Raw genomic sequence first — 72089 nt, 5'->3', positions numbered from 1 at the left:
CAAGGAGAGAAAAAAATGCGTGCAGAGGCTATATATAATATATATATATATATGTATGTGTATATATATATATATATATATATATAATATATATAATATATATATATATATATATATATATATATATATATATATATATATATATCTTTATATATAAAACTGTAGTTGTGTGAGTGTCTGTCCCATTCGATTTAGATTCCTAACTACTCCCACATTTTGCAGTGCAGTTTAACCAAAAGCGGGTATCTTATAGTCGTGATTCATATCGAGCACTTCTGGGTATTAGCGTTCGTCTACGATGAGTCTACGATTTTAAAAATAATTTACCATCATTTTTTTCCATTTTCATGCATATTTTTTTAAAGGGAAGTAACTCTCTAAAAACGTCTACGATGAGTCAACAATTTTAAAAAAATTTACCATAATTTTTTTTCCATTTTTAATGCATTTTTTGCTACTTTTTGGCTATAACTCTCTAAAAATGCTGTATAGTTATTTCCCTTACAAACCCAAGCAACGCCGGGCGACACTGCTAGTATATAAATATTATATATATATATATATATATATATATATATATATATATATATATTATATATATATATATATGTGTGTGTGTGTGTGTGTGGTGAGTGTGTGTATGTATATATATATGTATATATATGTATGTATATATATATATATATGTAAGTATGTATATATCTATATATATAAAACTCTAGTTGTGTGAGTGTCTGTCCCCTTCGATTTAGATTCCTAACTCCTCCCACATTTTGCGGTGCAGTTTAACCAAATTCGGGTATCTTATAGTCGTGATTCATATCGAGCCCGTCTGGCTATTAGCGCGCCTCAACGATGAGTGTACGATTTTAAAAATAATTTAACATCATTTTTTATTCCATTTTAATGCATAAAATGCATCGTGTGTCGATGGCGGCGGAGTTGGCGTCCACGCTCACAGCTGCACCTGTTTGCTTCTCCCCCTTCCCTCCCTCGTGAAGCTGTGGGGAAGGGAGTGTAAAGAAATCAACGTCGTAATGCGTTGTGAAGGAAACCAGCGTTCTTTTAGAACAACGACTTCATGGCTTGAAGACACCAAAACAAAAATGGCTAAGAAAGCCCGAATTTATAAGGGAAGTAACTCTCTAAAAATGCTTATATAGTTATTTCCCTTACAAACCCGAGCAACGCCGGGCGATACTAAATCCACTCACAAGGCCTTGGTTGACCCGAAGCCATAGTCAAAACACTTGCAGAAGCTGCCTCTCAGTGGAACTGAACCCAGGATCATGTGGTTAGGAACCAATCTTCCTACCACATAGCCACGCCAGCGCGTTTTATATTAAATCTACAATAAAATTAATTTTTTGATTGGAAGAAATCTTAACATATTTTATTCGGAATGCTTTTCATTCAAAAATAGTTAATTATTTCAAAACGGGAAGCCTTGCGCACCGAAACCGCCAATAAATCTCTAAAGGAATAAATTCTACGCATACCTCGGCAATTTCGATTTTTTGATCTTTAGATCACAAATGGCATTGAGTCGTGTCCATTAAAACGGTTGTATAATAAGATGTTTCTTTACCAACCACATACTTCCTAGGTTGTTTGTTTGTTCCTTCTCGAGCCATGCCTGGCTCATAAGGGCCGGTTTCCCGGTTTCTTGGTGTATAGGTTCCTCACCTGGACGGGATGCCGGTTCGTCGCAGGTGAGCTGCGAGATGCAGGAGGAAAGAGTGAGAGAAAGTTGTGGCGAAAGAGTCAGCAGAAGTTTCGTCATTATCTTCTGCCGGAGCCGCGTGGAGCTTAGGTGTTTCGCTCATAAACACAAACATCGCCCGGTCTGAGATTCGAACCGGCGATCCCTCGACCGCGAGTATGCTGCTCTAACTATTAGGCCATGTGCCTCCAGCTTCCTAGATGAAACCCTCTGTGTGACACCTTGGCCTTTTGTGTCTTGCTATGGCCTCTGGCCGACCAAAGCCGCATGAATGGATTTGGTAGGCGGAGATGGTAAGAAGCTCGTCGTATATGCGTGTGTGTTTACGTATCCGTAACATAGCAGTTCGGCAAAATGGAACGACAGAATTAGGACTTGGTTTTTAAAAAAATATTGGAGTCGTGTGTGTGTGGTGTGTGTGTGTGCGATATTGTGTTTTTACCTCAACACCGCTTGGCAGCCGGTGTTGGTACGCTTCCGTCCCAGTAAATTAACGGTTCGGCAAAGAGTGGTTGATAGAATGAGTGGTTGTGTGGTAAGTAGCTTGCTTACTAACCACATGGTTCCGGGTTCAGTCTCACTGCGTGGCACCTTGGGCAAGTGTCTGCTACTATAGCCTCGGGCCGACCAAAGCCTTGTGAGTGGATTTGGTAGACGGAAACTGAAAGAAGCCCGTCGTATATATGTATGTATATGTGTATATATGTTCATGTGTCTTTGTTTGTCCCCCTAACATCGCTTGACAACCGATGCTGGTGTGTTTACGTCCCCGTAACTTTGCGGTTCGGCAAAAGAGACCGACAGAATAAGTACTGGGCTTACAAAGAATAAGTCCCGGGGTCGATTTGCTCGACTAAAGGCGGTGCTCCAGCATGGCCACAGTCAAATGACTGAAACAAGTAAAAAAAAAAGAGAGAGACTGTGGTCGATTCGTGGGACTAAAATCCTTCAAGGCGATGCCCCCAGCATGGCTGCAGTCCAATGAGCGAAATAAGTCCTGGGGTCGATTTGCTCGACTAAAGGCGGTGCTCCAGCATGGCCACAGTCAAATGACTGAAACAAGTAAAAAAAAAGAGAGAGACTGTGGTCGATTCGTGGGACTAAAATCCTTCAAGGCGATGCCCCCAGCATGGCTGCAGTCCAATGAGCGAAATAAGTCCTGGGGTCGATTTGCTCGACTAAAGGTGGTGCTCCAGCATGGCCACAGTCAAATGACTGAAACAAGTAAAAAAAAAGAGAGAGACTGTGGTCGATTCGTGGGACTAAAATCCTTCAAGGCGATGCCCCCAGCATGGCTGCAGTCCAATGAGCGAAATAAGTCTGGGGTCGATTTGCTCGACTAAGGCGGTGCTCCAGCATGGCCACAGTCAAATGACTGAAACAAGTAAAAAAAAAGAGAGAGACTGTGGTCGATTCGTGGGACTAAAATCCTTCAAGGCGATGCCCCCAGCATGGCTGCAGTCCAATGAGCGAAATAAGTCCTGGGGTCGATTTGCTCGACTAAAGGCGGTGCTCTAGCATGGCCACAGTCAAATGACTGAAACAAGTAAAAAAAAGAGAGAGACTGTGGTCGATGCGTGGGACTAAAATCCTTCAAGGCGATGCCCCCAGCATGGCTGCAGTCCAATGAGCGAAATAAGTCCTGGGGTCGATTTGCTCGACTAAAGGCGGTGCTCCACCATGGCCACAGTCAAATGACAGAAACAAGTAAAAAAAAAAGAGAGAGACTGTGGTCGATTCGTGGGACTAAAATCCTTCAAGGCGATGCCCCCAGCATGGCTGCAGTCCAATGAGTGAAATAGGTCCTGGGGTCGATTTGCTCGACTAAAGGCGGTGCTCCAGCATGGCCACAGTCAAATGACTGAAAAAGTAAAAAAAAGAGAGAGACTGTGGTCGATTCGTGGGACTAAAATCCTTCAAGGCGATGCCCCCAGCATGGCTGCAGTCTAATGAGCGAAATAAGTCCTGGGGTCGATTTGCTCGACTAAAGCGGTGCTCCCCATGGCCCAGTCAAATGACTGAAACAAGTAAAAAAAAGAGAGAGACTGTGGTCGATTCGTGGGACTAAAATCCTTCAAGGCGATGCCCCCAGCATGGCTGCAGTCCAATGAGCGAAATAAGTCCTGGGGTCGATTGCTCGACTAAAGGCGGTGCTCCAGCATGGCCACAGTCAAATGACTGAAACAAGTAAAAAAAAGAGAGAGACTGTGGTCGATTCGTGGGACTAAAATCCTTCAAGGCGATGCCCCCAGCATGGCTGCAGTCCAATGAGCGAAATAAGTCCTGGGGTCGATTTGCTCGACTAAAGGCAGTGCTCCAGCATGGCCACAGTCAAATGACTGAAACAAGTAAAAAAAAGAGAGAGAGACTGTGGTCGATTCGTGGGACTAAAATCCTTCAAGGCGATGCCCCCAGCATGGCTGCAGTCCAATGAGCGAAATAAGTCCTGGGGTCGATTTGCTCGACTAAAGGCGGTGCTCCAGCATGGCCACAGTCAAATGACTGAAACAAGTAAAAAAAAGAGAGAGAGACTGTGGTAGATTCGTGGGACTAAAATCCTTCAAGGCGATGCCCCCAGCATGGCTGCAGTCCAATGAGCGAAACAAGTAAATGCTAAGAGTTAAAGAGATAGACAGAAGCAAGACGTTGAGCAGGAAGAATGGAGAGCAAACCAAACGCAATGGTGCATTTGAAAATGTTTGGCTTGAAAGAGCGGGAAAACAAACAACCATGGAGAATATTTAGTGTTTCTCAGTCGGAGTATTGTACTCGAGTTGGAGGCGCAATGGCCCAGTGGTTAGGGCAGCGGACTCGCGGTCGTAGGATCGCGGTTTCGATTCCCAGACCGGGCGTTGTGAGTGTTTATTGAGCGAAAACACCTAAAGCTCCACGAGGCTCCGACAGGGGATGGTGGTGATCCCTGCTGTACTCTTTCACCACAACTTTCTCTCACTCTTTCTTCCTGTTTCTGTTGTACCTGTATTTCAAGGGGCCGGCCTTGTCACACTCTGTTTCACGCTGAATAACCCCGAGAACTACGTTAAGGGTACACGTGTCTGTGGAGTGCTCAGCCACTTACACGTTAATTTCACGAGCAGGCTGTTCCGTTGATTCGGATCAACCGGAACCCTCGTCGTCGTAACCGACGGAGTGCTTCCACTATTGTACTCGAGTGGGTGGGGCTTTATATGGATTGTATTTCATATCGTGTTTTCTTCGTTGATTTGTAGATTTTCGTTCCTGGACAGGTGTAAGTAGTATATGGGAGAATGGGGAGGTAGGTATGGGCGCATGAATGTGTGATTGCGTGTATGGGAGTGGTTGGAGGAGAAGGGGGTAGCTGTCTGTATTCTTTTGTGTATGTTTGTGTGTGTGTGTGTGTGTGTGTGTGGTATACACCGTTGTACACACACATACATGTATGTATATACACACATACATTTACATTTATAAATACATTTATGTGTGTGTGTTTATATGCATGATATATATATATATATATATATGTGTGTGTGTGTGTGTGTATGTATGTATGTATGTATATCTGTACAATATTGTTTTTTTATTATATTATATTATATTATATTATATTATATTATATTGTACTTGGTTTGTATAATAGTGTTTTTGTATTAGATAGATAGATAGATAGATAGATAGACAGACAGACAGACAGACAGACAGACAGACAGACAGATAGATAGATAGATAGATAGATAGATAGATAGATAGATAGATAAGTTTCTTTATTGGCCACACAGGGCTGCACACAGATGGGACAAGTTACAAGGTGGAGCTTTTCTTTTGGGGGATGAAAAAACAAAAAACAAAAGAAAAAAAGGGGGTGGCGTAGGTTTTCGATCAAGAGGGATCGTAAAAGGGAAGAAAAGAACAAAAAAATAAAGTAAAAAAAAAAAATAAATAAATAAAATAAAAAATAAAAAGAATAAAAAGAAAAAAAAGAAAAGGAAAAGGAACAAAAGAAAAGGGAAATGAAAAAAGAAGAAAAAAGGGGAAGAGGAAAAAAAAGAACGATCAATAGGGATCGTGTATCACAGTGTTATGATATATGGTGTAAAGGGGAAAGCAAGTAAGGTTTATCCGTGGGAAGAAAAGCCTACGAAAAAGACCACGGTAACCTTGGTCAATATTGTTATATGTTACCACATTTGTTTGCAAGTGGGTAACCCTCTGTTTTCAATTTCTGGGTTCATAGGATTATGCTCAAGGTGGCTTCGTCATTCATACGTGCCATCAGATAGATAGATAGATAGATAGATAGATAGATAGATAGATAGATAGATAGATAGATAGATAGATAGATAGATAGATAGATAGATAGATAGATATAAAGTTAGATAGATAGATAGATAGATAGATAGATAGATAGATAGATAGATAGATAGATAGATAGATAGATAGATAGATAGATAGATAGATAATGCTTCCTTGAACCACTTTTACGATTTTCTATGCTGACGTCACTTATTTGTATAATAGTGCTTATCGAACGTTGACGGGTGGCGGAGGCCATACATTAGATTATTCTATCAAATGCGGAAGAATAAGAAGCGATGTTAGTCAAGGCGGGGTTTGAACGTAAAATATTCGTAGCCGCCACTAAATACCGTTAGGTATTTTATCGACGCTGTAAGGATTCTGAAAAACCAAGCCACTACACATTGTAGCTTACTTACCAACCACGTGTCACCTTGGGCAAGTGTCTTCTACTTATAGCCTTAGGTTAACGAAGGCCTTGTAAGTGGATTTGGGAGACCGAAACTGAAAGAAGCCCGTCGTATGTATATTTTTGTGAATGTATGCATATATGTGTGGAGGTGTATGTGTGTTTGTATGTTTTGTGCTTGTGTTTATATATATATATATATATATATATATAATATCTAATATAGGATAAAATTTTTCGGAAAAAAAATTATCAATGGCCAGCATATTAAAAAATACCTTTAAAGTTAAATTTATAAACAAGGGCAAAAGAAAAAAATTTCTAATGCCAAATATGCCGAAAATAGACACATCGTCAATAACCATATAATTCATCACTATAAGCACGCGTCTCGAAGAAAGCCGACAGAAATTTCTAAAAATTCCGTTATTATCATATCGGACCCGATTTCAGAATTAATTCAGAAGAACCTTCTCTTCGTCAGTGATAAATGCGGCAAAGAAATAAATGAAATACTTACTCATACCCATGGAAGAAGCAAACACTAAGCCATGAGCACAATTAAGTACCCCAAATATATCCAAAATAGAAATTCTCCAGCACACCTCGAGACACGTACGATCGAACTGAAAACTTTCATAGAGAGAGAGAGTCCAGAAGTGAACACTATTAAATTTACATCTAATATAGGATAAAATTTTTCGAAAAAAATTCTATCAATGGCCAGCATATTAAAAAATACCTTTAAAGATTATATATATATATATCTAATATAGGATAAAATTTTTCGAAAAACATTTTATCAATGGCCAGCATATTAAAAAATACCTTTAAAGGTTAAATTTATAAACAACTTATAAACAAGGGCAAAAGAAAAAAATTTCTAACGCCAAATATGCTGAAAATAGACACATCGTCAATAACCATAAAGCCGACAGAAATTTCTAAAAAATTCCGTTATTATCATATCGGACCTGATTTCAGAGGTAATTCATAAGAACCTTCTCTTCATCTTCGAGACGCGTGCTTATAGTGATGAATTATATGGTTATTGACGATGTGTCTATTTTCGGCATATTTAGCATTAGAAATATTTTTCTTTTGCCCTTGTTTATGAGTTGTTTATAAATTTAACCTTTAAAGGTATTTTTTAAATGTAAGTGTTCCCACTTATAAATATATATCTGTCAAGGAATTTGACAAACTAAGTAAATATAAGAACCTGGAAATTGAAATACAAAAGATGTGTCATCTTAAATCCTGTTATTGTAGGTGCCCTAGGTATGACAAAAAACGGGATGTCAGAAACATTTAGATAAGACCACAAGAGAACCATGCCTCAAGAGAAAACCAAAAGATTGTACCGACAAGTACCGCCCACATCCTTTGAAAAACCCTAGCCATTTAAATGTCTGTGTTGTATTACGTGGGGATATTTCGCTACTTACCCTCCCCAAGCTTTCAGTCATGCTGTAAAATCTCTTATTATTCACTCACCCCAGGACACTGGGTGTGTCTAGGCAAGTGCTTGTAACAAACATGCAGATTAAAAGTAAAAATAATAATAACAATAATAATAAAAACAACAACAACAACAACAACAACAATAATAATAGTAATAATAATAATAATATTTTAATTTAACTTTATTTCTATCAAAAATATAATAATATTTTAATTTCACTTTATTTCTAACAAAAAAAAAATTAACGAACTGGTGAGTTTAGTTTAATGGCCTACCAATGTATACAATGAATTTCTTTGCCCTAGGAGTCGGGAAGACACTCGGCAAGAAATGGAAGCAAATTTGAAAGAAGAAGAAAAACCCATAAACAATAATAATAATAATAATAATAATAATAATAATAATAATAATAATAATAATAATAATAATAACAATAATAATAATAATAATAATAATAATAATCCTTTCTACTGGAGGCACAAGGCCTCAAATTTGTGGGGAGGGGACTAGTAGATTACATTGACACCCCAGTGTTTCACTGGTACTTAACGAAAGGATGAAAGGCAAAGTCAACCTCGGCGGAATTTGAACTCAGAACGTAGTGCGGCGGGCGAAATACCGCTAAGCATTCATCAGCGTGCTAACGACTCTGCCAGCTCACTGCTTTCTTAATAATGATAATAATAATAATAATAATAATAATATAATAATAATAATAATAATAATAATAGGAAACCCCAAAATGGCAGAAATTCAAAAGGTAGTGCTCATGGGAACTTCCCATATCCTACGCAAAATACTTTCTATGTAATCTCATGTTTTAAAACGAACACAATTTTCTTATGGTTTTTTAGACATTTACTAGTACAACACTAAGTACAAAACCAAATATATGGCACCCTAGGCATAACACCAACATGAACTTCTAACTTGTTTCTTGAGCTCTCTGTGTGAGACTTGGAGCCAACTTATACAAATATAAAGCAAAAGTCAAACATAGAATAATAATAATAATAATAATAATAATAATAATAATAACAACAACAACAACAACAACAATAATAATAATAATAATAATAATAATAATAACAACAACAACAACAATAATAATAATAATAATAATAATAATAATATGCACATATGGTTGTGATGCATGTGCCTGGTGTACCCTTATCAGACGGGTAGTCATGATGGGTATACTAGGCTTCGTATATTTGTATCCCAGTGTCACTTTGATGGCATGCACTGCTCTCTCACTCAATAATAATAATAATAATAATAATAATAATAATAATAATAATAATAACAATAATAACAATAATAATAATAATATAATAATAATAATCCTTTCTACTGGAGGCACAAGGCCTCAAATTTGTGGGGAGGGGACTAGTAGATTACATGACACCCCAGTGTTTCACTGGTACTTAACGAAAGGATGAAGGCAAAGTCAACTCGGCGGAATTTGAACTCAGAACGTAGTGACGGGCGAAATACCGCTAAGCATTCATCCAGCGTGCTAACGACTCTGCCAGCTCACTGCTTTCTTAATAATGATAATAATAATAATAATAATAATAAAATAATAATAATAATAATAATAATAATAATAATATGCACATATGGTTGTGATGCATGTGCCTGGTGTACCCTTATCAGACGGGTAGTCATGATGGGTATACTAGGCTTCGTATATTTGTATCCAGTGTCACTTTGATGCATGCACTGCTCTCTCACTCAATATAATATAATAATAATAAATAATAATAATAATAATAATAATAAATAATAATAATAACAATAATAATAATAATAATAATAATAATCCTTTCTACTGGAGGCACAAGGCCTCAAATTTGTGGGGAGGGGACTAGTAGATTACATTGACACCCCAGTGTTTCACTGGTACTTAACGAAAGGATGAAAGGCAAAGTCAACCTCGGCGGAATTTGAACTCAGAACGTAGTGACGGGCGAAATACCGCTAAGCATTTCATCCAGCGTGCTAACGACTCTGCCAGCTCACTGCTTTCTTAATAATGATAATAATAATAATAATAATAATAATAATAATAATATAATAATAATAATAATAATAATAATAATAGGAAACCCCAAAATGGCAGAAATTCAAAAGGTAGTGCTCATGGGAACTTCCCATATCCTACGCAAAATACTTTCTATGTAATCTCATGTTTTAAAACGACACAATTTTCTTATGGTTTTTTAGACATTTACTAGTACACACTAAGTACAAAACCAATATATGGCACCCTAGCATAACACCACATGAACTTCTAACTTGTTTCTTGAGCTCTCTGTGTGAGACTTGGAGCCAACTTATACAAATATAAAGCAAAAGTCAAACATAGAATAATAATAATAATAATAATATAATAATAATAATAACAACACAACAACAACAACAACAACAATAATAATAATAATAATAATAACAAACAATAATAATAATAATAATAATCATAAAAAATAATAATAATAATAATAATAATATAATAATATGCACATATGGTTGTGATGCATGTGCCTGGTGTACCCTTATCAGACGGGTAGTCATGATGGGTATACTAGGCTTCGTATATTTGTATCCCAGTGTCACTTTGATGGCATGCACTGCTCTCTCACTCAATAATAATAATAATAATAATATAATAATAATAATAATAATAATAATAATATATATGCGAATAGGCCAGACATTATATTGAAAGACTTCAAGCAAAAATCATGCTCCTCATTGATATGACTGTCCCAATCGACATAAATGTATCTGTCAAGACCAACCAAAAACGGAGCAAGTACAAAGATCTTGAAATAGAAATTGGCAAAATGTGGAACCTGAAGACTAAAACAATACCTGTTGTCATAGGTGCCCTATGAATGATAGCAAAAGGGGCTGATTCCTACCTAGCTTAGACACCAAGAAACTCCAAAATGGCAGAAATTCAAAAGATAGTGCTCATGGGGACTGCCCATATTATACGTAAAATATTTTCTATGTGATCTTAAATTATAAAACAAACTCAATTTTCTTGTTTTCTTAAACATTCTCTAGAACAATACTATGTACAAACCCAAATATATTGCACGATAGGCATAACACTAAAATGAACTTCTAACTTGTTGTCTCTTGAGGTCTCTGGGCGAAGAAGAAGAAGAAGAAGAAGAAGAAGAAGAGAAGAAGAAGAAGAAGAAGAAGAAGAAGAAGAAGAAGAAGAGGAAGAAGAAGAAGAAGAAGAAGAAGAAGAAGAAGGAGGAGGAGGAGGAGAAGAAGGAGGAGGAGAAGAAGAAGAAGAAGGAGAAGGAGAAGAAGATTTACAGTCGTAACTCATATTGTGAACGCCAATCTAGATTTTATTTCACAGATTTCAAAAGTTTGCAGTTGTACATAATCTTTATATATAAAAGAGAAGTTGTGTGTCTGTCTCCTACGATTTAGATTCCTAACTACTCCCACATTTTGCGGTGCAGTTTAACCAAAACCGGGTATCTTATAGTCGTGATTCATATCGAGCCTTTCTGGGTATTAGCGCGCGTCTACGATGAGTCTACGATTTAAAAAAAATTTACCATCATCTTTTTCCATTTTAATGCATTTTTTCGCTATTATATAAGGGAAGTAACTCTCTATAAATGTCTACGATGAGTCAACGATTAAAAAAAAAATTTACCACCATTTTTTTTTCCATTTGTAATGCATTTTTTGCTATTTTTTGGCTATAACTCTCTAAAAATGCTTATATAGTTATTTCCCTTACAAACCCGAGTAACGCCGGGCGATACTGCTAGTAAGAAATAAATGCATTGATTAGCCGAGGATAATTGTGGGTGCATGTGTGGTGGAGTACGTGTGAATGTGTATGTATGACAGACAGTTGAACAGACAAACAAAAATAAGCTATTGTATGTGTGTGTGTGTGTGTAAAGCACACACATTGAAGAGGAAGAATAGTTATCTCTAATAATGTTGGGTGAGTGAAAGAAACCCAATATAGGGTGTGTAGATGTGTGTGCGTGTATGTACGTTGAGGTGGGGTGCGGATGTGCGCGCGTTTGTGTGTGTGTGTGTGTGTGTGTGTGTGTGTGTGTGAGGTACAAAACAACATTAATTGCTGCTTTATTATTAGCTTTAATATAGGGCAGTGCGTGTGTTTTTTTCTTTTCTTTTCTTTTCTTTCAGCTCCATTTCAAATTTGCTCTTCAGTCAATGCAGTCCTCAGATCTTTCGATCTTCAGAGCAACAGCGTTGTTAATAAACAACAACAATAACAACAACACCAACAACATCAACAGTGGCGATGGTGTAATAGGTCTTCGGGTGTTAGAACTGTTACCAAAAAAAGGCAGTATGAAGACTTGTAAAGGAGTTGGTAGAGTACATCCAGTGAAGGCCTTTGCAGCATTATAGAGTACCATGCGGTGCACCTCTACGTGGCGGTTCAACTTGTTAGAAGTAACAGCAAATTACACTCTATTATATTAAAAGACACATCGGATAATGTAATCATCGGATAATGTGATCATCGGATAATGTAATCCGGGATAGACAATAGCTGAAAAATTAGATCGGATGGTCACGGTTGAATCGTCTTAGATATAGATATGTTCAATCCGTGTTGACCTTCATACGAACACCACCAACAATACGCTGCATTATACTGCAAAGCGTCGTTGCATTGCATAGATGTGCATGCATGAACTCTTGCACACACACACACACACACGCGCGCACGCACACATACACACACACACACACCACACACACACACACACATACACACACACAGAGGGGCGTACATACACAAATGCACCCTTTCAAATAGTTTACTATCTCCATTCTATAAAAGACTTTAACATACCTCTACAGCAGCAATAAATGTGTCAACAACAACAGCAGCTCAGCAGCAGCAGTAATGGCAACATCAGCAGCAACATGTATAAAGGTCAACAGCCGCAATATGAATGGCAGCTAATGAAGGCTTGAGTTGAAGCAGTAATAAGAAATAGCAACAAATGCAAATAAATACTAATATATGTCTATACATAACTTAAAGAAAAACTTGAAAAACATGGACATGCTTCACTGACTGAAAGAATTAACAGGAAGCTATCGATGAAAGCGCTTAGGTCGTAACGCATTCTCGGATAAGACATTTACCAGAAGAAAAAACAAAACAGGAGAAACGAAAGAAAAAGTCAGAAAGAAGACATCATAACAGGTTTGTGCAACAACCTTGGATCTTGAGATTCTGTTTTCTTTTTTCTTTTCAATTAGGTCACAATCTTAAAACGAAATTAATATTGTCATTCTTAAATTTGTGTTTGTTTGTTTGTTTGTTTGTTGAGGTGATTTAATGGTAACAGACATGAAGACTAGATTATACCCACATTACAATTTTGATTCTGTTGTGTCTGGGGAGAGTCATTTTCTTTTTGTGCCTTATAATGTAACACACTCACCGGTAAAATTTCCACTTATTTTTATTTTCTAAAATTTTCGTTGCGTCTTGCAATCTTTTCATATAAAGAATCTTGCAAACCAAGTCCAAAAACGAAATACAATTTTGATATATTCCATAATTTCAAATAATCTAACTTATTAGAGTTATCTCTTTGATTAGCTGTTCCAAAAAGTATACACTTTCATAGATACATAAACTGGACTGCGGCCAAGCTGGGGCATCGATTTGAGGAATTTTAGACAAATGGATCGAGCCCAGTACATTTTTTTAAACACTCTTACTTATTCGAAATTCTCACATTCTCTCAATTTCCTGTAACTCAGACTGCATCACGGTCCCAGCAGACGACCAAAAATGGCCGAGACCGCTTCTGAATCAATAGCAGCACTTGATAGAGTTGTTGTTGTTGTTGTTTGTTCCTTCTCGAGCCAGGCGTGATTCATAAGGGTCGGTTTCCTCGGTCTCATTGGAGTATAGGTTCCGCACCTGGACGAGGCACCAGTCCATCGCAGGTGAGCTGCGAGATGCAGGAGGAAAGAGTCAGAGAAAGTTGTGGCGAAAGGGTCAGCAGAAGTTCGCCATTAACTTCTCCCGGGGCCGCGTGGAGCTTAGGTGTTCCGCTCAATAACACACACATCGCCCTGTCTGAAATTTAAACCCGCGATCCCTCGACTGCGAGTCCGCTGCTCTAACCACTAGGCCTTATGTCTCCACTCTGATAGACTACGTTAAGCTATTTTTATGTCAAGTTTTGCTGTGGCGTGGTCCGTTAGAGAGCTGAAGTATTTTTTTTCCGGTTCAATGAATTACAATATATATATGCGGAAACTGAAAGAAGCTTGTCGTATGTGCATATGTGTCTGTCTGTGCGTGTGTCTGTGTGTGTGTGCCTGCGTGTGTGCGTGTGTGGTTGTGTGTTTGTCCCTCCACCACCGCTTGACAACCGATAGTGGTGTGTTTACGTTCCTGTATCTCCGCGGTTCGGCAAAAGAGACCGATAGAATAAGTACCAGGCTTACTAAGAATAGTCCTAGGTTCGATTTGTTCGACTAAAGGTGGTGCCCCAGCATTGCCGCAGTCAAATGACTTGAAACAAGTAAACGAATATATATATATATTATATATATATATATATATATATATATATATATATATATTCAAAATGTGACCTCGTGTGTACCGTTGACGATTTTGTTTTCCTCTGTCTTCCCTTCTCTGGATCTTTCCTTCTCCTATGTTTCCGACGAAGAGCTCCGCTCGAAACGTTAAACCCGCCTTCTTTCCTTCTTTCCTGAGCGTCCAATAATACTATATTTGTTCCACGTCCTCGCGTTGTTGTGTTTTTTTTTTTTGTGCTTTCTTGTTTGGATTAACTATATATATATATATATATATATATATATATATATATATATATATATTATATATATATATATATATATATTATGGTGTTGTGGTCATTCAAGTAGAGAGCGGTAGTATTTTTTCCTTTGTCTACTCAGCAAATTAGGTTTTTAGGTTCCCTGTATTACAATATATTCTTTTATTCTTTCATTCTTTTATTCTTTTACTTGTTTCAGTCATTTGACTGCGACCTTAAAGGGTTTTAGTCGAAGAAATCGACCAAAGGACTTAATTTTTGTAAGCCTAGCGCTTATTCTATCGGTATTTTTTGCCGAACCGCTAAGTTACAGGAATCTAAATACACCAGCATCGGTTGTCAAATGATAGTGGGGGGACAAACACAGGCACACAAGATATATATATATATATATGAATTTTAAAAAATGGAGTTAACGCAGGTGTAATCAAATATTTTTACCTGCGTTAACTCCATTTTTTTATTCACATTATTCAAAATATTCAACGTAAACACGAAGTTTCTAGCTTTATAAACAAGGAGTTACAACACCTTTACTTGTGAAATTTTTGCTGCCCTGGTAACTATTTTTTTTTCCGTGTTAATTGTTAACAAGGTAAAATACACTCATCTATTTATATATATATATATATGTATATACGACAGATTTCTTTCAGTTTCCGTCTACCAAATCCACTCACGAGGCTTTGGTCGGACTAAGGCTATAGTAGAAGACACTTGCCCAGATTGCCAGGCAGTGGGACTGAACCCGGGACCATGTAGCTGAGAAGAAAGCTTCTTAGCACACAGCCACGCCTATATAAAACCATTCATACTTGTACTTAGCATCATAAACGTTCCTCCGAGGAATTTCCTCTTCACCATACTACAAGCATTCAGTAAAACGTTTCGATAGATATACAATCATGGCCAAAAGTTTCGAGCCTATATATATATATCAGGTACGAAACTCTCGGACCTTATGTCATTTAAATGCTTCTGCTTAATAGTAATGTGTGTGTGTGTGTTAAAAAGTTTTTTTGCAAAGAATTCTTCATATAGTAGCAATATTCTATCTAATACTAAGGCAGGGAAACTGGCAGAAACGTTAGCACACCGGGTGAAATGCTTAGCAGTATTTCGTCTGCCGCTACATTCTGAGTTCAACTTCCGCCGAGGTCGACTTTACCTTTCATCCTTTCGGGGTCGATAAATTAAGTACCAGTTACGCACTGGGGTCGATGTAATCGACTTAATTCCTTTGTCTGTCCTTGTTTGTCCTCTCTGTGTTTAGCCCCTGGTGGGTAATAAAGAAATAGGTATTTCGTCTGCCGCTACATTCTGAGTTCAACTTCCGCCGAGGTCGACTTTACCTTTCATCCTTTCGAGGTCGATAAATTAAGTACCAGTTACGCACTGGGGTCGATGTAATCGACTTAATCCCTTTGTCTGTCCTTGTTTGTCCTCTCTGTGTTTTGCCCCTTGTGGGTAATAAAGAAATAGGTATTTCGTCTGCCGCTACATTCTGAGTTCAACTTCCGCCGAGGTCGACTTTACCTTTCATCCTTTCGAGGTCGATAAATTAAGTACCAGTTACGCACTGGGGTCGATGTAATCGACTTAATCCCTTTGTCTGTCCTTGTTTGTCCTCTCTGTGTTTAGCCCCTTGTGGGTAGTAAAGAAATAGGTATTTCGTCTGCCGCTACATTCTGAGTTCAACTTCCGCCGAGGTCGACTTTACCTTTCATCCTTTCGAGGTCGATAAATTAAGTACCAGTTACGCACTGGGGTCGATGTAATCGACTTAATCCCTTTGTCTGTCCTTGTTTGTCCCTTCTGTATTGTGCCTTTATTAGAAAAGTTTATTATTATTATTATTATTATTATTATTATTATTATTATTATTATTATTATTATTTTTATTATTTTCATTGCCTTTGCTTCTATTATCATTGCCTTTTAACGCTGGAGATGTACTACAGTGTCAGCTGTTCACTACCCGTAAACTAAGGTAACACCTCTTATTTTTCGAGCACCATGCGGAGTATTCGATCGGTTCCAAGCAGTGCTGTTTTCTGCAAGTTCTCCACCCTTATTGCAGCCCCTATTTGTTCCACGTACTTCTCGATATATTTGCTCACGGTTCCCAGGGCTCCGGCAATTATTGGTACTACTGCTACCTTTTTCAGCGACCACAACTGCTTAACTTCTCAAGCTAACCTGTCATATCTCTCAACTTTTCTTTCTTCCTTATCGCATACCTTGTTGTCAGCTGGGCATGCTGTGTCTATGATCCAGCATAGTTTGTTTTCTTTCACAATTAAGACTGTCTGGATTCCTAAAAAGAATTCAGTGCTATGGGATTTTATTACCATTATTATTATTATTATTATTATTATTATTATTATTATTATTATTATTATTGAGTGAGAGAGCAGTGCATGCCATCAAAGTGGCACTGGGGTAAAATATACGAAGCCCAATATACCCATCATGACTACCCGTCTGATAAAGGTACACCAGGCACATGCATCACAACCATATGTGCGCGACATGGTGATCTCATATTAAGATAAACAGCACATGACCTTGCAGGTGGGGCCCAGTTAGAATTTTCTTCAGTTTGAGTAGCCCATCCCGCTCAAACGGTCCCTGAATAAGGGTTGTTTAAGGATGTTGAAAGAACCACCCATGTTTCCAGAGGTGAACTATTCAAATCCCAAAGAATCCCTCTCAACACATGGCTATGATGCTCCCCCACTACTTCTGCTCGTGATCAGAGATGCACATATCGTCAGCCACTAAGGGACATGCTTAACTGGTTAAGGTCAAACAACTGACAAGCAAATCTGTGGTATTGAGCAGAATATTTGCTGTAGCCCATCTTTTATACCAAGACAAAACAATGTACATGATAACACTTCCAATCAGTTAAGATCAGAAGCCATGAGAGCCACTGCCTGGTATTGCATCAGGGCATTTTTATTATTATTATTATTATTATTATTATTATTATTATATTATTATTATTATTATATTATTATTATTATTATCATCATTATTATTATTATAATTATCATTATTATTAATATTATTATTATTATTATTATTATTATTATTATTATTATTATTATTATATTATTATTATTATCATTATATTATTATCATCATTATTATTATTATTATCATTATTATTATAATTATTATTATTATTATTAATATTATCATTATTTTTATCATTATTATTATTATTATTATTATATTATTATTATTATTATTATTAACATTATTATTATTATTATCATTATTATTATTATTATTATTATTATCATTATTATCATTATTATTATTATTAATATTATTATTATTATTATTATCATTATTATTTTTATTATATATAATAATGAAATTATTGTATACAGTGCTCAGGTGCACCACGACTTGTCAAAAGTGCGTATGAAGCATATGCAGTAATGTACAAATGTCTGGAAAGCGAACAGTGTATGAGTCAGATACATGCTTGCGTGTGTATGGAGGGGAGAAAATCAGGTGTAGTGTTGGCGAATCTCAGGAAGCATGGAAGTTTTGAAGGATGCAGTGCTCCGACAACTAGCAACTGACGGCGGCAGTTTGTTCCATGCTTCAGCAACACTTAGCGTGAAAAAATGTTTCCGAAAGTCATGGAAGGAGCTGTGCTGTTTTCTGATTTGTAAACATGTCCACGAGTGTTAGACAGGTGGAGTTTGAAAAGGTGCTCAGAGTTATTGTTTGTAAGATGGTTAATAATTTTATGAGTGTCTGCCAAGTCAGCTGCCAGACGTCAGAGTTTCAATGCCCAGGGAAGTAAGGCGTTCAGAATATGGCAAATGCCTGATGGAGGGTATTTTCTCGGTTGCACCTCGCTGAACGGTTTCCAGACGATTAATGTCCTGGGCAAGATTATTATTATTATTATTATTATTATTATTATTATTATTATTATTATTATTATTATTATCATTATCATTATTATTATCATTATTATTATTATTATTATTATTATTATTGAGTGAGAGAGCAGTTCATGCCATCAAAGTGACACTGGGGTAAAGTATACGAAGCCCAATATACCCATCATGACTACCCGTCTGATAAAGGTACACCAGGCACATGCATCACAACCATATGTGCGCGACATGGTGATCTCATATCAAGATAAACAGCACATGACCTTGCAGGTGGGGCCCAGTTAGAATTTTCTTCAGGTTGAGTAGCCCATCCCGCTCAAACGGTACCTGAATAAGGGTTGTTTAAGGATGTTGAAAGAACCACCCATGTTTCCAGAGGTGAACTATTCAAATCCCAAAGAATCCCTCTCAACACATGGCTATGATGCTCCCCCACTACTTCTGCTCGTGATCAGAGATGCACATATCGTCAGCCACTATGGGACATGCTCAACTGGTTAAGGTCAAACAACTGACAAGCAAATCTGTGGTATTGAGCAGAATATTTGCTGTAGCCCATCTTTTATACCAAGACAAAACAATGTACATGATAACACTTCCAATCAGTTTAGATCAGAAGCCATGAGAGCCTCTGCCTGGTACTGCATCAAGGCATTTATTATTATCGTTATTATTATTATCATATTATTATTATTGTTATTATTATTATTATTGTTATCATTATTATTATATCTATCTATCTATCTATCTACCTATCTATCTATCTATCTATTTATCTCTATCTATCTATCTATCTATCTATCTATCTATATATCTATCTATCTATCTATCTATCTATCTATCTATCTATCTATCTGCCTGTCTGTTTATCCAGAAAGAGTGAGAGAAAGTTGTAAATATATATATGTATATATATATATATATGTGTGTATATATATATATAGGCGCAATGGCCTAGTGGTTAGGGCAGCGGACTCGCGGTTTCGATTCCTAGACCGGGCGTTGTGAGTGTTTATTGAGCGAAAACACATAAAAGCTCCACGAGGCTCCGGCGGGGGGTGGTGATCCCTGCTGTACTCTTTCACCACTCTTTCTCCCACTCTTTCTTCTGTTGGCCTGCTCGCTTAGCCAGCGGGGTGGCGTCATTCCAAGGCTAAAACAATGCGAACGCATTGTGACCAGCGATGTGTAGCAACATCTGATGGTCTGGTCGGTCACGTGATCACGTGATATATATATATGTATATGTGTGCTAGTATGTCTGTGTTTGTCACCCCCCCCCCAACATCGCTTGACAACCGCTGCTGGTGTGTGTACGTCTCCGTAACTTAGCGGTTCGGCCAAAGAGACCGATAGAATAAGTACTAGGCTTACAAAGAATAAGTCCTGGGGTCGATTTGCTCGACTAAATGCGGTACTCCAGCATGGCCGCAGTCAAATGACTGAAACAAGTAAAAGAGTAAAAGAGCCAAGATAAACGTTTTTTTTTTTTTTTTGTTTTACTTTAGCCAAAACATCGACAGGAATACTCAATTTCACGGATTCCAACCGCGATACCAAGAGGATAAAGAGTTTTCAATCTCTTTATCCTCTTTTCAATGACAGCTGTTTTGACTTTTGTTCCTATTTGAGATGCCGAAGAGACTGTTGAAACCCTAAGTGACTTACTCCCACCAGAAACATATCCCTTGCAAGATTACTTTAAGGATACATACTTAGAACGACAATGTCGAAGGGTAAATTTGATCGAAATAAAAATCCTCCGTCAAATTTTCATGTTAATATAAGCGTCAAATAAAAAAGCGAGCTGGCAGAATCGTTAGCACGTCGGCCAAAATGCTTAACATTTCTCCCAGCTCTTTACGTTTTGAGTTTAAACGCCGCCGACTTTTGCCTCTCGTCCGTTTGGGGTCGATAAAATAAGTACCAATTGATTAATGGGGTCGATGAAACCGACTTACCCCTTTTCCGAAATTGCTGGCATTGTGCCAAAATTTAAAACACTAAATATGCCAAACATCAGCTTAATAATGACTAAGTTATTTCATTAAAATTATTTGAAACAAAAAGCAGTGTATTAAAAAAAAATGTTAAATTGATCAAAATTAAAACCGTCCTCAAAATTTCCTATTAATTTATATATCCCAATCATCAGCATAACAATAAGTAAATTACTATTTGTTAAAATTCATATCCAGTGCTTCAAACAGTTAAAAATACGGCTGATTAACAAGATAACTATGAAAAGTGCAACGAAACTTTGGACATTATTGTACCAAGCAAAGCAATAACACAAACAGAGTATATTATCAATGAAAATATAGCGTAACTAGGGCAAACGTGTTTGAATGTATGTTTCTACGCCTCACTCTCTCTCTCTCTCACCCCTCTCTCTCTCTATATATATATATATATATGTATGTGTGTGTATGTGTATATATATATTCTCTATATATAAAACTGAAATGCGTTTTTTACCGCTTGGATCGCTTTCAATGCATTATATATATATATATATATTATATATTATATATGAATTTGTATCCATTTATATATATATACCACGCTCTTACCCACGCGTAGAGCGGGTCACCTTCAGTTAGTCTATCTCTATATATAAACTGAATGCGTTTTTACCGCTTGGATCGCTTTCAATGCCACTAGTCCCGTCCGATTCGCTCCAAAATTTACAGGGAAATGTAGAATGAGGTGACGATGCTCGTGGGCTACCTTAGAAATCCCTATCTTAAAAGGTGTGGTTGCTAGGGGCCATCTTCCTCACTCACCCTATTTCCTCCAGTACCCTCTCACTCCTCTTCATTTCACAAGTCCACTACGGTTATTTAATGTAAAGTCTTCCTCACATCACTCTCTCGATATTTCCTCTCTTCCAAGAACATTTTCACTCACTCTTAATTCTTAGCTTCCCATACATTTTACTCATGTATCTATCTGCGTTCATAGACAGAAACACATATTACATCGCCATCGCCATCGCATTCTATTGTCTACCTGTCAACACACACACACACACACATATACATATATCTAATATTATATTTTTATTTTTATGTTTTTGTTTTCGGTTTTTTACTGTTTCATTTCCCTATTAGTGGTTTTATCGCTAATTTAATTTCTACAGCGTGCCACACACACACACACACACACAACACACACACACACACACACACACCTATATGTGGCCCCAGTACACCCGAATGAAATCGGGTTCTCTTCATCAAAATGTAAAAGGAGTCTACATTATCATCGCACAAACTTATGTATTCTTATGTCTTCCTCACTCACTCACTCTTTTTCCTAATGATAATTATCATCGCACCACCAAACACACAATCATGGCAATCTTTCTCTTAAAACAAATCATGTTTAATTGCAAATATTTCTTTTCCCGTCCTCTCTTTCATATATCACCTTTTCTTCTCGAGCTCTCTCTTTTTTCGCGCCCGGTGTTTATAGAAGAACGTCATTGGACGTGTATGTATAATATTCATCCTACAAACAGGAAATCTTCTTTTGAGAATGCTACTTCATGTAGTTACTGGACCGAAGTCTTTTGCTGATCTTCGCACGGTTGATGGTATCATCTGCGCCACTTACAGGGAAGCATGTTTGAGGCGCGGACTTCTTCTCAATGACGACCACTTACACAGGACATTAGCAGAGGCCTCAAATTGTAAACTGCCATGGCAAATGCGTCGATTGTTTTGTAGCATTAATCCACTGTAATCCAGCAACCCTCTTAACCTTTGGGTATCGTTCAGACAGAGCCTATCAAAGGACATACAGGCTAATTTAGCGCTACGTGATGGCAACGACGATGTTTATAATGAGGCATTAATCGACATGGACAGACACATCAGACGCTATGTTATACGCGGTTTAAGTGAATTCCATCTGCCAACACCTGTCCATCATGAAGCGCCTTTGGATGTTGAATACATGTCACAAAAAAACTACAACATTGCCGAATTGACGGAAACAATTACACGAGATGAACCAAGACTTTTGCCTGAACAAAGAGAGATTTATAATGAAATTATTGACAGCGTTAGATTGAACCAAGGAAAGCTTTTCTTTTTGAATGCTCCAGGTGGTACTGGTAAAACTTTTGTTATCAATTTGATTCTCGCAAAGCTGCGCGCTGAACGTCGAATTGCCATTGCATGTGCCTCAAGTGGTATTGCAGCGACACTGCTTCAAGTGCATTCAAATTGCCCATGGACATTGGAAAGAAAGATAATCCTATATGTAATATAGATCGTAGTTCCTCAAGAGCAAGACTTCTTCATGAATGCAGTCTTTTTATTTGGGATGAGGCTACAATGAGTAATAAGGCCATGTTTGAGGCTCTTGACAGAACTCTCCAAGATTTGTGTCACAATAAAAAAATAATGGGTGGAGCTACGTTTCTCATGGCAGAAGATTTTCGACAAACTCTTCCTGTTGTCAGAGCAGGCACTAGAGCCGATGAGGTTAATGCATGTATAAAGCATTCTTATGTGTGGCACAGTGTTATCAGTCGCCATCTTCAAACAAACATGAGAGTCCACCTACATGGTGATGTGGAGTCTGAGGCTTTCGCAGAACACCTATTAGATCTTGGTGATGGAGTTTTGCCTTTCGTTGATGATGAGCATATTCGGTTGCCTTTTGGGAATTTCGTTCCAAATGTAGAGGAACTTATAAGAGCCGTTTTACCTGACGTCGAAACCAACTTCCAGGATCTCGATTGGCTAAGAGCAAGAGCTATTCTATCGCCTCATAATACAACAGCTGATGCTACAAATAAACAAGTACTTGATATGATTCCTGGTGAGATAGTTTCTTTCATGTCCATCGATACAAATAAAGATGAGAATGATGCAGTCAAATATCCACCCGAGCTACTCAACAAGCTAACACCTCCGGGACTTCCACCTCATCATTTGTGTTTGAAAGTTGGTACTCCAATCATGGTGCTCAGAAATATGGAAACGCTGAAAATATGCAATGGAACCCGAATGGTTATAAGGAGGATTCAAAGCCATGTTATAACTGCTGAAATTTTGAGTGGACCATTTGTAGGAACAATCAAGATGATACATAAAAATGAGTATTTCACCCTCTGATGTTCCCATTCAGTTTAAACGCTTTCAATTTCCGATAAAAACTATGCTTCGCGATGACAATCAACAAATCACAGGGACAATCACTGGACATTGTAGGCATTAACCTGTCACAAACCGGTTTTCAGTCATGGTCAATTGTACGTAGCCTGTTCTCGAGTTGGAAATCCACATAAACTCTTCATTCTTGGCAATCATGAGCGCACAAAGAACGTGGTTTATCAGGAGGCTCTGACAAAAGAAAACTGATTGTAAGTCATGAAATTTTGCTTGATTTTTTATTTTGCACCTCTTCATTATCTCTTCATTCTTGAAAATAAAGACATTAAAAAGAACATGGTTCATAAAGAACATTGAGTTCAGATGTTTGCAAACATTTGATCCAACTCATTCTCTTTATTCCTCATTTTCCGATTCCTTCTACGTCTCCATTAAACGGTTTTGTCAAGTTATTGTTTCTTCGCTAACATAAGACATTCATAAAGTGAATGAGTTGTTGATTACATTTTATACACTATTCCATTGTTTAGGTGGTGTCGAAAGGACTGGCATGTGTCACGATATAAACTCTCTCAGTCAAACTCCCAACTCATGAGTTCACGTCGTGATACTCTTTCTACAAAACTGAGCTGGGTGTGAATTCTAACTTCATTCACTATTACGGATTTTTTTATTTTTGAAACAAACACATTGCCTCTTTCGTTTTAAAACAATAAAACAATACTACCTTAATACATTGGTCCAACAAACAAAACATCCAGCACTCTCATTCTTTTATGTATCTGTCTTCCTCCATCACTCACTCACTTTTCTCCCTTCCTTTCACTTTCTATCTATAACGTCGTTTCACAGCGTCTACCTCCCTTACATTCACTTTCTCTTTATAACGTCGTTTCACAGCGTCCGTTATCCACCCTCCCTGCCTTCCACAGCGCTTTCACACACTCTCACTCTCTACGTCTGTCTGCATTCATAGAGAGAATTATCATCGCCACAACCACCACTCAATCATGACAACAAATATTATGAATCAGATATTTATTGGGTTAATTTATATATGTGTGTGTATCTATATATAAATATGTATATATAATAATTTTTATATATACAAAGTGCATATATCTGTATTTATATATATATATATTATATATATATATATTATATATATATATATTATATATATATATATATTATATATATATATAATTTGTATACATTTATATATATATACCACGCTCTTATCCGCGCGTAGAGCGGGTCACCTTCAGCTAGTCTATATATAAAACTGAAATGCGTTTTTACCGCTTGAATCGCTTTCAGTGCCACTACATCCCGTCCGATTCGCTCCAAAATTTACAGGGACATGTAGAATGAGGTGACGAAGCTCGTGGGCTACCTTAGAAATCCCTATCTTGAAAGGTGTGGTTGCTAGGGGCCATCTTCCTCACTCACGCTATTTCCTCCTTTCCCTCTCTTACTCCCTTTCATTTATAACTTTGAGAATGTCCACTACCGTTATTTAATGTATTCCCCTCAACTCCCTTTCACTTTCCCTTTATAAGTTCGTCAGACGGCTTTCTTTGATGTATTTGTCTGCATTCATAGGGAGAATTATCATCGCTACTAACAACACACAATCATAAGAACAAATATTATGAATCAGATATTCATTGCGTTCATTTATATGTGTGTGTGTGTGTGTGTGTTCGATATATAAATATGTATATATAATGTATATATACAAAGTGTATATATCTGTATTTATGTATATTAAACTTTTTAATACTTTTTGATAGTTATATATATTTTTAAACAAATTATAAATATAATTCAATAATTTTTATTTTAAATTTAAATAATTCAAATTTTTCAATTTTATATATTTTCTATATTATATTTTTATTTTTATGTTTTTGTTTTTGTTTTTTTGCCTATTAGTGGTTTTATCTCTAATTTAATTTATACATATATATATAATTTGTATATATAATGCGTGCACACACACACACACACACACACACACACACACACACACACACACACACACACACACATATATATATATAAATATAATGTATGCATTATGTGGTCGGTCGGTTCAGCTGAAAATATGCACACCTATGAACCCTTTCGTTACTTGGTGTTTACGAATTTTCTTTTACATCAAGTTCAAAATTTTACGCCAGCCGTTAAACTGTCAATACGTTGCTGTCCGTCGTTAAGAAATGCCAGCCATGGTGACTCTACTATCCTCAGATTCTATCCCTTCAAACTTTGGTTTCCAATATTTTATTATTTTTATTCAGCTCGCAAGTTCGTCTGTCCCTTTTAAATGTTAGCGGTTTGCTGTCTGCCTTGAGGCAGACCTTTCCGTTGCCACTGCCTGATATTTATGATTGATCTTTCTAAATATTTTATTTCTCAACTTACTCAAGATCTTCTGTTGTTTATAAATGGGAGAGAGATAGATAAAGATAGAGAGTAAGAGAAAGCGAGGGAGAGTCCGAGAGAAAAGAAAAGTAAGAGGGTGGGAAAGTGAGGGAGAAAGGAGAGAGAAACAAGGACGGAGAATCATCATCATCATCATCGTTTAACGTCCGTTTTCCGTGCTAGCACGGGTTAGACAGTGTGACCGGGGTCTGGGAAGCCAGGAGGCTGCACCAGGCTCCAGTCTGATCTGGCAGTGTTTCTACAGGTGGATGACCTTCCTAACGCCAACCACTCTGTGAGTGTAGTGGGTGCTTTTTTCGTGCCGCCGGCACAGGTGCCAGGGGGGCTCGCTGCGGCAACGATCGGTTGGTGCTTTTTACGTGCCACCGGCACAGAAGCAAGTCAAGGCGGCGCTGCAATCGGCCACGTTCGGATGGTGCTTTTTACGTGCTGAAAGGAAGCAACAGAAAGTAACAACCACACTCTTACCCGCGCGTAGAGCGGGTCACCTTCAGCTACTATATATATATATATATATATACATACAAAAGGCATTTGCTCATTATTAAGCTGATACTTAATTCATTGGCCCCGAAAGGAGGAAAAGCAAAGTCGATCTCGGTGGAATTTGAACTCAGAACCTAAAGACAGACGAAATACCTCTAAGCATTTCGTCCGGTGTACTAACGTTTCTTTTTTCTTTACTAGTACGCCGGACGAAATGCTTAGAGGTATTTCGTTTGTCTTTAGGTTCTGAGTTCAAATTCCACCGAGATCGACTTTGCTTTTCATCCTTTCGGGGCCAATGAATTAAGTACCAGTTACGTACTGGTATCGATCTAATCGACTGGCCCCCTCCCCCAAAATTTTGGGCCTTGTGCCTAGAGCAGAAAAGATTCTTCACTTTAATATTAAATTGACTTTATTCACACTTGACATAAAAAATCGTAACCTACACACACATATGCACACGTATATATAAATGTATGTGAGGTGTGCACATATAAATACATATATATATATATATATATATATACAGGCCTGTCAAAGCTGGCTGAATCGTTAACGCTGTGTATAAAATGGTTAGTGGTATTTCTTCCGGCTGATTACGTTCTAAGTTTAAATTCCGCAGAAGTCGACTTTGCCATTCATCCTCTAAGAGTCGATAAAATAAAGTACCAGTTGAATACTAGGGTCGACTGAATCTACTTATCCCTTCCCTAAAATTACGGGCCTTGTGCCAAAATTTGGAAGTTTTCATAATGTTGGATACACATATATATATATATAGGAGGGAGTGACCTACCCCGGAAAAAGGAAGAAGGGGAGCAACAATGGTTGCTCTCCGAGGGATCCCAAGGTTGCGCGAGGAAACGAGGTTCCTACGGTTATGGCGAAGGAGCCAACCCCTCCCGCACCAAAGTTAAAAAAGAAAAAGAAAAGAAGAATGGGACAGTGCCGGAGGTGTGCAATGTACTGCCGGCATGTCCCGAGGCCTCTTCGGTGGGAATCGTGCCGCCGACAGAGGAAGCTGTGACCTCTCCCAGTGAAAGTAAAGAATATGTGGTTTTCTATCTTAGGGGAGAGGTTGTTGACAACTTTGTAGAGAGTTGTCTTGAAGGTCAGGACCTGATGGAGTCGGCCTGTTCTGATAGTCAGCATTGGCCTCCGCAGCTGGCTGCGCTGGTGGTGAAAGAAAGAGATTTCTTTCGAATAACGGAGTCCTGTTGGAAGAAATATTACAATTATATGTTTTGGGGCCCCGACTTGCGACTGAGGGATTGCCTGCAGGCGGCAAGAGAATTGATAGGGGATGATTGAAGTGACTTGGTGTCTCAGTCTGTGTGAGAGATTTATTACCTCATTTTTGTGTATTTTTTTTTGTAAAATGACAAAAAAAAAATTGTAATGGAACAATTATAAAAACTAAAGTAAGAGGTTTAAAACCTCATTTTGTTTTTTTTTAAAAAAAAAGAATAATGTGTTAGAGAAGCAAAAATCGGGGGGCGTTTTTTGTCTTCTTCCATCAATATCATCTTTCTTCATCATTCATCTCAATAATGTTTCTGTCCAGCCCGCAAGCTACTCTGTGTCATGCCTTTATGGCAAAATTTTGAAATAAAATAGCTTGCTTACCAGCCACATGGTTCCGGTTTCAGTCCCACTGCGTGGCACCTTGGGCAAGGTATCTTCTACTATAGCCTCGGGCCGACCAAAGCCTTATAAGTGGATTTGTTAGACGGAAACTGAAAGAAGCCCGCCATATATACGTATATGTATATGCATGTGTGTTTGTATGTCTGTGTTTGTCCCCAACATCGCTTAAGAACCGATGCCGGTGTGTTTACATCCCCGTAACTTGGCGGTTCGGCAAAAGAGACCGATAAAATAAGTACTAGGCTTACAAAGAATAAGTCCTGCGGTTGATTTGCTCGACTAAAAGGCGGTGCTCCAGCATGGCCGCAGTCAAATGACTGAAACAACTAAAAGATTAAAGATATATATATATCTTTATATATATAAAACTGAGAATGTGTGTGTGTGTGTGTGTGTGTGTGTGTCTGTCTGTCTGTCTGTCTGTCTGTCTGTCTGTGTGTTTCCCTAAAACTTGAGAACTACGCAACCAATTTCATTCAAATTACACACATGCCTTACTTAGGGTCCGGGGAGTGTCATCGGCAAAAAACTTTTTTAACTTTTTGCCTAGGGCGAGCCCATAGCAATATCATATCTTCTCCACTACGATTCCCTAAAACTTGAGAACTACACAACCAATTCCATTCAAATTTTACACATGCCTTACTTAGGGTCCGTGTAGTTTCATGGGCAAAAAAATGTTCAACTTCTTGCCTATAGCAATATCATATCTTCTCCACTATTTCAGTATTACGTGTTAAAAGTGAAACAAAAACATTTCTCTGTTTTATGTCAGATACTTTCACTTTAACAATAAAAATAATAATAACAATTGAATTATATGTAGTAAGTAATAATTAAAATCAAACTAAAGTATAATATAATCGTAACATAACAAAAGTAAAAATAGCAATTGGTATAAAATTGCATCAATGACTTGAACTTGAGTAAGTGGTTTCACATGAATGGGAATAAATTAAAAATAAAATTAGCGTGCAGAAATGGAATAGTCCAGATAGATAATAAAAAATTGAATTAAAGAAAAGACTATTGTCTATAAAATATACAATGTAGAGAAAAAAGATTTGAAAACATGGAGGAAAGCACCTTCGAAAAGTGTCTTGGTGCGACTATGAAAGGTATCTAATCAGAGGCGGTAAATTCGCCACAATAGAAGCAAGGGAGTACTCGACTCGAACTTGCAAAGTGGAAATATTTTATTTTTATCTTTGTATCTGGGACGTAGGACGTCCCGGAAAAATTTAAAATGCCCCCCTCCCCCCAGAAGTAGAGGTAGGCTGGATTGTAGCCACACTTCTATACAAGAGGGAGGACAAGATACAATTGATCGAAATTACAAGAGACGGGCTAACAATTCTAGTCTGTTATATATTTTGAGTATTGTTATCACTAGCGATATCAAGATATAACTTTGTATTTTGTATTTTATGTGTAGATGTATATATATATAGATGTACATGTAATATGTACACATATATATACACATATATACATGCACTAGCACTATGACCCGGCAACAACGGGTCTTTAATGCTAGTATATATATATATATATCCCAAAAAATATGGTAAGAATCCCTAACGAGTCTTCATATAGTTAGGGTAACTTTGGCCTGGAGTGTAGCTGGCGGTCCACCCCTCGCTTGGATAATTTATTACATCCGAGGTTCCGTTAGCTATGAAACATATGTGGCCTGGATTTTATCCAATTCATTTCCTAATTTTTGGGGTGTTTATTCGCATATACAACAACTTCTGTTGCTAACCGTCAACTATAAAATTAACTTTTTTCTGTTTATCGTACTTCGAGACGGGAAGAATTCTCAACCTTCTGCGTCAATAAACCATTATTCTTCCTGAAAGTTGTTATTTTATACCTTCTACAGACTGCTTGAGACTTACTAACTTCCTACATCTTGATCCTTGGATCTTACATTTTCCTATCTATCTATCTATCTATCTACCTATCTATCTATCTATCTATCTATTTATCTATCTATCTATCTATCTATCTATCTATTTATCTATCTCTATCTATCTATCTATCTATCTATTTATCTCTATCTATCCATCTATCTATACCGCGAGTGTCGCGTTGCTCTCAAGCAACTCTGCCGTCCTGGGTCAACCTTGAGTGACTCCATCACAACCAAAGCATTCTATAGGGGGTTAGTGGAGAGGAGGTACGACGACGATCTTGGGGCGAACCTGGACGTCGACGAGGAATACCTGACCCGCCTGTTCGGGACGACTTTCGGGCCAGGGCCCATGGACAACTTCCAGAGATCCCTGGCCTGGCAGTGCTACCGAGAAGCGCTACCCGTTCGGGATAAGCTCTACAGACACGGCTCGAGAAACACGGGGCCGACCTGCCCGAGATGCGGTCAGAGCGACGAAACCGTTCTGCACGCACTCGTGCAGTGTCCAACAATTTCCGACCTGTGGGTTTATGTCGAACAACTGCTGTCACGTGTGGGACGAGTCGGTTTATCAGCTGAGTCTATCGTCAATATTGTCACGCCTCCCTCCTTCAAACTATTTACGACGGGCTTCTATCAGTTTCCGTCTACCAAATCCACTCATAAGGCTTTGGTCGACCCGAGGCTATAGTAGAAGGCACTTGCCCAAGGTGCTACGCAGTGGGGCTGAACCCGGAACTATGTGGTAAGTAAGCAAGCTACTTACCACACAGCCACTCCTGCGCCTAATGTAAATGTAAACTATTAATCACGGCCTTTTCAAAATCTGCCATGATAGTCTTGGGTGCTAAATCTTGTTTCAATGATTTTAGTTGTTCCAGAAAATTTGTGTGAGTAGTTTGGCTTTTATCAGGTAACAGAGCGTAAATTAATGGCACTGGTAAAAAAAAAAGCGGCTTATACACCGGAAAATACGGTACACATCGAGGATTAACTGCTTAGGCGTAATTGTCCAACTGAGTTGTTGTCAATTGGGGTAAATGTCCTAGACTCGTTCCAGTTCATTCAGTTGTAGGAATGAGTTGTGATGTCACTAGCGCCAAGCTGTATTGGCCTTTGCCTTTCCCTAGGGTAACATCGGTGGCGTGAAGAGAGGAGGTCCGAGCCTCTGAAGGGAAGTTTCTAGGTGTAATCCCATTGTCATCCATGACCGAAGGGATCTATACCTTTTGTTTTACCCCTAGGAAAATAGTTCTCTTCCTGAAGGAAACGCAGAGAACATGTTGAGCATATGCATACATATGTACATGCACGCACGCACACACACACACTCATACACATACACGCACGTTGGCTTTCTCATTCGTAATGATTTATATATATGTATATATATATATATATATATATAAACAATTGCAGCGTGGAATGTGTTTATAAGCCATTTAAGAAACACACAAAAACCGTTAGATTCCCTTCGACATTTAAATTTAATTTGACAAATTAAATTTAAATGTTGAAGTGAATCTAACGGTTTTTGTGTGTTTCTTAAATGGCTTATAAACACCTTCCACGCTGCAATTGTTTTCGTTCCAGCACACGATCTCAAATCAGGTCACTTGCTATGCAAGTACATCTCCTATATATATATATATATATATATATATATATATATATATATATATAATATATATATATATATATATATATTTAAAAAAGGAGATGTGGAACACGAGTTGTGATATATATAAAAGGAAATTAAGAAAATGCTGACAAAATAATTTAAGTAAGGGAGAGTGTATTTAATTAGGTGAAAGTTCTTTTTACCGGTTGCGCATTTATTATGCTTATCAAAAGATATTTTGAGTAAGATAGAGTTCCTTTCTGATTGCAGAAAGGAACTCTATCTTACTCAATATATCTTTTGATAAGCATAATAAATGCGCAACCGGTAAAAAGAACTTTCACCTAATTAAATACACTCTCCCTTACTTAAATTATTTTGTCAGCATTTTCTTCATTTCCTTTTATATATATATATATATATATATATATATATATATATATATATATATATATTATATATAGTCTTTCTTTTCCGACCAGGCAATCAGATGTTGCTACACATCGCTGGTCACAATGCGCTTCGCATTGTTTTAGCCTTCAAATGACGCCACCTCGCTGGCTAAGCGAGCAGGCCAACAGAAGAAAGAATGAGAGAAAGTTGTGGCGAAAGAGTACAGCAGGGATCGCAACCACCTCGTGGAGCTTTAGGTGTTTTCGCTCAATAAACACTCACAACGCCCTCGTCTGGGAATCGAAACCGCGAGTCCGCTGCCCTAACCACTGGGCCATTGCACCTCCACTATATATATATATAATTATATATATATATATATATATATATATATATATATATAAATTTAAAACTCGTAGATACCCTAATTTACAATTTCTATATATATGTATGTATGTATAAATGTAATTCTTTCCCAGAATAAATTACACTTCATATTCGAGACTCCGAGGAAGCTATAGGGTGTTACTCGGGCACCCAAATATGAGTGCGCTGCATATTATTGTAGAAACAGCTGTAAGCTAATGAAATTCATAAGATAACCGTTTATTCCTTTACCATCTCATTTTATTATATATGGAAAGAGATGTAAGTATATGTATATGAATGTATGTTTATGTATATGAGCGTGCGTATGTGTGCGTATGTGTGTGTGTGTGTGCGTGCATGTAATATTTTGGACTAATGAGTATATGTCAGTTAGTGTGCTGGTGTGTTGAGTAAACCACTGGCACTGTTCGGGCTACCTGATGCCATCCGCAGTTGGGGCAATTTGCTAAAGGACAGTTGTAAGATGGATCGAAACGTTGTACAAAATAAAGAGTTATACCAATTCCGTCTTGTTTACTTAATCGATTACTCTATCAGTGACCGCCATCACAATCCCCACTGCCTTTATTTTCAAAAACAAAAGTGAAATTTAAAAAATTTTTTCACAACCCCTCCTAAAATTTCGGGGGAGGGGCGAATTTTTTTTATCATAATTTCAAAATATGGACAGTTCGAATCTACAATTTGTTTCTTTACTCTTTTACTTGTTTCAGTCATTTGACTGCGGCCATGCTGGAGCACCACCTTTGGTCGAGCAAATCGACCCCGGGACTTATTCTTTGTAAGCCCAGTACTTATTCTATCGGTCTCTTTTGCCGAACCGCTAAGTGACGGGGACGTAAACACACAAGCAATGCTAGAGGGACAAACACAGACACACAAACATATACACACACATACATATATATATATAATATATATATATATATATATATATATATATATATATATATATATATATATATATATATACATATATACGACAGGCTTCTTTCAGTTTCCGTCTACCAAATCCACTCACAAGGTTTTGGTCGGCCCGAGGCTATAGCAGAAGACACTTGCCCAAGATGCCATGCAGTGGGACTGAACCCGGAACCATGAGGCTGGTTAGCAAGCTACTTACCACACAGCCACTCCTGCGCCTGTTTATAATTTCAAAATAATTTTCTGACGAAAAGATTTAGTTGTTGTTTGTAGCACAGCCCACGACCACCTGGTACTTTCCTCGTTTCTTTGTCACTCTGATGATATGTATTGATGCTTTTCACTATTTTTCTCTCCGTAAATACAATTTATGGAATGATGATTCGGTGGGCCATTGCTGGAATTTAAAAACAAAATCAAAAATTTGTAATTTTAATTTTCAACACCCCACCCCCTTCCGAACGAGTACGTATGTGTGTTAGTGCGCGCGCGTGTATGTGTAATTAAAAAACATATTTACTAACAGAAAAGAATGCTATTAAAATGAATTCTTTTACATACCTTTTCAAAACCATTCTGCCGCTCTAATGAAATTCTTTACACACGTGCATACGCACAAATGCAGACGTGCACACACACACAGCGTGAGCGATATATTTTTATAGAGAATGAGAACTTTTACCATTAGAAAATGAAAGAGATAGACAAATAGAGAGAGATCTTTTCTGTTACTGTCACAGATTTTGAAATTTTGAAATTATGCGAAAATTTTCAAATTTGGTATATTGATGTGCTTTTTCATGCTGAATCTGAGTTTGTGATTTTAGAAAGAGGTTTAAAGTTTGATCATTTTACAAAGGTTTACAGTTTAATAATTTTTACCCAATCAGAAAACAGAATTTGTACGTCATAAAATGAAAGTAAGCATTAGCAGACGAGATTTTAAACAAAATGAAAGTAGTGCATGAGAGTTAATATATATATATACAGAGAGTGAGATGTTGACAGATAGAGAGTGTGAGATTTGTAGATCTAAAAGTTGAGTTGCTTCTCGTAGAAAATTCTTATTATTATTATTATTTACGGACAACATTCCCTTTTGGATACAGATTTCGAAAATCAAATTCGTTTTTCTAGAGGATGCATAGTTTTAGAGCCTTTTGGGGCTTAAAACGGATACATAACCACATAGATTCGCATTTATATGGTAGAAGAGATAGATAGATAGATAGATAGATAGATAGATAGATAGATAGATAGATAGATAGATAGATAGATAGATAGATAGATAGATAGATAGATAGATAGATAGATAGACAGACAGATGTAAACAGATAGGCAGACAGAAAAAAATATCCATAAAGTTTATATTTGTTTGTATTATCAGTCTGACCTCGATTCACCGAAGTGATAAAGATATCCGATCGTTCTGCATTAGAAGCTCAATGACTAAGGCGGTCACTATTTTTTTCTTTTGTCCAACACATTAACGTTTTGCTTGATATTCGTTGCAATCTTTTTATTCTTCATCTTTCTTCTTTCAGTGTTAACTTCTGTTGTTTCAATAAACCTGCAATGGCTGTGGTTTATGAGCAACTCTCTCCTGTAAGTAATCATAATTTTTTTTTTTATTACGGCCATTTATTCATTATACATCTACCTTCGTTTATCACGGGATTCTGTCTTTAAAAAACGGTGATGAATAGATCAGTGATAAATGAGCCGCCTCCCTGCACACTGTAAACGAAAACGAATAGTAGATTCACTGATCACAGCAGCGAAGCTTCCACCCTTACATATTTTCTTAATCATTTCTATCTTTTCCTGTAGAGAATACACCAGAATACACTTGTCTGTGTCGTCTGTTAGGGTTAGGCGCCTTCGTATTTTTTTCTTCGGTTTTATGTCGAAGAGCAAGAGTGCATAAGTCCGTTCAAAAAATACGCAACCTCGCAGCATGACGGTGTAAACATAAGCGATAGTCAATGTATTCTGGGCAGCTGAACATTGTCGATGGTCAGTGAGGCGCGTTTGGGGTACAAGTAAAATATTTGACTGATAGCTGACCCATGTTATCATAGATCAATCCGTGACAAACGTAACATGGTTCAAATTTGAGCGTACCGTGTTATCTCAGACCAGCGATGAATAAATCAGTGATAAACGAGGCTACATGTATACAAGAGAAACTGCACTTTTTTTTTTCGTTCATAAAAAATTACAAACGAAGTTCCCCGGCAATTGAGTTCGATATCCCACTCGTTTATGCTTTGTTGAACGGCTGGACATCAAATAATACAAGCATTGTAATATATATCAGAACCTAACTCCGTTCGGTGCTAGTATCCCAAGGTTATCTGTAGGAGATGTTTTCTATTGTCTTTCTAAATAATCAGAAGGATATACAGGAGGGGAAGAACTCAGCAGGGCAAGCTAACGAGGTCCTCGTTGATTCTGTAGTGCTCTCACTGCTTTCAAGCATGAGTTGTGCCTATCCATAATATATGCTTATATTCAAATAAGGAGCCATCTACGTGGCTGCACGACTTGCTAAGAAATAGCAGTCAATTTAGTCTCGAATCATACCCTACCGTCTTAAAGAAAAGACATATTGGATAATGTAACCAGAGTATATTATGCCTGGATGGTTACGGCTAGAATGTCTCTGATCATAGGTCTATTCGGTGAGAGCTTACTTGGGCTAAGCAACAACTGCATGTACTCTGGTGAGTGATCCAGCGAGTATCTTTATTAAGGACAAAGATGGCGACTGTATACAATCTGTCGTCAGTAGTCCATTATACTATCGACTTGGTCAATAGAGATTCATTTTTGTTTTTAATATCTTTGTAATGGAAGGGCCTGAACTCAATGCAGAGCCTGTACTCTTAGCCACCATAGGATCTCTGAGACTAAAGGAAGTTGGTGTAGCTGATGTTCTTCTTAAACAACAACCATTCATGAGCAGAGAATGAATTCCAGATGAATGACATTCTGAAAAGAACGGAGTGGTTGGTGTGTCTAGTGCAGGGGCATAAGATGGCAGATGAAATATGACTGACGAAATGAAGGGAGACGAGTGAATCAGGTCAGATTGAGTGAGAGCAACAGGACATCAGCCAGTTCCAAGGAACAGGGCCCAGTGTAGGGAAAAATGGAAAGGAAAATGGAAGAGAAAGCAGATTTGTGGACTTTAGTGTTGTGTGTGATGATTAGAAACTCTGTACCAACCATTCGGATGACATTTTTATGCTAATTAGTATGACAGGGTATACAGCAATGACATCATCTCGGGGCGGAGAGCATTTTAATGTTAGCAACTATTGGGAACTGAAATATGTTTTGGTTAACCATTGAGACCTTAATGTAGCTTCTTCTATGATATTGAATAAAAAAAAGTATATAAGTCGGTGAATTGGCAGAATCGTTACCGCGCTGGACAAAAAGCTAAGTGGCATTTCGTCCATTTTTTAGGTTCTGGGTTCAAATTCCACCGAGATCGACTTTACATTTCATTTCATCCTTTCGGAGCCGATAAAATAAGCGGCAGTTTAATATTGGAATCAATGTAATCTGTTTCTTTATTGCCCACAAGGGGCTAAACATAGAGGGGACAAACAAGGACAGACAAACGGATTAAGTCGATTACATCGACATCAGTGCGTAACTGGTACTTAATTTATCGACCCCGAAAGGATGAAAGGCAAAGTCGACCTGGGCGGAATTTGAACTCAGAACGCAACGACAGACGCAATACCGCTAAGCATTTCGGCCGGTGTGCTAACGTTTCTATCAGCTCGCCGGAATCAATGTAATCGATTAGCCCCACACCTCGAACTTGCCAGCCTTGTACCAAAATACCGAAACCTTGAAACCAATATTAAAGGAGCATACGAAAGTGGTTATACGTCGTATTTTCCAAGCAGGTACAAAGTGTAAGTTTTAGAAAAGAGAGAGATTTACTTTTACAAGTCAGTTTGTGGTCCGTTTGTGTTTACCTCTTGTGAATAGAAGAGTCTATTTCGTATCCGTAATAATAATAATTATTATACTCTAATTGTAACGAGGGGAGCTGCCAGAATTGTTAGCACGCCCAGGCGGGCGAAATGCTTACCAGTATTTCATCTGCCGCTATGTTCTGAGTTTAAAAAGTCCACCGAGGTCGACTTTGCCTTTCATCTTTTCGGGGTCGATAAATTAAGTACCAGTTACGCACTGGAGTCGATGTAATCGACTTAATACCCTTGTTTGTCCCCTCTATGTTTAGCCCCTTGTGGGCAATAAAGAAATAAGAATCGTTAGCACGTCCAGGCGGGAGAAATGCTTAGCAGTATTTCGTCTGCCGCTACGTTTTGAGTTTAAAATGTCCGCCGATGTCGACTTTGCTTTTCATCCTTTTGGGGTCGATTAAATAAGTACCAGTTACGCATTGGGTTGATGTAATCGACTTAATCACCTCCCCCAAGCTAGACGGTATTTTGTCCGTCTTCACGTTCTGAGTTCAAATTCTGCCGAGGTCAACTTTGCCTTTCATCCTTTCGGGATCGATAAATTAAGTACCAGTTGCGTACTGGGGTAGATATAATCGATTCCCCCCCCCTTGTAGTAGAAAGGATTATCTCTTGTGGCTTGCTTAGAGAAAACAACGGTTTGTCTTTCAATGTCGATTCTTCAAGCATTGACCATGTTGCATTGAGTACACAAGCACTTAGATGTTCAGCTCTTTGATTTGGCGCCAGAAATATTCTGCAACGAATGACTTATTTTTTTCTATCTTTTGCCTGTTTGAGGCATTAGTCTGCGGCCATGCTGGAGCACCGCCTTGAAGAATTTTTAGTCGAATAAATCGATGCTGTTTTCTTTTCTTTTCTTTTTTTTTTTTGTTAAGCCTGCTACTTATTCTATCGCTTTCATTTGCCGAACCGCTAATTTACGGAGACAAACGCAAGCACACACACAAACATACACACGCACACATACACATGCATATATATATATATATATTATATATATATATATATATATACACACACACAATAGGCTTCTTTCAGTTTCCGTCTACCAAATCCACTCAGAAGGCTTTGGTCGGTTCGAGGGTATCGTAGAAGACACTTGCCCAAAGTGTCACGCAGTGGGACTGAACCTGGATCCATGTGGTTGGAAATCAAACATCTTACCACACAGCCACGTCTGCAAAATATTATGCACGTCATTCTTTGTCATAAAATGCAGACCACACACACACAGATGCACATGTGTTATATATATGTATATATATATGCGTATATGTGAAAGTATCTATGCTTACATGAGTGTGTATGCGCACTCCTGGGGTGGGGGTAGAGAAAGAGACAGAGAAAAACAAAGAAAGATGGATGAGAAGAAGTAAAAAGGAGAGAAATAATGCAAATTTGATTCACTAATACTGTGCATCTTTTCATTCAGGAGAATGCTGCTTGTATCAACCAATGTTTAGACAACATCCATTCTGAAGACGAAGCCCTTCACTTCATTTACAGCCGCCATTTATTTGACAGTTATGCATTTGGTAAGAGCTGACATTCGTTTCATTATACACTTTACTGCGTGAACCTTTACAACTTTTCAATAGGTGACCACCTCTCCTCCGGCTTCACCTCTGTTACTGAAATCGTAACCATTCAAGGATGGAATGACATGTTACTCAAGTAAAAATGGTTCCTCTTCCTCCTCCCCTCCTAATCATCTTCCTCATCCTCTTCCTCCTGGAAATCAAACTTTAGACACTTGACCATTATTTCAATATTACAATGGCGAAAGAATCGTTGGCAGGTCGGATAAAATTCTTTGCAGAATTTCTTCTGGGTTTTACGATCTAAGGTCAAATCCCACCGAGATCTACTTTATCTTTCATCCTTTCATGGTCGATAAAATAAGTACCAGCTAAATACTGATGTCGATATAATCAACTTCCTCCATTCTGTGAAAAAAGTTGCTGGCCTTGCGCCAAGTTTGGAAGGTTACTCTGCTTGAGGCTTGCGCTTTCTTTTTAGTAAGATTTTCGTCCGGTATAACTTGACAGTCAGAATATCACTTAAATGTTGGGAGTTGGATCTAACAGTTTTATAGAATGTATTGGGTTGTCCGGAAAGTTCGTGCCAATTTATAGTAGCTTACCTTTCGACTTATTTTAGAACATGGTTGAGTTCATAAAATAGGATTTGACTACACCTCCATTTAGAGCACAGTTTAAGCTATCTTTTCGTGGAAGAAGGTTTATGTTCCTATAACCTGTCTTAATTCTGTAACCCTTTAAAATGGAAGATAAGAAATTTCATTTTCGGTACTTGATGTTTTGGGAACCAGACAAAAATTGCTTTCCGGACAACCCAATAGATGAAATGCTGAAATTTGACGGACTTAAGACGTTGTAAACTTGCAGTGCAATACCATATTTTCAGGCATACGAGTCAAATTTTCTTTAAGACCAAAATATACAGCCAAAAAAATACGATAGTTTGACTTATGCACCAAGGTGACTGTGGAGAACCAAAAATTCCACGTGAAATGCAACAGGAGTTGGAAATTTAGTAATGATATTTGAATGGTTACATTACATGCTTATTATTGACAAAGAAATACAAACAAACGGATTAAGTCGATTACATCGACCCCAGAAACGTTAGAACGCCGGGCGAAATGCTTAGCAGTATTTCCTCTGCCGTTACGTTCTGAGTTCAAATTCAGCCGAGGTCGACTTTGCCTTTCACCCTTTCGGGGTCGATAAATTAAGTACCAGTTACGCACTGGGGTCGATATAATCGACTTAATCCGTTTGTTTGTCCTTGTTTGTCCTCTCTGTGTTTAGCCCCTTGTGGGTAGTAAAGAAACAGAAATAGGTATTTCGTCTGTCGCTACGTTCTGAGTTCGAACTCCGCCGAGGTCGACTTTGCCTTTCATTTTTCGAAGTCGATGAAATAAATACCAGTTACGCACCGGGGCCGATATAATCGACTAGTCCTCTCCCCCTCCCCCAAATTTCAGGCCATGTGCCTATTGTAGAAAGGATGTCGTCATTGTTGTTGTTGTGTTGTTGTTGTTACAGTTTCTACTTCTCACGATTTACTCTCTGTTCCTTTCAGCACTAATCAACAATGTAGAGCAATACGAGAAATGGAAAATAACAGATCCTAAATTCTGGAGTTCTGACGATGTGCTCGACTGGCTGTATTACATCGGCGAAAAAAACGACGTAGACTTTGGAAATTTTTCAGCCGAATCTTTCCAGTGTTTGAAAGGTGAAGACCTCCTCTTAATGCCCCCGGAAGAATTTCGTCGATGTGAACCCACCTACGGCGAACTGATATATTCAAGCTTTTTACGTCTTACTAGCTGGCAAAGTATGTTCTAAAATGATGACAACAGATCATATAAACTGCTAATTAATACCACTAACTACAAAGTCCATGCACTCACCGAATACAGGATTATAATTTTCAGCCCGTTGGCAATACTTACCCCGTGTCTTAATTTCAATGTCCTTCGGCTTCTAAAGTAGCAGTTTGGGTGTTTGTAGTGCCGAGCGCACAAATTCTTTTCTATTCTAGGCACAAGGCCAGAAATTTTGGGGAGGGGCCAGTTAATTAGCTCGACTCCAGTACGCAACTGGTACTTAATTTATCGATCCTGAAAGGATGAAAGGCAAAGTTGACCTCGGCGGAATTTGAACTCAGAATGTAAAGACAGACGAAATATCACTAAGCATTTTGCCCCGCGCGAGCGCACAAATTACAACAGGAAACATTTTCCCCTTTGTGTTTCCACAGTCTCATCATCACTCTGGTTAGCCCCTGATGTTTCTCCCTTTTCTCCATTTCGCTGATATCTACTCACTATCATTGGGGATTGCAAAATCAATGACCTTTCGATGTCTTTTCTATCCTCTCGATATATTTATTCCGCAATGATAATTATTATCGTTTCACATACGCTCAACAAATTAAACTGTTGGAAAAGAAATGTCCTAATATCGGACTACAACACGTAACTTTAGATACCAGAAATCTTCCTTAGTATCCTAGCTGTCCCTAATATTTCGCCCGTCGCTACGTTCTGAGTTCAAACTCCGCCGAGATCGACTTTGCTTTTCATCCTTCCGGAGTCGATAAATTAAGTACCAGTTGTGTACTGGAGTCGATATAATCGTCTTAACCCCTCCCCAAAATTTTTCAGGCCTTTTGCCTATAAAAGAAAGGATTATTATTATTATTGAAGGCGGCGAGCTGGCAGAATCGTTAGCACACCGGGCGAAATGCTTAGTCTCCTTAAACCAGAAAAAAATTATGACTTTTGTGTGTGTGTGTGCGCGCGTATGTGTGTGTGTGCGTGCGTGCGTGTGAGTGTGTAGTAAAATCGACAAAAAAAGCAGTGGTCATGCTGTGTGAAGTGGGAAATTGAACGTTTCCGATAAAGTCCTTCTTCAGTTTTTTCTCTCTAAAAGGGTTTTTCAATTCAATATTTATGTGTTGTGTTATTGTTCATTGCTTTATGTTTGTGCTTCTATATATATATATATATATATATATACACATATACTATTCCAAAGAAAGAATATATTTGTTTGTTTGTGTGTGTGTGTGTGTGTGTGAACACTCGCAATCACATTTATTGTCATACATGCGACCAGGTAGACAGACAGACAGACAGACAGGCAGACAGACAGACAGACAGACAGACAGACAGACAGGCAGGCAGGTATGTAGGCAGGCAGACCAGACCAATACTTACTGAAGCATTCACAAACAATGAATTTATCTAATTTCTATTTTGTTTTATATTCTTAGTGGATGAACTGAGCTACCAAGTTACAGAAGCGAACACCAAAGTGACTGATACAAACGTCTACTCCATAATAAGAGAAATAATGGCGTCAGAAAACAATTTTCAGTCAGACGACCACCAAACTTGCTTTGGCGCTAACCTTAACCAAAAAGAACTTTTTAATGATTCCACTGAAAATAATCCTCTTCCCTGTTCTTCGTCGCATGACGAACCAATCAATGTTCAGTTCCCACTAGAAGTCTCCTTAAACCAAATCCAATATGATTATTTGCAGCCAAAAACTGAATACCAAATCGATGAGGAAAGAGGTAGGCGTCATTTCTTGCATTCTGATCCTCTTCATGTTGTATGTACGAGGGAGCGCGTATGTGTGACTGTGTGTGCAGGTTATATCCGAGTGTGTGTGTGTGTGTGTGTGTGTGTTTATTAGTATACGGCCTTTCGTTAATGTATTCATGATTAACAAACGACGAAAAGTTTGTTAATCAATTAAATGTTGAATCTCTAGCTGTATTAGTGTTGGAGGAGATATATCTCGTTGTGAGATTTAAAAATAGTAATTTTTCTAATTTATAGATCAGTGACTAGTTGTCACTTTGAAAACTATTTATTTGAAACTATATATTTGAAAACTATATATATATCGAACGGGAATTTCTAGCCGGACAATTATCCTGTGCTGATGAAGGGAAATAACCCGGAAATCGCGATACAGAGGTATTGCTTTGAGCTGAGTAGGGGTGATAGATTCCCTTGTTCGAAAATATAAGGACACAGATCGTGTCGTATAGCCAGCTGGAGACGATTTCTCCTGGGGCTAAATTACAGCAACATTCGTCCTAAACCAGGACGGCCATGTTATGTTGGCAAACAATCTTTACTCCAAGATATATTTCCTATGCAAAAGGAAGAGTTTGATTCGGAATTCCGAAAACGTTTAATGACGAGTACAGTAGGCACCTGAAGAAGGCCGGAGAACACAGTGGCCGAAACAGTGTGACTATAACAGCCATGACTATAAAACTGGCACTACGGTTACGATGACGAGGGTTCTGTGGGATGACGCCAGCAGCTGGGGAGCTGACCGGAACTTGGGGCTGACCGGAAGAGGAAGGGGCAGGAGTGACGCACGCGCAGACAGGGCAGCATTGGGCCTTTTCGATCGAGATAACCGAACGAGTCGGACGTGTGAGCTCGTTGTTAAGGTAGGAGCAGCTGCTATTTCTAGTGTTCGGGTCGAGCTGCGTGGAAGGGTGCATTACCACTGGAGAGGTATCCGTCAACGAAGAGACGGTAGGTGTCCTTATTTCAAATCTGCCGCATACACCACAGTTTCCAGTTGATCCGAACAACGGAATAGCCTGTTCATGAAATTCAAGTGGATAAGCACTCCACACACATGCGTATATACCTAACGTAGTTCTCAGGGAGATTCAGCATAACACAGAATACAACAAAGCTGGTCCTTTGAAATACAGGCTGAGTGAACTGGAGCAACGTGAAACAAAGTGTGTTGCTCAAGGACAAGACGCGCCGCTGGGAACACTCATCGTCTTAATCCATTGTTTCCCAAAGTGGGCGGTAGCACTCCCTTAGGGGCGGTGGAAAGTTCCAAGGGGGCATTCAAAAAGTAGGGTGATAATGGGGGTAGCCAAAAGAGGGCGATTTATATAAAAACAACAAAATAATAGGTTAATTAGGTTAAGTTTTTTTCTACTCGAGGCAAAACGCCGGAAATTTTGGGGGAGGGAACCAGTCGATTAGATCAACCCCAGTACGCAACTGGTACCTAATTTATCGACCCCGAGAGGATGAAAGGCAAAATCGACCTCAGCGGAATTTGAAATCAGAACGTAGCGGCAGACGAAATACCTATTTCTTTACTACCCACACGGGGCTAAACACAGAGAGGACAAACAAGGACAGCCAAACGGATTAAGTCGATTACATCGACCCCAGTGCGTTACTGGTACTTAATTTATCGACCCCGAAAGGATGAAAGGCAAAGTCGACCACCTAATTAGGTTAAGTTTTATTTGTGGAATGCAGTTGCTTTGAATTTGCTTCAGAAAGAGGTCTGTGTTTGTGGTGTTAAGTTTTGGGGTGGGGCGCTATGAATGCAGCTTGAGAATGACTGTTCCAACCGAAGGAGTGCCATCCTATAATTAGTATGTACCGCGTATAAATCACGCTATTTTATGCTTGATTATAATTGAAACTGGGATGGAACGCACACACAGATATATATATATATATATATATATATATATATATATATATACGAAGCGCTTCCTTCAGTTTCCGTCTACCACATCTACTCACGAGGCTTTTGTCGGCCCAAGGCTGCAGTAGAAGACTCTTGTCCAAGGTGCCATGCAGTGGGACTGAATTCGGAACCATGTGGTTGGGAAGCAATCTTCTTACCACACAGCCACTCCTGCGCATGCATATATACATACATACGACGAGCTTCCTTCAGTTTCCTTCTACCACATCCACTCACAAGGCTTGTGGTGAACTAGTGACCTTCTATCTCTCCTTTACCCGTTTATGCGTCTAAACTTTACTTGACGTTGGCGGATATTTGCCATAATGTGATCTAGGAATCCTTCTATGAAATGGTGTCGAAACAGCTGTTACGAATTTTGAACCCCACTTGTGTTCTTCCGTATGTGTGTGTGTGTGTGTGTGTGTGTGTGTGTGTGTGTGTGTGGTGTGTGTGTGTGTTATGAATGCTCGTTGATGTTTTTATTATCAGCGTTGTTTTTTCTTTGTGTGAAGAAAACTGTTCTAAGCCATTCGGAGCGGGAGGTTACGCAGGCACGGCTGCGTGATTAACAAGCTCGCTTTGCAACAACCAACCACGTGGTTCCGGGTTCAGTCCCACAGCACGGCACCTCGAGTAAGTGTCTTCTACTACAGCCCCGAACCAAACAAAGCCTTGTGGGTATATTACATTGACGGAAACTGCGTGAAAACCCATCATACCTATGTATGCATGTATGTATGTATGTGTGTGTGTGTGTACCTTTGTGTTTGTGTTCCCTCCCCCATTGCTTGACAACCGGTGTTGGTTTGTTTAAATTCCCATAACTTAGTGGTTCGGTAACACAGATCTATAGAATAAGCACCAGTCTTCAGAGCGAGTAGCGGGGTCGATTTGTTTCGAAACGGACGGAGTTCTAGTAGAATGAGGGAGACATTTAGTCGTTGTGATACTTTATTTATTAATTCCTGTGCTCCAGCATGACCGCAGTACAGTGACTGAAACAATTAAGAGATAACTTAACGTCACAACCTTTCATCTTTCCTCTCGTTACAAAACCGGTTTTTAACTTGTTTCTCCTTTATTTTCTTTTTCCTGTTTCAGATTGCTGCCAGAATTTATCATATACCACATTAACAAACAAAATGGACTGTGAATCCAAGCCCGACCTCTCATCTCCCCACACAACCAAATTAAAAGAAGAAGAAGAAGACAACTTGCACACTTCTCGTAGTCCGAAATCTATCAAACGAATGCGTAAAAACGAAACGAAACCTTCTCGTAAACCAACCAAATGCAAAGCAACATCTTCGTCGTCCAAGAGTCACTCAAAAGCGCGTAACACCAAAATGACCCGAGCTGGTTGGTATACAATGAATGGGCATTTAATTTATAGTCATGAGGGTTAAAATGAGGAGTGAAAGCGCGTGGCTTAATGGTTACTAAGGAAGGCAGCGAGCTGACAGAAACGTTAGCAAGCCGGGCGAAATGCTTAGCGGTATTTCGTCTGTCTTTGCGTTCTGAGTTCAAATTCCGCCGGGGTTGTTTTTGCCTTTCATCGTTTCGGGGTCAATACATTAAGCACCAGTTGCGTACTGGGGTCGATCTAATCGACTGGCCCCTTCCCCAAAAATTTCGAGCCCTGTGCCTAGAGAAGAAAAGAATCGTTAGCACGCTGGAAGTACGTTCTGAGTTCAAATTGCGCCGGGGTCACCTTCGCCTTTCATCCCTTTCGGGACATGAGAAATAAGTACCAGTTGTGCGCTGGAGTTGATACTTATCCCCTTCCCTCGAAACTGCTGATCCTGTGCCGAAATTCAAAACCAATGTTATTCTTTCTACTAAGGCGGCGAGCTGGCAGAATCGTTAGCACGCCGAACAAAATGCTAAGCAGCGTTTCGTCCACCTTCACGGTCTGATTTCAAATTCTGCCGAGGTCGACTTCTTTGCTTTTCATCCTTTCGGGGTTGACAAAATAAGTAACAGTTGAAGACTCGTAGGGCTTTAGGTGTTTTTGCCCAATAAACACTCACAATGTCCGGTCTGGGAATCGAACCCGCGTTCTTACGACCGCGAGTCCGCTGCCCTAACCACTGGGCCATTGCACCTCCACTGTAATTGTTGTTGCTTTTGGTGGGTCTTTTTTTTCTATCCTTCCTATACAACTTTTGTAATGTAATCGACTAAACACCTTCCCCAACTTGCTTGGTACTTATACTGTCGGTCTCTTTGGCAAAAATCCCGAAGTTATGGAGACGTCAACATACCAATACCGGTTAATAAGCGGTAGTGTGGAACAAATGTAGACACAAAGACACACATATATATATATACACGACGGGCTTCTTTCAGTTTCTCTCTAGCATATTCACCCACAGGGTTTTGGGCAGCTCGTGGCTGTAGCTGAAGACAGTTGACTATGGTACTACGCAGTGAAACGGAACCCAGAGTCATGTGGTTGGGAAGCAAACTTCGTACCATATAATTACGCCCACGCCTAACAAAATAAAAGGTCAGAAATATTGGGTAACCAGATCAAATCGTTCTTTTTGTAGAGAGGAAGGAATTCCATTAATTTTAATTCTTTCTCACGTTATTTGAATTAATACGAAAATTATTTTTATCCTAGTGTTTTATGGATTTTATAGCTGTTTTCTTCTTCTTCTTCTTCTTCTTCTTCTTCTTTTCTTCTTCTTCTTCTTCTTCTTCTTCCTCCTCCAATCAGGACTCACGCCATTAGCCACAAAGAATAATCTCTAATCCGAGCCTACTCTAAGCTGCTAAGAATGCGTGTGGCAACCTGAAGATCCACCCACTACACGCGATAGACTGGCGGTTGCACGGGCGCGAAAGCTACGTTGTTATCCTCATTCCGTAAACGGTGGTTTTTAACGGGTGGAGAGCTGAACCATCCTTGGGTACAGAGGATTCGCAATCTAGACTAGGGTCTGAAAGTTTACCACGCCATAGTGGGTTACACCATAGTTCCTCTGCTTTGTGGCAGAAGCAGGAAGAAAGCGTGAGAGAAAGTTGTGGTGAAAGGGTACAGCGGGGTTCACACCCCCACCCCCCGCCGCCAGAGCCTCGTGGGGCTTTAGGTGTTTTTGCCCAATAAACACTCACAATGCCCGGTCTGGGAATCGGGCCCGCGTTCTTACGACCGCGAGTCCGCTGCCCTAACCACTGGGCCATTGCGCCTCCACTGTAATTGTTGTTGCTTTTGGTGGGTCTTTTTTTTTTTCTATCCTTCCTATACAACTTTTGTTTACAGTGTTTGAAATTCAAATAAATCTCCCTCTTTTCAGAGATATGGCGAAGGAATGCCAAACAGGGAAAAAGAAACGGGCGAATTTATCTGATAACCAAATATTTCTGACCTTTTACCTTGTTAGAAATCCTTGTTTTTGCTATATAAACGAGGCTGTGTGGTAAGAAGCTTGCTTCCCAACCACATGGTTTCGGGTTCAGTCCCACTGCGTGGTACCTTGGCAAGTGCCTTCTACTATAGCGTCGGGCCGACCAAAGCCTTGTGAGTGGATTTGGTCGACGGAAACTGAAAGAATCCCGTCGTATATATATATATATATTTATGTGCATGTGTTTGTGTCTGTGTTGCTCCCACCCCAACATCGCTTGACAACAAATGTTGGTGTGTTTACGTTTGCGTCCCCGTAACTTAGCGGTTCGGCAAAAAGTGGCCGATAGAATAAGTAGTAGGCTTACAAAGAATAAGTCCTGGAGCCGATTTATTCGACTAAAGGCGCTGCTCCAGCATGGACGCAGTCAAATGACTGAAACAAGTAAAAGAATAAAAAAAGAATACATCCTTCTTTTGTGCGGAATGCATTGCACATCTGATGCGGTTGCCGAGCTAGGAGGGTCGATTAACTTAAAGGACTAGGTGGACTTAGATAACTTACTAGAGAGATTGGCTAAAATTACCCCAAATTTGCAAACTTTAAAAATTATTAACTCTTCGTTTATTGACTTATATCGAAAATGAATTTCATATCAATAATTACCATGCAAAATTAATCAATACACCAAATATGAAATAAATTGGAACAAAAATCGAAGAAATTGAAAAATGGCAGCCAAAGAGATGAGATCCAGTCCAATGAAAATAGGTATTTGTTAGGGAGATCCGTGAGCAAATGAAAAAAAACTAGTAAAATCCATTAGTAGAATCAAAAAAGAGAGAATGGTTTGATTATAATCCATGGCGAGAGGAATGGATGTTGCCCGTTCCAATGTTGAATTACACATACATACAGTGGCGGACTGGCCAGGCTGCCAGCTTGCTCGTTGGCAAGTGGGCCCCTGTGCCTTTAGAATCCATATATGGGGACCCATGTTAGTATCCCTTCGAGCTTGAGATTTTTTTATTCACTCCTGGAAGAATGCATTAATTATTTCAGCCTGGCTGTGTTTGTAGACAGTTGGAAACAATACTTTTAGTGAAAAAAATTTTTTTAATGATAGCATTCTAGTTGCTGGTGGGCAACGAATATTTTTAGACCCAGTCCACCACTGCATACATACATACATACATACATGCATACATACATACATACATACATACATACATACATACATACATACATACATACATACATACATACATACATATACTGAGTTGGCAACTAAGTTCCCGTCGTTTTTTTAAATTTTGGAATTTGTTGCGTTTTTAAATTTTGAAATCAACTTTTTTTTGAGAATTCTATTTTTTAATCATTTTGGAATCTATTTTGTTGGGGTTTTTTTCTTGTTAATTTTTGTTTATTTTCAGATCATTAAAATGGAATGTCAAGTTAAGAAAAACGAGCATTTTCGACTCCTCCTTGTTTTTGCTTTTAATCAAGGTTCTAATGCCGCAAAAGCTGCTCGCGACATTTGTGCTGTGTATGGAAAAGGTGCCATAGCTGAAAGAACTGCTCGTGATTGGTATGCCAAGTTCAAAACTGGAAATTTGGGCCTCAAAGACGTACCTCGTTCTGGCCCTCCAGTTGAGTTCGATGAGGAGCGATTAAACCAACTTTTGCACGAAAATTCTCGTCAGACGACAAAGGAACTGGCAGAGAAAATGAAATGCTCCCACACTGGTATAGAGAAGCATCTTCACTCGATGGGAAAGGTTCAGAAGTATGGAGCATGGGTTCTACATGCTTTAAGTGACAACAACAAAAATCAACGAGCCACAATCTCCGCTGGTTTGCTTGCTCGTCACCGCTTAACTCATGGACACAAGCAAAGATTTCTTTACCGAATCGTTACTGGCGACGAAAAATGGTGCCTGTACAGCAATATGAAGCAGCGTAAGGAATTGCTTAGCCCCGGTAAACAAGCGACGCCGCGTGTGAAACAAGATCTTCATCCGCGTAAAACGATGTTATGTGCATGGTGGGACTGGGAAGGGATTATCCATTACGAATTGCTTGAACGGAACCAAACGGTCAACGCGGAACTCTGTGTTCAACAGATGGAACAACTCGACACGGTTATTCAAGAGAAAAGACCTAATCGTGTCAGCATGGAATTCTTCTGCTACACGACAACGCCCGCTGCCCTCATTTCGCCAATATGACCAAGGAAGCCATTCAAACGCATGGCTGGGAAGTGCTGCTCCACCCACCGTACTCTCCTGATTTGGCACCAACGGATTTCCACCTCTTTCGATCTCTTTCAAATGCTATGCGCGGAGTTTCGTTCAATACTGATGCAGAGTTGAGAGCTTGGTTCGATCAATTTTTCGAGTCGAAATCGGGTGATTTCTACCAACGAGGTATTGAAAATCTTGTTGAATGTTGGGAAGAAGTTGTAAACAACAAGGGTGAATACATTATTGATTAATTAGTTGTTATTTTTTATTAAAACTTTTTTAAAATTTTAATTTAAAGAAACGGCGGGAACTTAGTTGCTAACTATATATGTATATATATATATAATATATATATATATATATTATATATATATATATATATCTATATATATATATATTTATATTTATATATATATATACATATATATATATATATAACAATCTGAAACACCTGAAAGAGATGGGCATCTGTTAGAGGCCTGCAAAACTTTAAGTCGCACAGAACCGAAACAAACTGTTTTAAATGATACATGTAACCTTTTTTTTATTTCGTTTGTCCGCTCACTCGTGTATATATATATATATATATAATTTTTCTAATCTATTTCTATATTTTTATAATTCTCTTTTCCGGAACAAAAGGCACTCACCTATGGGAATTTATCAGAGACTTGTTGCATAACGAACAGTACAACCCGGAATACATTCGATGGGAAGATCGTGAGAATGGCGTCTTTCGATTTGTCGCCTCAGAGTTTGTGGCAAAACTATGGGGCATAAAAAAACATAATACTACAATGAACTATGAAAAACTGTCACGTGCTATGCGGTAAGTGGTTTTTTGTTTTATTTTGAGTGTGTGTGACTGGGTTTTTTTTTAGCACAGACTTGCATTTCAAGAGTAACAGAGAAAACTGAATGGAATGCTGTTTATTTTGTATATCTACACAGACGACAGACATCTATAAATGCATTATTCTATGTCCCCCGTTGAAGACTTCTTGTGTGGAGGTGGATAGGGATAGCAAATGGATCAGTAGTACGTCGCTCACCCCACTCCTGTATCCAGCGAGGCTAGAGGAGAGACATCAAACCACAAAATGGATTAGTGTGTGAAACAGGCCACGAAATCATATTAATAAAATGCGGAGAGCATACGAGCTCTAATTAATAAGTATCCGGACTGTTGCCATAGTAACGAAGCTAACGCACACAGAGTTAAACCGCTTGACAAAGATTGATCTTGAACTCTGCTGTGCATGTGCGCTAAGTTTTAACGCGCTAGCTCACTTCCGCTGTTTACAGCAGTGCTTGGAAGAAAGGTGTGTAGCGTATGATTGTTGCATTGACTATGACAGAGAAAGTTGTCATGACGATACCTGCTGAGTTGCAGAAAGTGTATGGAGAGGAGTGTATGAGCCGCACACAAGTGTACGAGCGGTTCAGATGTTTCCAAGATGGCAAAAAAATTTCAATATTGACGAACGTTCAGGAGACCCACAATCAGCAGAACTGAGAAAAACATTGCAGATATGCGTGTAGCTGTGAGGGGAAATCGTCGAATCACCATCCGTGAATTATCAGAGGATGTGCAGATTAGTTACGGTTCAGTTCATTCCATTATCGCTGAAGATTTGGGTATGGGACATGTGTCTTCCAAGTTTGTGCCAAAACTGCTTTCAACTGACCAAAAAACATTCGGGTTTCAGTTGCACAAGATCTCCTTCATTCTGTTAAGAACGATGAAAACTTTTTGAAAACTTTGCGTAGACCTCTGAGCAGGTATCGCCAAGCTTTTGGCAAAATTTGATGCAGATTCTCTGCTCAACGTTCTCTGTCATAGTCAATACGACGATCACACGCTACGCACCTTCCTTTCAAGCACTGCTGTTAACAGCGGAAGCGATCAAGAACGTCAAAACTTAGTGCGCATACACAACAGAGTTCAAGGTCAATCTGTGTCAAATGGCTTTACTTTGCGTGCTTCAGCTTCGTTACTATAGCAACAGTCCGGATACTTATTGATCATACCACGTACAGAGTATTTTATACTTTATTTGCTGAGCTAAGTTAGAGAGCAAATGGAGGATTCGAGATCAACTTGCAAAATGGACAGGCCTAGGTGATAGACTGAGTTGCACACCTCCTAACAACAAAAGAAAACCGGACGTTATCAATAGCTGTATTACTTAGCGTGCTGAGGAAGTGGAGCATTCGGGAATTTCCGAACTGGGAGGTGCCAGAGTTGCGTGGAGTGGTGTGCGTTTATATACAGCTAACCATTTCATCTCTTTCTACCAGAAATGTCATTTAACTATCTCTTATACACTGGAAAAAAAATAACCGCAGGCAAGCGGATCGTATCACATTTACAACACGTCCGCTTAAACACCATCAACCGTTCGTCACTTGAACTCACCTAGCCATGCTATTTGCCACTTCTTAGTCTATGGAGTCATGGCTCCCCTCCTGCACGTTATCACCAAGAACAACGCCTCATCTTACGCCTCGACCCCACTCCGAGTATTAATAGAACAATTTGAAAATTTTGGACTAATTTTAAAATCTCACAGGATGTGACAGCAAAGGGGAAGACTTTACAAAAGTAGAGAGACAAACACACACACACACACTTCGATGCTGCTGCCGCATTATGTCGTACGGGAACGAGAAGATTTGCATCCCCAACCAAGAATTTCGGAAGTACACATGTCTTGGGAAGCTGTTGTGCGCGGCTGAAGAAGGCCACGACATACATTATGATTTGTTATGAATCTGTCTAATAAGGCCCGAAACATATGTACCGCTGAATCCTTCGCCTCATGTTTTTATTTTTATTTTTATTTGACAATATATATATATATATATATATATATATATATATATATATATATATATATATATATAGGCGCAGGAGTGGCTGCGTGGTAAGTAGCTTGCTAACCAACCACATGGTTCCGGGTTCAGTCCCACTGCGTGGCATCTTGGGCAAGTGTCTTCTGCTATAGCCCCGGGCCGACCAATGCCTTGTGAGTGGATTTGGTTGACGGAAACTGAAAGAAGCCTGTCGTATTATGTATATATATATATATATATATATATATATATATATATATATATATATATATTATATATATATATATATATATATATATATATATATGTGTGTGTGTGTGTGTGTGTGTGTGTGTGTGTGTTTGTGTGCTGGTGTGTTTACATCCCCGTCACTTAGCGGTTCGGCAAAAAGAGACCGATAGAATAAGTACTGGGCTTACAAAGAATAAGTCCCGGGGTCGATTTGCTCGACTAAAGGCAGTGCTCCAGCATGGCCGCAGTCAAATGACTGAAACAAGTAAAAGAAAAAAAAAGAAAGAAAGAAAAAAGAATATATATATATATATATATATAAAGACGAAGTCCCGGGGGTCGATTTGTTCGACTAAATGCGGTGCTCCAGCATGGCCGCAGTCAAATGACTGGAACAAATAAAAGAATAAAAGAATACATATATACGTTACAGCTTCATATGAAAAGTCAAAAACGAGGTCCACAATAACAACCCCACACACAAAAACATACTATTTTGTTAAAAGCTATTTATCCCGCTAACTCCAATTAAATACTCATAAACTCTTTATCTTAATTACCTAAGATATGATATTCTTCTCGTTATACAGGTTCAGCAGAAGTGTAGGATATTTTACCAAACTCCCAGACAGTGGCATCTATCCTAAAAAACTTTGCTTCAAGTTCGGACCAAAAGCTTTTGGCTGGAAAAAATAACCTAACTGAAATTAGGTTTTTAAAATATTTTATGTATTTATTCTAAAATTTATTTTTGTAATTTTTTTTCAGTTTTTTTTTTTATTTTAATGATATTATTAATTATTTATTATTAAAAATTTTCTTTGGAGTTATGACCTGGCAAAATCTTTGGTACGTCGCACAAAATGCCTCGCGGTACTTATTCCGGCTCTTCACGATCTGGGTTCAGATGCTGCGGAAGCCGGCTTGCCTTTCTCTCCTCTAGAGTCAATGAAATAAAATACCAGTCAGGAACTGGGGTCGGTTAAAACGACAATGTCCCCCTCCCCTCAAAATTGTATTCCAGTTTCGAAACAATTATGAATAGTTTAGTTTTCTATAAAATATTAAAACTAAATCCACGTAAATTTTATAAATTATATTAATTTACGAATAACCAGGTAACTTTGAAATAATTAATGGCGGGTGGTAGTCAAATGAAATTAATAAGAGTGGCTGCATTATAACTAGCTTGCTTACCAATCACATGGTTCTGGGTTCAGTCCCACTGCGCAGCACCTTGGGCAAGTGTCTTCTATAGCCTTGGGCTGACCAAAGCCTTGTGAGTGGATTTGGCAAACGGAAACTGAAAGAAGCCCGTCGTATATATGTGTGTGTGTGTGTGTGTGTGTGTGTGTGTGTGTGTGTGTGTGTGCAGGAGAGTATTGTAGTTCGCTTGAAGCATTGTGTATTGTTTGTAAAAAAATAATGTCTTGAATGACACAACAGTGCACTATATACATATATTTTTGTATGCCTGTGTTTGTCACACACCCTCCACCATCGCTTGACAACCGATGTTGGTTTGATTACGTCCCCGTAACTTAGCGGTTCGGCAGTAGAAATCAGATAGAATAAGTACTAGGCTTACAAAGAATAAGTTGTAGGGTCGATTTGTTCGACTAAAGGCGGTGCTCCAGCATGGTCGCAATCAAAATGACTGAAACAAATAAAAGAGTAAAAGAGTAAATACCAGATCGATTTTCGGGAACCTTAGATTCCGAAGCCCTTCCCTATTACTAACATTCCGAACCAAGAATGGTCACCTCTAAATTAAACAAATATTGAATTTATTTAAACAGTTAAATGAAATACAGGTACCTGTACATTAGTATAAATCAGTGGTTCCCAACCATTTTTTGCCCGTTGACCCCTCCGATTCCTATTCTACTGGACCCTCATAACCATTTGAAGTTTTAAAAATTCTATTGTAATTTTAGAATTAAATATTATAAAGAATTGTATTTGAAAAAATTGTTAAAATACTTCGTGTCTCGAAGAAGAATAACCGATCTGGAGCACATAATTTTTAACAAATCTTATAAGGACCCCTAACGGTCATGTGGTCCCCGTTTGAGAACCCCTGGTATAAATGATGTGATTGCAGAATAACGGGCACTGCGTCGCTTACGGCGACGAGAGTTTCAGTTGATCCAATCAACGGAAGAGCTTGCTCGTGAAATTAACGTGCAAGTGGCTGAGCACCCCACAGACATGCGTACCCCTCAACGTAGTTCTCAGGGAGATTCGGCGTGACACAGAATTGGACAAGACTGGCTCTTTAAAATACAGGTACTACTCATGTTTGGCATTTTCTAGCAAACTGGAGCAACTTGAAATAACGTGTCTTGCTCAAGGACACAACACGCCACCGGGAATCGAACCTACGACCTTACAATCTTGAGCCGAATACCCAAACCACTTAGCCATGCACAATGTATTAATACTGTATTGTGCAAAGTACTGTAAAATATGGTCACTCAGTCTGGCAACCGCGGAAATTTGAAGATTTCCACTCGTAAATTAGGGCAAATTACAAGAGGTTCCAGACAACCAGTTTCCGGGAAATTAGTACTGTACTCGCAGTATGAAAGAAAATTTGCCTTTTATTTTTTAAAAGTATATCGCAGTAAGCTGTCACAGTACTCTAGAGTCCCAAACAGAGTACACGTAAAAGTTTCTGTGATTCTTTCTCCAGATAAAATATATGAAAGTTAATATTTTTAGGAGAAGAACAAAAAAGAATTGTGATGTTTATGACATAAATTGAAAGGAATCGAAAACAACTCACGAAGAGCTGGCTGCTATGGGAAAAATCCAAATCTGTTGTGAACGGTTATCGGAGATTCAAAGATAGTAGTAATGGCGTCGTATAATCCCTAGATCAATCCAGATCGACTGGGATTCAGTTGAATGAATAAATACGATGTATTGAGTTGTCAGATAAAGGTCTTCGTTTTTTTTTGTTTATTTAATTTTTACTTGGTACTTCGTCATATGTTTGAAAAGGTAAAATTTATTCAAATTTCAAAAATTGTAGAGGAAGAATAGAGCTAAAAAAAACACATGAAATGCGACAATAAAAATATTGTTCGTGTTAATTCAATTAACATTAAGCGTAGGAGTGGCTGCGTGGTAAGTAGCTTGCTTACTAACCACGTGGTTCCGGGTTCAGTCCCACTGCTTGGTCAAGTGTCTTCTACTATAGCCTTGGGTTGACCAAAGCCTTGTGGGTGGATTTGGTAGGCGGAAACTGAAAGAAGCCCGTCCTATACATGTATATGTGAGTGTGTGTATGTGTGTTTGTGTGTCTGTATTTGTCCCCACAACATCGCTTGACAACCGATGCTGGTGTCTTTACGTCCCCGTATCTTAGCGGTTCGGCAAAAGAAACCGATAGAATAAGTACTAGGCTTACAAAGAATAAGTCCCGGGGTCGATTTGCTCGACTAAAGGCGGTGCTCCAGCATGGCCGCAGTCAAAAGACAGAAACAAGTAAAAGAGTAAAAGAGTAAAGAGTATTAGAAAGGATTACAATAAAAGTGGTGGAGCAGACGAAATTATCTGATAATCCAGTATCAGATCCCTAGCTTCAGATACGCTTGTCCCCTCCTGAATAAAGCTCTCATTTCGCATTTGAAGATATGGCGAATAATCGTATGTAGTGCAATGTGAGCAAATTGTATTTTATTCCCAATCCAGTATACTTGCCTTTGTTATTTAATCTCAGGTTGACCGTGATCAGCTAGTGACATTTAGAAGTATGTTTATATATTGTTTAGCTTGCTTTGTGCTCGTTTTTGTTATTTAGTAAATATAGACTTGCTGGGTTTTTTTTTACTGGTATTTTTATCTTCTACGCATGTGTTTTGTTGCTGAGTGCAACATTTGGTCGAAGCTGATGTTTTCTGGTATGAGTCGTAGGAAGAGAGATTGTTAGGGTTTGATAGGTGCCACTTTGAGTCTACTTATTTGTTAGCCTTGTTTGTAACTGGTTGTATAGGTTGTGAAGTCGTGTCTGCAGAATGTTGAGACGACGTGGCTCTGATATAAATTCGGTATGAAGATGTGTAAATGTTTTGTGAATAAAATAACATATCCTTTCGGGAGAATTGCAACTTCTGGATGTGTTGAATACGACGTAGACTTGCAGTCTGAAAGACAGCTTTATAGGTAGCATTTTATGCCGTTTCTTAAAGAGCTGCTTAGTACGTTGCAGACTTCAAGGCCTCACCTTATCAATTGCGGGCCTTGAACCCGGCAAAGTATATACGCCCCGTTCAGGAGTGTTGTGATCTCGGTCACTTATACGCTTTGGAAACTGGGTAACCGATCTCATGAGTCCCACAGCCCAAGAAACATTTTAAAATAAAAAAACAAAGAAAGCAAGAAAGAAACCCCTTCCGGTCTTATTGATACAATAATTCAATGATAGCTAGGCAGGACATGGTTCTTGAAAACGGGTTTGTAGCAGGACAGTAACTTAAGTATAGAATAGGAAAAAATGCAATAAGACCAATCAAAGCAACCTTTTCATGAGTTGTCGAAAATTTAGAAACATACGTTCGCGGTTTTGCAAAATATTTGGCCATTGTAGAAAGTGTTTGTATTTTCTTATTTTTAAAGGCAAATGTGTACTAAAAGATAATGGTCGGCCATAAAGAGAAAACACATACAACATATTTCGTTTTGGGATTTGGTTGGCAAGATTCTTTATATGAGTTCGTGTGTTGAAGCATATTCTATTGTGTCTGGGGAGAGTCATTTTCTTTTTGTGTCTTATAATATAACACACTCACCGGTAAAATTTCCACTTATTTCTTATTTTTATTTTCCTAAAATTTTCATTGCGTCTTGCAACCTTTTCAATAGTTTCAAAAATATTGCAAACGTTGCAAGACGCAACGAAAATTTTAGGAAAATGAAAATAAGAAAAAAGTGGAAATTTTACCGGTGAGTGTGAAGGCACAAAAAGAAAATGACTCTCCCCAGACACAACAGAACATACAACATACATGTTTATAAACTGGGAGAAATAACAAATGCAAAATGATTTCTCAATCAGTTGAATATGTCTCGAAATTTGTAGGCAACTGAAAAGGGAACCGATCATGTCTGTGGTAATGAAACCAAAAGAGAAAGCGAACAATAGACAGAGCAAAGTAAAACAGCTTCCTTGTGGTTTGATGACTGTCTAAATAAAGAAAGGAGACAGAAAATAATTTAACTTCTGGTTAAATATCCAAAAATAATTGACAGATTACCGATCTCTGAATCAGTAAAATGACATACGTAGCAAAATGGTGGGGCACTAAATTACCGCCTGAATGAGGTTGCGAGACATTATTCAATGTATCCGTTCTTTTTTAAGATGAGTGAGATTTAGTTGGTATTTCTAGCATATCAAGTGATCCTATAGAGGCTACTTCGTTATCTTATTTTCCTGAGTTATGTAAAGACTTCCTTTCTTTTATTATTCTTTATTCACTGAAACTAATTTGTCAAGTCCGTATTTCAAGAGATTTCTGAACAGATTGTTTATGAAGAATGAAAAATATTTTACTAAGAATATTTACATTGCATTTGAACTTGACCTAACTTCGGGACATGAGCGAGAAGTGTACTTTCTATCTGAGTAAAAGTGCATATGAGTTTGAACTCAGATAAGTGACAATAAAACAAAAACTCCACGATGAAGCTGTTACTTGGGGGGGAAAAAACCGATGGTGACAACGGTTAGCTTTGGAGTACATCTGAGTTAATGGAGCGAAGGTCGGAGAAAATTCATTGTAATGTTCAAACCAGATGAACTTCTGATACTACTGGCAACATTGCTGAGCTGCTTTAGCAGACGATTCATGCACCAGACAAATCAAAATATTTGTAGTAATAAAAGACCCATTTTTAATCCCACATACTCAATATTTTGCGCCTTTATTTCATGATTAAAAGTATGAAGGTGACACATCACAATTCCATTTAACCATCAAATAAATAATCTAAGTATTAGAAATATTAAAATTACTAAGTCTCTCTAAAGGAGATTACGGCAGCGTTACTAGATATTAATAGTTATCGCCATACTTTAGTCTTATTTATAGACTGTCATATTAGTATGGCGATAACTATAAATAATCTAAGGTTTTGTATATATCTAAGAAACTAATGTTTTATGCTCCTCAAATATCTGGTTATTCAAATTTCACCATTTCTAGTCAATTTGAGAAATTTTAAAGTTTCAAAGACTTTAAATCATTCCAGATTATATTTGTGAATAAAGATATTTTTCCCTTTCTGTTAAATGAAGATGAACCAACCTATATATATATATTGCCTTTTTGTTTTATCAAATATCTTTTTATATTAACAGAACTAATCTAAACTGCAGAATAGGTACATGAATATTCGTTACAATTCATAACATATTTTACTTTATCATCAAAGAAAACATTATAGGCGCAGGAGTGGCTGTGTGGTAAGTAGCTTGCTAACCAACCACATGGTTCCGGGTTCAGTCCCACTGCGTGGCATCTTAGGCAAGTGTCTTCTACTATAGCCTCGGGCCGACCAAAGCCTTGTGAGTGGATTTGGTAGACGGAAACTGAAAGAAGCCTGTCGTATATATGTATATATATATATATATATATATATATATATATTATATATATATATATATACGTGTGTGTGTATGTGTTTGTGTATCTGTGTTTGTCAACCTAGCATTGCTTGACAACCGATGCTGGTGTGTTTACATCCCCGTATCTTAGCGGTTCGGCAAAAGAGACCGATAGAATAAGTACTGGGCTTACAAAGAATAAGTCCCGGGGTTGAGTTGCTCGATTAAAGGCGGTGCTCCAGCATGGCCGCAGTCAAATGACTGAAACAATTAAAAGAGTCTAAAAGAGATAACTTTTACGAAAAAAAATCCTCCTCTTTTCTATAGCAAAAAGAAATTTCTGTTTCGGTTCGTTGAACGTCGGCTCAGCTTGTTTAACCAGTCCAGATTCCGACGTCTGAAAGATAGCAGTAAATGTTTGCGATTAACAAATTTACCTCCTTAACATGAATCTGAATTAATTTTAGGTTGTTGCTTGGCAAATGGATTGAATAAAAATATACGACACTCCTTCGATTCAATATTTACATTTTGCAGGTTACAGCATTTGTAAATTCAATTCTTATTGTAAATATTTTTCTATAATTTAAAAGAAATAAAACCTTCTTCAACCAAATAAATGTCTTAGTTTTTTTCTACCACACATAACGGTTTCAAATTTTGGCACAAGGCCAGCAATTTTACAGGAGGGGATAACTCGTCGACCCCAATGATCAACTGGTACTTATTTTATTGAGCCCGAAAGGATGAACGACAAAGTTGGCCTGGGTGGAGTTTGAACTTTGATTGTAAAGAGTCAGAAGAGATACACTACAAAGTAATATGTCCGGCGCGGCACTGATCATACCTGCTCCCTGCCATTAATCATTCTTTCCTCCTACAGGTAAAAGGAAAGAAGTTTTGAAGAGGCAGCAACCTCATCACATCCACTCGGTACTCAACTAGTATATATTTTACCAAATCCCAAAGAATGATAGGTGAAGTCATCACCTGCGATGACACGCAATTCACCGAAATTTGAACTCAGAACATAACGACAGACGAAATACCTATTTCTTTACTACCCACAAGGGGCTAAACACAGAGAAGACAAACAAGGACAGACAAACGGATTAAGTTGATTATATCGACCCCAGTGCGTAAGTGGTACTTATTTAATCGACCCCGAAAGGATGAAAGGCAAAGTCGACCTCGGTGGAATTTGAACTCAGAACGTAACGACAGACGAAATACCTATTTCTTTACTACCCACAAGGGGCTAAACACAGAGAGGACAAACAAGGACAGACAAACGGATTAAGTTGATTATATCGACCCCAGTGCGTTACTGGTACTTATTTAATCGACCCCGAAAGGATGAAAGGCAAAGTCGACCTCGGTGGAATTTGAACTCAGAACGTAACGACAGACGAAATACCTATTTTTTTACTACCCACAAGGGGCTAAACACAGAGAGGACAAACAAGGACAGACAAACGGATTAAGTTGATTATATCGACCCCAGTGCGTAACTGGTACTTATTTAATCGACCCCGAAAGGATGAAAGGCAAAGTCGACCTCGGCGGAATTTGAACTCAGAACGTAACGGCAGACGAAATACGGTCACGCATTTCGCCCGGCGTGCCAACGCTTCTGCCAGCTCGCCGCCTTTAAACATTGTGTTATGGAGTAATTTTACATTAAGGAGTGGAACGTACAATTTTCTGTAGGTAATTCAGACCACTTCACGGCCCTAACAGACAAAATAGCGAGAGAGATGCGCTGGAACAGCCGTTCTGACACATGGAGCTCACACTTCCGGATAGACATCTCCGCCTCGATAGTGGTGAGCGGGTATATTGGTCCGGGAACCGAGGACGCCGGAGATCTCCGTTGCCACAGGTTCGACTTGCCATAGAGCGACTGGTACCTTGACAGTTTGCTTTTCTCAGCCTGACGAGCATCGGGGCCCTGTCTGATAGCTGAACACACCAAGTTACCGCTAGAGAAGTTATCACAGCGTGTGACATCTTAGATGAGGAGCCTGCCGTCACGGAACAGGAAAATAATCATACCACATGCCTTTTACCGTTCCATCAGTCTAGCTCTACTGGCTCGTGCTGGGAAGGACAGCTTGCGGCGTCGAGACTGCGCTTTGTGATTTTCTTAAGGGTGGTATGGCATGGAAGGCGGCCAGCACTATGATGGCATGACAGTGGGCGGAGGCCGAACAAATCCCTAGTGGGTCCGTAGAGGTATTCATTGAGGCTCACAAATATGGAGGCCAAGTGTGAGGGAAACGCCGATACCAAGACAGTTGCTAACAGACTGAGTGCCGGCCGCGAGTGATGGCACCGCATTTAACCAAGCTCTGCTTTGAGGCTCAGAGGCTGAGCGGAAACATGCCAGATGGTGCTGGTCAAGTCGGCGCACTAACTCGTCTGTGATCATGCGAAACTTGATGGCAACCCTTTTCTTTTGAGCGGATCAGACATCCACACAGAGGAGATGAAGATGGATGTTGGCAGGGCGCGGGCCGAGCAGGCTTCATGTGGCGTAAGCCACCTCGCGCTCTCCGATCAGAGATGGGTCGGTTGTGTTGTGGAGAACCCTGTTAATGAAGACATAGCAAGAGGTCACTGACGAGGGGAAAGCCGACAGGGCCAGTGAAAGCCGAAGCTGCTATACTTGATGGGTAAGATAGCCTACTGCCATCCGGTGTCGTCGAACCAAACGTTGCATACCTCTTCGGCGTTCAGTTGGATTCAGGGTTCGAGATCCGCGTGAGAGATATGAGGCTAATGCAAGGGGCACTGCAAAAGGTATGCAATAACTTAGACATGATGAAGCAGATCCTTAACAGGAACAGTACTGGGTGGGCGCCGCTCACATTCAGTCTGTTCGTTGATCTTTCAAGCTGGCGAAGCTTAGACATGAGATGGAGTGAATGGCAGGCGGGAAGATCGGTGAACCGAGGATAAGGACGTTCTCTTTCGAGGTTGCCTGTACCTGGTGAAGTAGTAAACGTACGTCTAAAACGGAGATCGCAAAGCCCCATCGTTGATGTTCACAACCCCTGACTTGTATGACTCTATCTTGAGGCCGGCTCTCGCTAGAGCGGAAACCACTGATCAAAGATCATAGCAGACACTCTCTAACGGCCCACCTATCGTCGCATTGTCCAAGTATCAGACGTTGAAAGGAGCCACGATGTACCAAGCAATGCTCTCCACCTCGAGAGCGAACAAGAGGGAGCCCAGTGGATCGCCCTGTTGAACGCCAGTCCCTTATCTAAGGTGAGGAGCATGTTCGGAGTCCCGTACAACAGGCAAGCCAACGGGTAGGTAGATGGATCACGGCTGAGTCAGGCCTGGCGCAAGTGGTCACGGTGCAGACAGCTGAAAGCATTTTTCAAAGTCAACTTTGACAAAGAGGCGCTTGGAATATCTCGATGTCGACTCAGGAGGACAGTCATTGAAGAACTGTCTAACGGTATGGGTGGCTCCCTCACACCCACTGGCTGTGCCGGCCCCCGGTGGTACCGGGCTGAGTTCCTCACCTAATTCAGGTGCGACAGAACTGCAGATGACTTTGGCCGCGAGTCTACAGAAGATATTGGCTACAGTGATGAGACACGTGCCCCTGTCCTTCTTGGGAGCAATTAGGCGAGATGAAAAGAAGAGGCTTCGGAGATAAGGGTCCAGGACCTGGTGAATGAATCTGAGCCGTAGTTGCGCTCAGCAAGCGGCAGCTGGCTTCGGCAGTAAGTGGAGACATCAAGTCTTTGGAAGGGCCGGGTCGGAGACTGTCGGCACCTCCGCCGTTACTGGCAGAGAAAGATCTCAGAGCAGAGAGGATATCTTTCTTGTAAGCCAGGTACGGCGCTTGAAAATCGGGTGAGGACATGGGTCTGAGGTTTGCAGGTGGCTCAGGAGTGAGCAAAGATCTCTTCAGCAGGAAAGAGGACGGTGTCATCAGTGGCGACAATTCTGACCGCCGTTGAGACATCGTCCTCGATAAGTTTAGCGTTTACCCAGTCACGTAAATGCTTTGAGCTGGCGTCAAAAGTGAAGGACTGCGGGCGCGTGAATGAGTGGAATGCAGCATATTCGAACACGCTAGTTATGGACGCCAGCCCGATCGGCGGCGGTGTTGGGAAGACCAATTGCAAGCAGAGCAAAATAAAACAGTTGATTCCAATCGCCAGGTCGACCAGATTCTAGGACTTCCTCGATTGAGGATGCGAGGTTATCAGCCACCAGCACGTGGGCCGTTTTCGGGAGCATAAGAAGGATCTTACAAAACTTCCCGAACCGGGCGATGCTAATCAGCGTGGCTTGGGCATCGGGCAGGCATGATATCTCCCCTGATGGTGTGAAATATTCACGGGGACCACTAGTAAATATAAACAAAATATGAATGTTCACTAATACGTGTCCACACGTGAGTATGTTTAAGAGAAAAGACAAGAAAAGAAATCGTTTGGTCAGTTTGGTCTGAGGGTGGCGGTTCAAGGATATACACACAAATAAACACATCACCTCAGATGGCACACTATGCGCTCATTACCTGAGATGGCACACTCTACGCACCTCACCTGAGAAGGCCCACTGTGCACACATCACCTGAACTCCACAGTATATACATATCTACTGAAGGGCTCTTCCATGTTGTTGCGTGTCTGATAAGCGTCTGCTTCATAAGATCTTCGGTCAACCATGAAGAACCAAAGATGATAGATTAGTTCAAGACCATATAGACGTAGGTTCAATTCCTGAAGGGCGCTGCTTATTATGTCCTTGAGCAAAGCAGTTCATTTTAGTTTTCTTAACTGGAATGGATACTAACTGGGCTCTGATACGGCCCTTACTTACTTCAACTCTCACATCCTAGATGCTCCGCTGGGCCAAAAGCAAAGGAGCCGTAAGGTCGTCTATGTCTGTTCGTGACTTTACAGACACCTAAAATGTTTTACAAAAGTATGGTACATGTTACCATGCCATGGGAACTCACGCATTTCGGTCGGTTGTACGTGGATAGATAGATAGATAGATAGATAGATAGATAGATAGATAGATAGATAGATAGACAGACAGACAGACAGACAGACAGACAGATAGATAGATAGATAGATAGATAGATAGATAGATAGATAGATAGATAGACAGACAGACAGACAGACTGACAGACAGACAGACAGATAGATAGATAGATAGATAGATAGATAGATAGACAGACAGACAGACAGACAGACAGACAGACAGATAGATAGATAGATAGATAGATAGATAGATAGATAGATAGATAGATAGATAGATAGATAGATAGATAGATGTTTCACTTTTTTGAGTGCGGCTCCTTAAAAAAATCTAGGTTTTTAATCTGGCCCGGATTTTAAAAAGGTTGAGATCATCATCATTGTTCGACCGTGGTCGAGACAATGGAATTTACCATGCTACACCAGACTTCACGGTCCATCATAGCATTACGGAGGTCCTGTTGCTGGATGCCTGTATCCCTGGAGATTACATCAGGGTAGGAGAGTGTGCGCCCTCTGGTATTGCGAGTAGATGGCTTCCAGAGGAGAAGAGTAGAAATTACTTCTTTTTCAGCTCTACAACAATGTCCAGCAAACTGGACTCTCCTACCTTTCACAAGGGATGACACAGGTGGTAGTTTCCCATATATTTGCATTTGGGTTGGATGGCGCTTCCACGAGAGATTTTGAGCTCTCATAAGGAGGCGAGTGTAGGTTCCATCCAACCGCCTCTCAAGCTTTTTTGATAACGTCCAGGTTTCTGAGCCATATAGTAGAATTGGTTCGACTGTGGCTTTGAATATTTCAAGTTTGAAGTCTCTACTTAGATTTGATGACCAGATCTTATGCATGTCATTACAGGCTGACCAGGCCATACCCTTTCTAGTTAGAAAGTCTTTTCCAGATGATGATATGTATAACCCAAGATATTTATAATCAGAAACCATATTTAAGGGCGCGTTGTTGAGAGTTATGGATGATGCAATCACTGTTGGACAGGCACTTGTTTATGTATTCAGTTTTGGCCTCATTGAGGTAAAGACCTACACAATTTGAGGCTTGTTCAAGAGATTGTAAAAGAGACTGGGCATTGGAGAGAGAATCACTGATAAGAGCGATGTCGTCAGCAAAGTCAGTGTCTGTCAAGTACTCAGCTGGGTGTCTGGAACTTCTTCTTGGTTTTATTTCAAAGCCCTTGCCAGAGATGGTATCAACTGACATACGTAGCACATAATCAACAACAATGATGAAAAGAAATGGGGCGAGTGTGTCTCCCTGCAGTATTCCGGCTTTGATTGAGAAAGATGATGTTTCTCCGTCAGGGGTTAAGATGGTTGAAGACGTATCTGTGTAGAGGACCTTGATGGCAGAGAAATGATTTTGTCTGATATCCCATAGAGCTTAAGGATTTCAAACATCTTGTACCTATCTACAGAATCGAACGCTTTAGAAAAGTCTACAAATACCATTGCAAGATCGCGATTAAATGCTTTTGATTCTTCAATAAGTCTGCGTAGGCATAGTATCTGGCTCAGATACTGGCTCAGTTGAGCGCCCATTTTGGTTCTTTCGGAGCAAAGGTTCAACAAAAAGGACAAGACGATTTAGGATCAGTTTGTTGTACAGTTTTGCAGCAATTGACATTAGAGATATACCCCTGTAGTTGGTGACGAGGGATAAAACGCCTTTTTTGGGTATTGGAATGATTTGAGATTGGTGCCAAATCTTTGTCGCTCCAAAGGGTTGAGAACTACAGGCTCAACGTGTGTCGTCTGCTTGTTTGTATACGTGTCTATTAAGCATTGTTTTCTACTAAAACAATATCGTTGCATGCGTTTTGGCCGCCGCGCGCAGCAGCCAAATTGGTCACGCCTTTCCTTAAATGTAACATACTTTTGACAATAAGCATATAAAATGTTCAACCTGTGAGGTCATCGCATTCCATGCTACGCTAGTATTATAAAATGGCACCAAAATCCAGGTTTTAGATAAAGGAGAAAACTGAATGTTTTAAATTCATGCATTTTTATTTATTTCTTTATTTTAGCGTGGAAACTTATGATCGAGTTTCCATTGAAAATGAAAACTACACCGTAAGTTCAATTTACAATTGCTCTGCTGATTTGAACGAATTAATTTCAATACGGATATACAGGATATTCAACAGTGGCATTTCATTGGTTGACTGAATGTGACGTAAGCATAGAATTAACCAATGAAAATACGCGACTTTCATAAGAATCATTGAATCGTAACAAATGCGTGTTCGTATCGCCTACAAATATTTATACAAAAACACACACAATGGAACCTAAGTTACATGCATATGTGATGAGAGTTATTATTTACGAACTAGCATATAGAATGAACATTCAAGTTTTGCATACAACAGATTTAAATAGGCAGACCACACATTATTCTTTTTCATTATCTTCACAACACAGTAAATAAAAACTGTAATTGTATTTGGTACATACATACAAGCATACACACATAAAAAACATACGAACCCTCACACCAACCTACTTACCTACATACCTACCTGCCTACGCAACAACTACATAATACCTACCAACTTCCCTCTCTCCTTCCCTATCTACCTACATACCTACATACATACATGTATACATACATACATATATATATATATATATATATATATATGTATATATATATATATATATATATATATATATATATATATTATATATATATATATATTATATATATATATGTATATATATGTATATATATATATTATATACATATATATATTATATATATATATTATATATATATATATATATATATATAATATAAATAAATAAATAAATATATATATATATATATATATATATATATATATATATAATATATATATATATATATATATATATATATTTATTTATTTATTTATATTTATATATATTGATCTCTTTCGCTCCAACTTTCTCTCACTCTTTCTTCCTGTTTCTTGTCCTTGACTTCCTACGCAACCGCTGAGCCTGGATGCGCATTCATCCATCCGTCGTTGCTCTCAGTGTCGGGGGGGGGGTTGACCTGCTTTCTCTTCTGCGGGTCTTACGAATAGCAAAGGACCACGTTTCGGACTTCTCCCACTCAGGGACGAAGACCGCTTCGCTCAACAAACAAACAAGCACCAGCAACAACATCAGAAGCCCCGACTCCACCAACAACAACAGCAACAGCCGTTCAAGAATTTGGACCTGGAGATCTCCATTTCCAGCGACTTCGAGGGCCACCTCCCAGTGGTGTCGGGCGTCAACGAAGAGCCCTCGACTACAACAAGACGACCAAAGTTTCTTTTTTTTCCAAGGTCTGGGGTCTCCCGCCCCTAAGCCCTGGACCGTCACCTAATCATCCTTACCCGTCTCGTTGCTTAACAACAACAACAACTACAACAACAGCACCACAACAACACCAGCAGCCCCGACTCCATCAACAACAACAGCTACACCGGCGGCAGCGCCAGCAGCAGCGACGACAACGACTGCACCACAGGCAACACGTGCAGGGACAAGAATATGACCAGCACCAACACCAACGCCAACGCCAGCACCAACAGCAGCAGCCCCAACTCTAGCAACGACAACACCACCGGCGGCATTAGCAGCAACAGCAGCGACAACAGCAGCATCTGTAACAGCAACAGGCGCAACGACATCACGTGCCCACATAAGTAGGTGGGCTGCACTGTGACTACGTGACGTCGCTGGCCAGCCGTATCTGGCAATTATGAGACGAAGGGATTCCATACTCGATCGCATGCAAAACACTCGAGAACCCAGGCCCCTACATCAACGAGACGAAACGGTGCCAGTTATGCATTGCCGAACGCACGAGGATCCTTAAAGACTCGCTCGTGCCAGAGCGCATCCTGAACCCCAGGACAGAGATTTTCGGATCATACCTACATTTTAGAAAATTCCTGCAAGTAGCACCACAGCCGGAAACCAATAACCAAGGCCGAAGGTAGACAATCGTTTACCTTCGGGGTGCTTTGGTGACCGCAAGATGGCAACGCAGCCGAAGGTCGATGGACAAGAGCAAAGAGCGATGATCACCTAGCGTTTTACTCTAAAACGAGGCTTTCCCCCACCCTCTATATTTTAAACAGGTCTCAGGCCAACAGTGTTTAGGGACTGAAGGTACGCCGTAAGGCTAAACCCCTTATGAGCGAGAAACCCGGCCCGGCCTACCCCACTATAATATTAACTGCTCTACACCTTAGAGTGTGCTTCTCCGGATTTATGTATTTCGACAAACGATGTATATATATATACCGGAGTAAGCATATAAATGTGAAACAAGGTGGGAAAAAAAGAGTACTCAAATACCAGAGGTAGACTAATATGTTTTATTTAAAAGCAGCAGAAATATAACAAAAGCTATATTTCTATATTGTTATATTTCTGCTGCTTTTAAATATATATATATATAATAAAGTACATATATATATATATATATAGAAAGAGAGAGAGAGAGAGAAAGAGGGAGAAAGAGAGAGAGAAAAAGAGAAACATACAGAGAGAGTATGTGTGGAGGTGAGAAGGAGACAAAATCTGTTTGTTTTCAATTTTTCTAAAATTTCTCAGATAAATAATCTCCTTTTTTGTTTGACTATTTGTACTAACTTTTTATAGTAACTTTTATATTATATAAGTGTTTATTCGGTAATTTTTTTATTCAACACAAATTTATTGAATTACTTAAAGAAACGATTAATACAATAATGAAAACAAATCGCAGAAGTTTTTAAGAAATAAAAAATTAATTCAATTAGAACCTAGAAAACTCAGACACATAAGGGCCTTACTTCTGCCGCATCCTGTATACACGCCGCAGAAACCGGGAAACCGATCCTATGAACTCCTATGACTTGGGAATGTGCTTTATTCTTTATTATCCTACCCTGGGTAGCTAGCAGTAGTTATAAGAAGTTCTCCATCTTCATAAGTTATTTTTGCTTTTGTATTACAGTGCTTCAAACAAACGACAGCGCTGTCCTCGAATTTCAATGTTTAATACATGGAAGTCCGAAAATGAGAATTCCAAATAAATCGTTTCAAAATTTGACACAAGACCAACAATTTTAAGAGGAAGGTGTTTGTAGTCGACTAACACTGGCACTTTATTTTATCGATCCCAAAAGGATTGAAGGTAAAGACGACCTTAGCTGAATTTGAACTCAGAATGTAAATCCGTGAGAAATGCCGCTAAGTGCTTGGTCCGATGTGCTTCCGATTCTGTTATCTTAGCGCCTTAATGATAATTCTTCTAACACAGGAACAAGGCCTGAAAATTTGGGGGGCGTCGTTTGCCTTGACGGAAGCATTTCTTGAACTACATTTTGGGGGATGGCTAACAGCTGCCTCATCGAATTCTTTAGTTCTTTGACGTCTTGAAATCTTCTTCCTTTCAAGTGGAATTTGGTCTTTAGGAATATTCGCCGTTTACATCGACCCCAGTTCTTGATTGGTACTTTATTTTATGGACCAAAAGGATGGAAGGAAGTGTTGGCCTCAGCAGTATTTGAACTCGAAACGTAAAGAGCCAGAAGAAATTCTAGTGAACTTTTGGCTCGACTCGCTAATGTTTCTGCCAGCTCGAAGCCTTGAATTCCAAATACATTTTAAATCTTGTCCAATGACATATATACGTTTTTTATTATTTTTTTTACAATTTACTTAATCTTCGGTATATTATTGTTATTTTAATTTTAATATTTCTGTTATATGTAATTTTCTAGATGGTGTAATTTAATTGTTCATTTTGAATTGATAAAAGGTAGTTTTTTTCTAATTCTTATATATATATATATATATATTATATATATATATATATACTAGCATTAAAGACCAGTCGTTGCCGGGTCATAGTGCTAGTGCATGTATATATGTGTATATATATATGTGTACATATTACATGTACATCTATATATATACATCTACACATAAAATACAAAATACAAAGTTATATCTTGATATCGCTAGTGATAACAATACTCAAAATATATAACAGACTGGAATTGCTAGCCCGTCTCTTGTAATTTCGATCAATTGTATCTTGTCCTCCCTCTTGTATAGAAGTGTGGCTACAATCCAGCCTACCTCTACTTCGGGGGGAGGGGGCATTTTAAATTTTTTTCCGAGACGACCTACATCCCAGATATAAAGGTAAAAATAAAATATTTCCACTTTGCAAGTTCGAGTCGAGTACTCCCTTGCACGCTCCGTTGACTCTAACCTTGCTTCTATTGTGGCGAATTTACCGCCTCTGATTATATATCTTTCATAATCGCACCAAGACACTTTTCGAAGATGCTTTCCTCCATGTGTTCAAATCTTCTTTTTTCTCTACATTGTATACTTTATAAACAATAGTCTTTTCTTTAATTTAATTTTTTATTATCCATCTGGACTATTCCATTTCTGCATTTTTTTGCCGATTTTTTTTGCCGATGACACTCCCCGGACCCTAAGTAAGGCGTGTGTAAAATTTGAATGAAATTGGTTGTGTAGTTCTCAAGTTTTAGGGAAACACACAGACAGACAGACAGACAGACAGACACACATTCTCAGTTTTATATATATAAAGATATTATATTTAGTGAAATTTGATTTAGTATTTCTAAATTGAATTTTCCCCTGTAAGTTAGGAATAATATTCCCTCAAATAATAATAATTATATATATATATATATATAGTTATTATTATTTGAGGGAGTGGCTGTGTGGTAAGTAGCTTGCTTACCAACCACATGGTTCCGGGTTCAGTCCCACTGCGTGGCATCTTGGGCAAGTGTCTTCCGCTATAGCCCGGGCCGACCAATACCTTGTGAGTGGATTTGGTAGACGGAAACTGAAAGAAGCCTGTCGTATATATGTATATATATAATATATATATTATATATATATATATATATATATATATATGTATGTGTTGTATATGTTTGTTGTGTCTGTGTTTGTTCCCCTAGCATTGCTTGACAACCGATGCTGGCGTGTTTACGTCCCCGTCACTAGCGGTTCGGCAAAAGAGA

The 72089-nt window shown here is 39.0% G+C and overlaps 1 protein-coding gene across 4 annotated transcripts; it reads left to right on the top strand.

Annotated features, from left to right (window-relative positions):
- Nucleotides 1–12116: 12116 nt before the first annotated feature.
- LOC115214107 (ETS-related transcription factor Elf-3-like) lies at nt 12117–59867 on the top strand. 4 transcript variants are annotated; one of them, XR_004999948.1, is made up of 10 exons: nt 12117–13114; nt 35168–35228; nt 39069–39171; nt 40745–40900; nt 42446–42751; nt 45814–46071; nt 50951–51137; nt 53986–54127; nt 54171–54207; nt 59844–59867. XR_004999948.1 is itself a non-coding variant. In XM_029783165.2 (9 exons), exons 2-8 carry the CDS (start codon nt 35199–35201, stop codon nt 54089–54091), a joined length of 1248 nt encoding a protein of 415 aa, XP_029639025.1. In that variant the 5' UTR covers nt 12121–13114; nt 35168–35198; the 3' UTR covers nt 54092–54127; nt 54171–54703. The 4 variants fall into 4 exon arrangements, 1 of the variants encoding a protein (XP_029639025.1); XR_004999946.1 differs by having other exon boundaries at nt 12121–13114; nt 40745–41002; XM_029783165.2 differs by lacking the exon at nt 59844–59867 and having other exon boundaries at nt 12121–13114; nt 40745–41002; nt 54171–54703.
- The last annotated feature ends 12222 nt before the right edge of the window (nt 59868–72089 follow it).

Source organism: Octopus sinensis, linkage group LG7 (genome assembly GCF_006345805.1).
Source record: "Octopus sinensis linkage group LG7, ASM634580v1, whole genome shotgun sequence".
NCBI lineage: Eukaryota > Metazoa > Mollusca > Cephalopoda > Octopoda > Octopodidae > Octopus > Octopus sinensis.
The sequence above is the reverse complement of the archived record's forward strand: the minus strand, read 5'-3'. Positions and strand labels throughout refer to the sequence as shown.

Coding starts and splice junctions, on each gene's coding strand:
- LOC115214107 (XM_029783165.2), top strand. CDS start 35,199: ATGGCTGTGGTTTATGAGCAACTCTCTCCT. Junction 41,003..42,445: donor ACGTCTTACTAGCTGGCAAA/GTATGTTCTAAA, acceptor TTATATTCTTAG/TGGATGAACTGAGCTACCAA. Junction 51,138..53,985: donor AAACTGTCACGTGCTATGCG/GTAAGTGGTTTT, acceptor CTCGTTATACAG/GTTCAGCAGAAGTGTAGGAT.